At 38.1% G+C, this 72089-nt stretch overlaps 3 protein-coding genes, 1 long non-coding RNA gene, 1 other non-coding gene and 1 pseudogene across 6 annotated transcripts in view; 1 reads left to right on the forward strand and 5 right to left on the reverse strand.

The window, feature by feature from the left end:
* Positions 1–329: 329 nt before the first annotated feature.
* Positions 330–1767, reverse strand: LOC148296787 (uncharacterized). Its single transcript, XM_088248629.1, has 4 exons — positions 1525–1767; positions 1304–1413; positions 1141–1219; positions 330–806 (listed from the first exon to the last, which is right to left on the reverse strand). Exons 1-4 carry the CDS (start codon positions 1765–1767, stop codon positions 330–332), a joined length of 909 nt encoding a protein of 302 aa, XP_088104755.1.
* Positions 1768–5468: 3701 nt separating this feature from the next.
* LOC148296788 (small nucleolar RNA R71) lies at positions 5469–5575 on the reverse strand. The gene has a single exon (XR_015834154.1). It is a non-coding gene; the product is annotated as a small nucleolar RNA R71 (small nucleolar RNA).
* Positions 5576–25758: 20183 nt separating this feature from the next.
* On the reverse strand, positions 25759–28110 carry LOC110757352 (uncharacterized). Of its 2 annotated transcripts, none has more exons than XR_015833549.1 (2): positions 27285–28110; positions 25759–27184 (listed from the first exon to the last, which is right to left on the reverse strand). It is a non-coding gene; the product is annotated as an uncharacterized LOC110757352 (long non-coding RNA). The 2 variants fall into 2 exon arrangements; XR_015833548.1 differs by having other exon boundaries at positions 27263–28110.
* A 1884-nt stretch (positions 28111–29994) lies between these two features.
* Positions 29995–33319, forward strand: LOC110757350 (beta-glucosidase 12-like). The gene is made up of 13 exons (XM_021958940.2): positions 29995–30300; positions 30422–30491; positions 30589–30647; positions 30760–30835; positions 31120–31197; positions 31317–31404; positions 31496–31751; positions 31840–31955; positions 32062–32279; positions 32361–32392; positions 32465–32567; positions 32690–32798; positions 32925–33319. Exons 1-13 carry the CDS (start codon positions 30052–30054, stop codon positions 33094–33096), a joined length of 1626 nt encoding a protein of 541 aa, XP_021814632.2. The 5' UTR covers positions 29995–30051; the 3' UTR covers positions 33097–33319.
* A 33128-nt stretch (positions 33320–66447) lies between these two features.
* On the reverse strand, positions 66448–68075 carry LOC148296789 (protein FAR1-RELATED SEQUENCE 5-like; annotated as a pseudogene).
* Positions 68076–68263: 188 nt separating this feature from the next.
* ENA (DnaJ/Hsp40 cysteine-rich domain superfamily protein) overlaps positions 68264–72089 on the reverse strand; it is a 4532-nt gene continuing 706 nt past the window's right edge. The window contains exons 2-4 of the mRNA XM_021959005.2: positions 71846–71942; positions 68811–68865; positions 68264–68718 (exon numbers count right to left, since the gene is read on the reverse strand). Coding sequence (XP_021814697.1) covers positions 68538–68718; positions 68811–68865; positions 71846–71942 — 333 coding nt within the window. The 3' untranslated portion in view covers positions 68264–68537. The remainder of the gene's footprint in view (positions 68719–68810; positions 68866–71845; positions 71943–72089) is intronic.

Genomic DNA, 72089 nt, shown 5'->3' on the forward strand with positions numbered 1-72089 from the left:
TCGTGCAAAAGTAAAATATATTTTATTTAAATTGAATTTTACTTTTTATTTTATTTTGTAAAAACGTGGGTTGGCACGACGAAATTATCTTAGTCGCATTTCTTTTTTTGTGAGACGAAGTGTTTCGTCGAGCAAAAATAAAATATATTTTATTTAATTTTAATTTTACGTTTTTTTTAAATTTTGTAAAAAAATTAAAATTGGTTTTTTTGGTAATAAAATGAAATTGCAATAAAAAATGTAATGAAGAGAATTTTTTTTTAAAAAAAATAAGATAAATGTATATAGTACAAGAGAAATGTTTAAAATGTAACTAAGAAAGTAAAAAACTAATCAAAAAAAGTTCCAAAATCTACGTGGTCGTCTTGCAAATGCGGCTCGGAGGTTTGGATATTGTCGACAGGGGCAGAGGTGTGGTGGCCATACTCGGGTTGGAGGGGCTCGGAGGTCGATGAGGGACCAAAATCTGGGACTGGAATGCCGGACCAAACGAGGGACTCTAGAAGCTGTGACATCTGGGTACTATACGAGGGGAGTTGGGTCTTGAGCTCGGCCACCTCTGCTGTCAAAGCAGTCACCTGACTGTTTGATTGCGACGATGAAGGGGCTCTAGGTTCCCGCCGTCGGGCATTCCCCATCCCTCGACAATATGTCCCTGGCCTCCTCCCGAGAGTCTGTTCCAAGGTCTCCGTCAAGATCTGAAACCCCGCATCCTGTGGAGGATCCACAGAATCGAGCGGAGTATCGGGAGGAAGCTGGGAGGCAGACTTCTGAAGAACCAACTGGCTCTTCTCCATCATCGTGGTCTGTTTAACATAACATAAAATATTAAGGGGGTTTCACTAAAACACCCAAAATGGGGGCTGGAATTATAAAAAACCCAACACCCAAAACACTTTATAAACACACCCAAAACCCATCATTACACACACTCAAAACCCATTTATAAACACACCCCAAAAATATACAATTGTTGATTTTGGGTGTGTTTCTATGTTTAAATAGTGTGTGGGTTTTTGTATAAATACATGCCTAGGATTGGGTTTATTTATAATAATCTAAAATATTAATTAAAACATTCATATAATAACCATGAAACTTGAATGAATAAGATAATAATTAAAATTAAAGAATACTTACATGAAGGGACTTGGCCAACTCATTCCCAAGTCGAACATAAACATCGCCAAAGACGTCGATCTCCGGGAATTTGGACCCCCTGAATTGAACAAGAGAAGAAAAATGTTAGTACGAAAAAAACAAATTAATATTAAGGACATATTAAAAATTGAATATAAATGACTTTATTATTACCCGCCGCTGCGCCTCCATCCTATATGAGAAGGGCCTGGAACCTGAATGGTGAAGAAGAGTCTTCTTGTCCCTATTGCCCTTATTTGCTTTCGCCTTCTTCTGTTATACAAAAAATAAAACGTATTAGTTGAAATTGAAATGAAATATAAAAAATTAAATAAACATTAGTAAGAAACGTCTAATAATTTTCAACTTAATATTAAAAAATACCACATAATCTGGCTCCTGAAAATGACCGCAGAGCCCTACCCAACTATCCTCCCGCCCCTCAAGCTCCTTCGGGCAACCCTCCCGAAGAGCGACCTGCGGATTATCAAATGCCTGAAAATGGTGGTGCAGGTCGCTCTTCCACTGCTTGTACCTCTCAGCAAAGAGTCTGTTGACGTACGCCAACGACTCGTCGTCAAGGTCCTTTAAATTGTAGTACGTCTGCAATAAATTAATGACATACATTAAGTAATAGAAATATGTAAAGTTTGAAGGAAAAACAATTAAAAGGTAGGATACATACCGACAACTGTCTGTGCACCTCCGTCCTCATCTCGTCAGGCATGACCTTCAAAGACTTCCATTTCATCGGGCAATGGGTCCAAATGACGTGACCAATGTCGTGGGCCAATGAGTTATGCATGTCCGCCATTGGTGTAGCCCGATGCCGCTCATTGTATCGGATGTTGATACGACTGTTGGTCACCCGAGTGACGTTCGTCGTCTTCAACTGGTGTCCCTGGGTGTTCTTCTTGGCTGCAAACAAATATAAAATTAACGTTAAATAAAAAATCATACTAAAATTTTGGTCCACAACAGTTGGAGTTCAAAGAAATCTTTACCTGGTTGTGACCCCGACGCACCAGTAGCTAATGTCGATGTTGTTTTGATCGTGCTGGGGGGGCAGTGACGACGCCTAACACTAACAAGTTGCGCCACTGATGACGTTGATGACGCCGGCGCATGGGAGACCCCGGGACCAACCGGCAAGTGGTCCATTTGTGCTGGAGCAGTGGCAGCTGACGACTGAGTCGGGGGAGGCGAACTCTGTGCAGTCGTCATCGCCTTACGACTTCTAATAAGGTTTGACATCTGCACAACTATACAAGCGTCCAAAGTTACAAACATAGTTACTCTAATATGTGGTCCAAAACCATTTAAACATTTATTTAATTTTTCTTTTACTAGTGCGTGTGCTAGGTCATGGTCAAAGTAATCAAACAAATAGGAACCCATTCAAGAAAACAAAAAATCTTAACCAACCATCAGACTAATCTTAACTAATATATTATACATTGACAGAGAACTCATAATCTTAACTGATATATTATACATTGACAGAGAACTCATAAACTTAATTTAATCCCATGATGGGACAAGCTTAGATGTCGGATGGGAAGCAAGGTTCGTTATGGATTTCGAAGGGGAAGTGATCGGTTCATAATTGTATATCATTTTGTACCCTTCTAGCTTATGATTTGGTTATGTTTTTGAGTTAAACTTGTGCTTTTAATCCTTTTTGTGTTTATCTTTCAGCTTTAGGTAACAATGATGGCTTTGGATATGAAATGATGTAATCCATGTATGTTAAAGCCTGATTTGGATAAAGGGATGAAGAGCTTAAAAGACAAACTCATTTTGGCTACAGCCCCCTGCCAGTCCAGTTCCGTAGGTCATAATGCAAGCTTTGTTTCAGCAACCTACACAGCTCGGATGAGGCAGCATTCTTCATGAAAGTTGTTCCAATGGGTGTGTACTATTACATATCCAAAATTCAGCCCCATTGGATAAATATGGAGTCTGTTACCTAGCAAACACAGAGCCATGCTCAGGATGGATTTTATCAGCGCGCAAAATGAGATAGCAATTTGTTTTGGCCTTAACTTCCTCCTCCGACCTTGGATTGGCCCAAATGATATATGGCTGGAAAGAAGACATTCTGAAATTCAAGTTTGAGTGCTTAAAGTCTTAATTTGCTTAAGGGAAGCCCAATTCGTAAGCCCTTGAAGTTGCTGGTCATGCTGACCTCAGGATGAGCTATTGTTTCTGGTTGGAAGCTTGGTCATGGTGAGCTAGGCATGAGCTATTGAGCTGGTTGGAAGCTTGGTCACGGTGACATGAAGATGAGCTAGGGCTGCTGGTGGGATTTATTGGTGAAGTGCATCAACCAATTCAGATTTTATAATGCAAGTGTTGTATGCATTAGTGAAGTGCATCAACCAATTCATCTTTTATAATGCAAGTGTTGTATGCATTAGCCATATTGAATTCAGATTTATCACTCCCCTCTCCCTATAAATACCACATCCATTCCACATTCAAGACAACAAATCCTAGGATTCACAACCCCACAATTCACTCCAACCATCCTTAAACACTCTCAAAATCCCAAACACTCCAACAATCACCAAAACAACTCCAGCAAACCTCTCTTCCATTTCCCTACGAATTTCATCTTCCTTAGCCATCACCACTCACTCAAACTCATCCCAAATCACCTCCATATCCTTCGTACATCTTTCGAGAAGTGGGGAAGCTCTTGGAGAAGCATTAGAAGTGGAGAAGCACTTGGAGAAGCCTTGGACACCACAAGAACTTCAGAAAAAGGGTTTTTCTACTCTTATTGCATTCATTATGTTTTCTCATTTCTGTTCAAGTCTCTTTTCCATTATGAGTAGCTAAATCCATAACTAGGGCTTCGATGTAACCTAACATGAATATTCTGGGTTTATAAGTTTGGAGTTTCAAGTTTGATTCATGATTCATGTTCTTATTCATTATGCTTATAAGTTAACATGCTTGTTTGAATGATTGATCACCATTAGAACTTGTTTGTTAACTATCTTGGTTTGAATTAAGAGTATACACCATGCTTTAATTCGAATTGAACTATGAATAGGAAGAGTATGTATGGACATTCGACAACAGGGATTAGATACATACTTGGTTGTTTAAAATGTTCTTCTATGCTTAATGGGTTCCTAATGCTTAATTTTAGGTTAGACAACAAATGATCAAATTAGGGAATTAGGAACACAAGGTTAGGACCAAACACCATGGCCTAATCATACTTTAGCTAGAATCAATCTTTGAATCTGAATTAGACTTGTTACTTGAATCTTTATAACCCAGAATTAAATTGTTATGGTGATTCGAATGCCCTAGTCTCAAAATCTGTTTTCCAACTCTTAAAACCACTCTTTGTTACATTTGTTTACTTGTTTTTGTTTGAAATTTCATTTTGCTTCTTTTGTTCAACAATCACAACCACTCTTGTTTTAAATTCTGTTTTAGACATAACCTCCTACTTTCTTGAATTTGGGAATCTAAGTACATAACTAGTTTTAACTTCTCAGTCTTCGTGGGTACGACCTCGTACTTGTCTTGCTATACTACTAATTGCCCCGTACAATTGCGAGTTAACATAATATTAACAACAAATTTTGGCGCCGTTGCCGGGGACTGAACGAAAGTTCTTCCCTGGTTATGTGCCCAAGGTTACCCTATTCTCTTTAGTGTTTCTAATTAATCTAATTTTCTGTTTCAGGTAGTTTATGTCTAAAAAGCCATTACTTGAACAAGTGAGGTCTTCGTTCCAACGTTCTAGATCTTTGAACGCAGGACCATCATTGCAACCCAGACGAGTGACCTCTGAAATTCAGAATCGTCTAGAAAGGGAGTTGTCAACTGCAAAAGAGCAAGCTCTTGCTACATTTACAAGTCTTGCTCTCCACACTGAACTTCCTGGTTCTTCACTTTCAAATTCGGAAGCAAGTTCAGACCAAGAAGAAGAAGAAATGATGGCTGCCATTGAGTTCATGGGAGAACTTGATATCCCAACAATTCCAGCATCTCCTTCAAGCATTTTGCTGCCCACTGTAGCTCGAAATTATGAGCTTAAATCTTCTCATCTTAATATGCTGCCTTCCTTTTATGGTTTACCTAATGAAGATCCATTAACCCATATAAAGGATATTTTTAATGTTGTGAGTTCTTTTCCCTTGACAGGTGTGACAGAAGATCAACTTCGAATGAGAGTGTTTCCATACACTTTAAAGGATAAGGCGAAGTATTGGTTGAATTCTTTGAAGCCTGGTTCACTCACTACATGGTCTGCCATTCAAAAGAAGTTCCTGGAAAAATACTTCTCCACGCAAAAGACCGACATGCTTAGGGACAAGATCTTGTTATTTGCACAGCAAGATGATGAATCGTTTTGTGAAGCATGGGAGAGATTCAATGGGCTGCTCAACCAATGTCCTCATCATGGGATTCCATTGAAGCTTCAAATGCGTATGTTTTATAAAGGACTAACCCCTTCTAGTCATAATATAGTCACCAATTTTGCAGGTGGTTCTTTTAAAACCAAAACTCCAGAAGAAACGTACGAACTCTTTGAGGAGATAGCAATGGAGACCCAACATACGGATACAAGAGGTAAACGTGTTATTAGTGGTTCTAATGATGCTTCTAGTGTGCAGATTTCAAAACTGGAACAAAAGCTAGATGTTCTTCTTGCATTAAACTCAAGAAGCCCTCCAAAGGAAGTGTGTAGCATTTGTGAATCTCATGACCATGCTACCACAGCTTGTCCACTTGGGGCTGGATACCCAGAATTTGTGCAAGAGCAAGCTAAGTTGGTAAATTCCTACAACCAAGGTCCAAGAAATGATCCATACTCTCAAAGTTATAATCCAGGTTGGAGAAATCATCCAAACTTTTCATGGAGAAATACCCAGAATCAAGCAAATCCCCCTTCATTCCAAAGGCCACAACAATCATCATCATCATTGGAAGACATAGTGAAGCAGATGGCAATCAACCAATCCAATTTTCAGCAAACTACACAAGCTGCCATCTCCAAATTGGAAGTCCAATTAGGCCAAATAGCTGCTGAAATAACTCAAAGAGTGCCTGGGAAATGGCCAAGCCAAACTGAGATCAATCCAAAGAACCCAGAAGCCAAGGCCATTCATGTGCTCAGATCAGGTAAGATCATTGATAATAATGATAATTCTAATCTTTCAAATGATGTTGTGATTGTAGAAGATAAAGACGAGGAGACCATGGCCACGGAAGGAGAACAACTCAAAACTTCTCAATCTGCTCCTAAGGCCAAATCAGATTCTCAGAAATCCGATCAATTCCAATTGCATAAAAGGGATGACAAATTTGTGCCACCACATCTTCAAGAAGATAGATACGTGCCACCCGCTCCATATGTTCCACAGATTCCATTTCCAAGCCGTCTTAAGAAAGCAAAGCAAGATAAGGCTTTTAAAGAGATTTATGATATTTTGAGTAAAGTTAATATCAATTTGCCTTTGCTTGATCTTATTGAACAGATTCCTGCATATGGAAAATTCATCAAGGACTTGAAAACTCACAAGCTCAATTTCGCTCCAAATGAAGGAGTAAAGCTCGACCAGAATGTAAGTGCTGTATTGCAAAGGAAGCTTCCACCAAAACTAGATGATCCTGGCAGCTTTGACATTCCCATTAACATTGGAGGCAAGAAGGTTGGAAGAGCCATGTTGGACTTGGGAGCAAGCATCAATGTTTTGCCATATTCAGTTTATCAAGAGCTTGGCTTAGAAGGGATGAAGAAGACTTCAATGCGACTTGAACTAGCTGATCATTCTATAAAATATCCAAAAGGTATTGTAGAAGATATTCTAGTTCAAGTTAATACACTAATTCTCCCTGCTGATTTTGTAGTGATGGACATGGAAGACAATCCAAATGGAGATCGTGTTGATCCCATTCTCCTAGGCAGGCCATTCATGGCCACTGCAGACACAATCATCAAAGTGAAAGATAGCACCCTCTCCATGACTGTTTTGGGTGAAACTGTTGAATTTAAAATGCTTAATGCTCTATCTCAACCTTCTATCTCTCTTGATTCTTGCTTTTCAATTGATGTTGTGGATCATGAGGTTTCTTCCAAAATTTTGCAGAGAAAGTCTAATGATGCTCTAGAAGCTGTCTTAACACAAGAAGAGGAAGATCTTTGTGAACCGGAGTTCCAAGAAGTGGTAGCTGCCTTAGAAGTGTTTCCGCCATACCCACCATCCTTTAGGCCACCAATCGAGCCTCTTGGACCATCATCCACGAAATTGGAGCCATCCATTGTCATCCCACCAAAGCTAGAACTTAAACCTCTTCCCAATAATCTTAAATATACATATTTGGGTGCTAACGAAACTCTCCCTGTTATAATTGCTGCAGGTCTCTCCTCACATGAAGAAGAGAGCTTAATTAAAGTTCTAAAAGAGCATAAAACAGCCATTGGGTGGACCATAGCAGACATCAAAGGAATTAGTCCAAGCATGTGCATGCACCGGATTTTAATGGAAGAAGACAGCAAACCATCTCGTGATGCCCAAAGGAGGCTAAATCCCAACATGAAAGAGGTGGTTAGAGCTGAAGTTTTAAAGCTACTCGATGTAGGAATCATCTACCCAATTTCAGATTCTAAGTGGGTGAGCCCTGTGCAAGTTGTTCCAAAGAAGTCCGGAATCACCGTTGTGAAGAATGAGAAGAATGAGCTAGTTCCTACACGAACTGTCACTGGTTGGAGAGTTTGCATTGATTACAGGAAGTTGAACACATCCACTAGAAAAGATCATTTCCCCTTACCTTTTATCGATCAAATGCTTGAACGTTTATCTGGCCATGCTTACTATTGTTTTCTTGATGGTTTTTCAGGTTATAATCAAATTCCCATTGCTCCGGAAGACCAAGAGAAAACCACATTCACATGCCCATTTGGTACGTTTGCTTATAGAAGGATGCCATTCGGTTTGTGCAATGCCCCAGCAACTTTCCAAAGATGCATGATGTCAATCTTTTCAGATATGGTGGAACGATTCATTGAGGTATTTATGGATGATTTTTCAGTTTTTGGTTCCTCTTTTGATAATTGTCTTCACCACTTGTCTCTAGTTCTTAAAAGATGCCAGGAAACAAATCTGATTTTGAATTGGGAGAAGTGTCACTTCATGGTGAGACAAGGCATTGTACTAGGCCATGTGATTTCAAGCAAGGGAATCGAAGTGGATAAAGCCAAGATCGATCTCATCTCAAATCTTCCACCCCCTACCTCTGTTAAAGGAATTAGAAGCTTTCTAGGTCATGCTGGATTCTATAGAAGGTTCATCAAAAATTTCTCAAGCATTACAAGGCCATTGTGTAATCTCCTTGCTAAGGATGCTGTTTTTGAGTTTAATGAAGCTTGCATGGAAGCTTTTTCTACCTTGAAGAGGGAGCTAACTTCAGCCCCTATTATCATAGCTCCGGATTGGTCTTTACCATTTGAAATAATGTGTGATGCCTCTGACTTTGCTATTGGTGCAGTTTTAGGTCAAAAGAAGAACAAGCTGCCCCATGTGATTCATTATGCTAGCCGGACCTTGAATGATGCTCAAATCAACTACTCCACAACAGAGAAGGAGTTGCTTGCTGTGGTTTTTGCTTTAGAAAAATTTCGTTCTTACCTTGTTGGTTCTAAAGTAATTGTTTATTCTGACCATGCAGCTCTTAGATACTTGCTCACTAAGAAGGATGCCAAACCACGCTTGATTAGATGGATTCTCTTGCTGCAAGAATTCGATTTGGAGATTCGAGATAAGAAGGGATGTGAGAATGTGGTAGCTGATCATTTGAGCAGAATTGTGGTTGAAGAAAAAGGAGCAGCTATGCTACCCTTGAATGAGACTTTCCCTGATGAACAACTATATGCTGCCCAAGTCAAAGAGCCATGGTATGCTGATTTTGTTAATTATCTTGCTTGTGGTGTTCTTAGAAATGATCTAACTTCTCAGGACAAGAAGAAGTTCTTTTCCATGGTGAAACATTATGTCTGGGATGAACCTTTCTTATTCAAGCATTGCCCGGATCAACTCATCAGAAGATGTGTTCCAGAAGAAGAGCAAGAAAGCATACTTAGGCATAGCCACGAATTGGCTTGTGGAGGTCACTTTGGAGCTAAGAAAACAGCACTTAAAATTCTGCAATCTGGTTTCTTTTGGCCCACTCTATTCAAAGATGCGTTTAATTTTTGTGTTAAGTGTGATAGGTGCCAAAGGATGGGGAACATAAGTCGCAAGAATGAAATGCCATTGAATAACATACTTGTTGTGGAGCTCTTCGATGTGTGGGGTATTGATTTCATGGGACCATTCCCATCTTCCTTTGGTTATACTTACATACTTGTTGCTGTTGATTATGTGTCTAAATGGGTGGAAGCCATAGCCACCAAAACCAATGATTATAAGGTGGTGCTGAAGTTCTTGAAGGATAATATTTTCACAAGGTTTGGTACTCCAAGGGCTGTCATTAGTGATGGAGGCAGCCACTTCTGTAACAAGCCATTCGAAGCACTCATGAAAAAGTACAACATCACCCATCGAGTCTCTACACCATATCATCCGCAAACTTCTGGTCAAGTGGAAATAAGCAATAGAGAAATTAAGCACATCCTGGAGAAGGTGGTGAACAATACAAGGAAAGATTGGGCAGCCAAGCTCAATGATGCATTATGGGCTTATAGGACTGCATATAAGACTCCCATTGGAATGAGCCCTTATCGTCTTGTGTTTGGGAAAGCTTGTCACCTGCCAATGGAGCTTGAACACAATGCTTTTTGGGCCATCAAGAAGTTGAATTTTGATCTAGACAAGGCAGGCCATGCAAGAAAGTTTCAGCTCAATGAATTGGAAGAAATTAGACATGAGTCTTATGAGAATGCAAAGCTTTACAAAGAACGAACCAAGAGTTACCATGACAGAAACATTCAACGGAAAGAGTTCTCCAAAGGTATGTCAGTTCTTTTGTTTAACTCACGTTTGCGTCTCTTTCCAGGAAAATTGAAGTCTAGATGGCAAGGCCCATTCACCGTGGTCAATGTTTCTCCCTATGGAGCTGTGGAGATTCAAAACCCTAAAGATGGCTCGACTTTCAAAGTAAATGGACAACGTTTAAAGCCATTCTATGAGGGAGTTTCAGCTGGCATCCAAACTGGCCATGTGGTAGATCAACTTCCCTTCGTACCATCAACTTAGCTGATTGCACAATGTCTTGCCAAGACAGTAACTAAGGCGCTTCTTGGGAGGCAACCCATGTGTTCAAGAAGAAGGTGCTTGGTAGCAATCGACCTAATCGCATCAAGGGGAAGCATTTCAATCCTTTCTCTTTACTTGTTTTGTTTTTATTTTAGTCATTTTAAGTTTCTGTTCCTTTTTATAAATAAATAAATATAAAAAAAAAATTTAAAAAAAAAAAAAAAACATTTCTTATAAGCTAACTTTTGGTAACCCCAGTGAGCACCTCCGTCAATACAGTGTCTAGGAGTTCTTTAGGCGACACCTTCGGTGTCTAAGAAGTTTGGGTTTTAAGCGGGACCATTGTGACCCCTCCAACCTTCCCGGATCCCCTGGCTGTGTTTTCTGAGGCCCTTAACTGGTCATCCATGAGTTGCTTATATATTCATTTTTTTTTTTTTAATTTTTTTTTTCTCTAAACCTTTTTCTTAACTTTTCCCTTTATCATTTACTTGTTCTCAATCATCTTTACTTTGCTTTAACATTGAGGACAATGTTTAATTCAGGTCTGGGGGGAAGGTTTTCAAATTTCATTCATTTGTGTTTCAATTTTCGTTCATTTGTCACTAATTTTTTTTTCTAAATGTCATACAATCGATGCTATGGAGCTGCCATTGAGGTTTTCATATCAGAATTTTGCACTTCACAAAGCTTTGGCTCTTAGAATTCTGGTGGCTAAAGTACCATGCTCAAATTCTTGAAGGAAAATAGTGGAGACTACCCTAGTGAGCTATATCGAGCCTAATTGCTTTCTTGAGAGGGTTTAAAGTGTTCTATTTCTCATCCATACTTATTTTCTTCAATTCACTCTAATTGATCTCATCATTTCATTTTGATCGAATACTAAGGACGATTCTCTTTTGCAGATATCATATGCTTGCTCTCATTCATGAATGAACTCATTGAAGTGATGCTAGGCTATGTGTGTATAACCATTCTATATGCTTTCTTTTCACCCTACCCATATGTGTGTTCCATTAGCCCTCTTGAAGCCAAACACTCAAAGCCTTTTCTTTTATCACCCTCATCATTTTCCCTACCTTTGTATCTCAATCTGAGATACTTAACCTCTTGTAGCCATACCCTATAACTTAGAAATATATCAAGGTGTGCCAAGATAAAGTTTGATGCAAGGAAGTTGCTGCCGTGTACCTAAATGAAATTTGGTGTGAGTCTGTGCAATAAAGTTAAAGAAGTTGCAAATCAAATCAGCAAAGATGAAAGTGTTTCAATATGATCTAAGTGTGAAAAATAAAGTCTATGCCAGGTGATACCATGAAGTTTGCTGCCATGCCAATCTAAATCAATGATGCCTTGCAGATTAATGAAGCATGCAACCTTGGTATGTTCTTAAGTTATTTGTTTTTCCTTCCAATTCTTCCATTTTCCCTAAACCTTAGCCTTTCATTACAAAATTGTGAAAGACCTAGCTGATCTTTGAGGATGTATTCATGGGTGCTGGTAAGTATGTGTGTATCTCTATTCTTAGTATTTAATTCCTTTCATGAGATCTAACCAAAGTTGTGCTTCTATTTCATACACTCACTTATGCTTTCTTAAGAGAATTAAAACATAGGTTCTGAGTGATTGAGTGTTATCTGTGAGAATTAGAGTCGAAGCATGTTCTCTATTCAAGGTTTGAGTATGCTTGCTTTGAAACTGTGTGCCTTTGAGCTATAGCTTCCACTTGTACACACTGATTGATGACCTATCTTGGCAACTCTATGGTGTTGGAGGTATGACTAAAGTTTTCTTTCATTTTTCATTAGTTGATTTCAAGTTGTTTTTCTAACCATTTTGTTTTGTAGAGTTAGAAAAACGTTTGTGGGTATCGTATCTGTTAAACCCTCAGGAGACACAACTCCTCCTACTAGGGATGCCTAGAGGTTTAAAGGCTTGTTGCATACGCTCAATGCAATCGAGTTACCTACGAAAGTGGTCTAGTTAGTTTTGTTTTTAACTTTGTTTTGTGTTGTTTTGCTCGAGGACTAGCAAAATCTAGGTTTGGGGGTATTTGATCGGTTCATAATTGTATATCATTTTGTACCCTTCTAGCTTATGATTTGGTTATGTTTTTGAGTTAAACTTGTGCTTTTAATCCTTTTTGTGTTTATCTTTCAGCTTTAGGTAACAATGATGGCTTTGGATATGAAATGATGTAATCCATGTATGTTAAAGCCTGATTTGGATAAAGGGATGAAGAGCTTAAAAGACAAACTCATTTTGGCTACAGCCCCCTGCCAGTCCAGTTCCGTAGGTCATAATGCAAGCTTTGTTTCAGCAACCTACACAGCTCGGATGAGGCAGCATTCTTCATGAAAGTTGTTCCAATGGGTGTGTACTATTACATATCCAAAATTCAGCCCCATTGGATAAATATGGAGTCTGTTACCTAGCAAACACAGAGCCATGCTCAGGATGGATTTTATCAGCGCGCAAAATGAGATAGCAATTTGTTTTGGCCTTAACTTCCTCCTCCGACCTTGGATTGGCCCAAATGATATATGGCTGGAAAGAAGACATTCTGAAATTCAAGTTTGAGTGCTTAAAGTCTTAATTTGCTTAAGGGAAGCCCAATTCGTAAGCCCTTGAAGTTGCTGGTCATGCTGACCTCAGGATGAGCTATTGTTTCTGGTTGGAAGCTTGGTCATGGTGAGCTAGGCATGAGCTATTGAGCTGGTTGGAAGCTTGGTCATGGTGACATGAAGATGAGCTAGGGCTGCTGGTGGGATTTATTGGTGAAGTGCATCAACCAATTCAGATTTTATAATGCAAGTGTTGTATGCATTAGTGAAGTGCATCAACCAATTCATCTTTTATAATGCAAGTGTTGTATGCATTAGCCATATTGAATTCAGATTTATCACTCCCCTCTCCCTATAAATACCACATCCATTCCACATTCAAGACAACAAATCCTAGGATTCACAACCCCACAATTCACTCCAACCATCCTCAAACACTCTCAAAATCCCAAACACTCCAACAATCACCAAAACAACTCCAGCAAACCTCTCTTCCATTTCCCTACGAATTTCATCTTCCTTAGCCATCACCACTCACTCAAACTCATCCCAAATCACCTCCATATCCTTCGTACATCTTTCGAGAAGTGGGGAAGCTCTTGGAGAAGCATTAGAAGTGGAGAAGCACTTGGAGAAGCCTTGGACACCACAAGAACTTCAGAAAAAGGGTTTTTCTACTCTTATTGCATTCATTATGTTTTCTCATTTCTGTTCAAGTCTCTTTTCCATTATGAGTAGCTAAATCCATAACTAGGGCTTCGATGTAACCTAACATGAATATTCTGGGTTTATAAGTTTGGAGTTTCAAGTTTGATTCATGATTCATGTTCTTATTCATTATGCTTATAAGTTAACATGCTTGTTTGAATGATTGATCACCATTAGAACTTGTTTGTTAACTATCTTGGTTTGAATTAAGAGTATACACCATGCTTTAATTCGAATTGAACTATGAATAGGAAGAGTATGTATGGACATTCGACAACAGGGATTAGATACATACTTGGTTGTTTAAAATGTTCTTCTATGCTTAATGGGTTCCTAATGCTTAATTTTAGGTTAGACAACAAATGATCAAATTAGGGAATTAGGAACACAAGGTTAGGACCAAACACCATGGCCTAATCATACTTTAGCTAGAATCAATCTTTGAATCTGAATTAGACTTGTTACTTGAATCTTTATAACCCAGAATTAAATTGTTATGGTGATTCGAATGCCCTAGTCTCAAAATCTGTTTTCCAACTCTTAAAACCACTCTTTGTTACATTTGTTTACTTGTTTTTGTTTGAAATTTCATTTTGCTTCTTTTGTTCAACAATCACAACCACTCTTGTTTTAAATTCTGTTTTAGACATAACCTCCTACTTTCTTGAATTTGGGAATCTAAGTACATAACTAGTTTTAACTTCTCAGTCTTCGTGGGTACGACCTCGTACTTGTCTTGCTATACTACTAATTGCCCCGTACAATTGCGAGTTAACATAATATTAACAACAGGAAGCTAGGGCGGGTCTTGTAAAAAAAAAAAAAAAAAAACCAGAAGCCTAAAGTGACGATGCGAAAGCAAGCAGAATGCCACAATGTTTCAGAGTATTGATCTTAACGAAGACAAAAATATCTTAAGTGATTTGAGTCATGATGTTTGATTTTATATTGAATTACGCAGAAATCTAGGCATCTAAAAAATAAGAAAGAGAATTTCAAATGTTTCAGTACATAATGGTAAGATGTGAAATTGAGATGGAATATGAAAAGAGAAAAAGGACAACAATACGAGAAGAAGAATTGCAGACAATAGAGAATTTGTGCTTTAAACAAAAAGAAACAAAGAAGCCGAACACATGGATTACTACGAAGGCGCACAATCCATCTTCTGAAGGTGCTTTAGCATTTAAAATTAGGGAGTTTCACTAAAACACCCAAAATGGGGGCTGAAACTATAAAAAAAACCCAACACCCAAAACACTTTATAAACACACCAAAAACCCATCATTACACACACTCAAAACCCATTTATAAACACACCCAAAAAATATACAATTGTTGATTTTGGGTGTGTTTCTATGTTTAAATAGTGTTTGGTTTTTTTTATAAATACATGTCTAGGATTGGGTTTATTTATAAATTTGTATTAAAATTTTCACATTAACAAAAGGGAAAAAGTCATTTTTGGGCTTTTTAGTAGGGGTGGGCATCAGAACCGCAAAACCGCAAAACCGAACCAAACAAATCCAAAAAAAAGGGGAAAAAACCGTGTTGACCAAAAAAGTCAAAAACTAAGACAAATCCAAACCGAACCGGTTCAGACCGATTTCGGTTTCAATTTTTCACCCTAAGAGACCGGTCCAATCCAAACCGGTCCAATATAATTAATTTTTATATTATATATATTTATATTTAAAATATCCATTTTTTTTGGCCCAAACCCAACTATTTCAATATACCAACAAAAAGCCCAAATTTCCCAAGTCCATTGCCTAAGTCCAACAAGCCATATTTTAATAGGGCTATTCTCTGGTGGGAACTTCTTTTTGCAAACTTCTTCTTGAGAACACCGTTGGATTAAATCTAACGGCTGCTCAAAAGCAATTGTAACTGAACATGTCTGAAACTGTTCCACTAGAACGCACCCTCCTCCCTCCAAAACAGATGTATTGTGCTCTTGAAGACCACAATATCTCCCTCCAAAAAAAGTTTGTTCTCTTTGTCTGTTTGTGTCTCTCTCCGTCACTCTGTCAAAGAACATGGTTTTTTTCTTTTTTCTGGTCTGATATTCTATTTCTGAAAAAACAGCGAACACATCTACCCCTCCAAAACAGCTGTTCATTTTCTGGTTTGGTCATTCAAAGCATACAAAGCAAGCTATTATCCTGAAGAGCACATGTAGCACTGTAATTATTTTTTCTGTTTTCTTTTTTATGTTTTCATTTTTCTGGTTTAATGATTGTGTTCCTTGCATTCGTGAAGCCTTGAGGATCCATATGGTTACCAAAAAACTGGTGAGCGTGACACCTTGTTAGAATCGTTGAGCACGGTCGAAACTGGCGTTGAATTCGAATACTTGAGGATTCGAGACCCTCTGGTTCTGGAGTCGTCGGTTTAAAGTGTTGGAGCAAACTGGAAACTGGCGTTGAGTTGGAATCGTTGAGGAGAGGAAGGTTGAACTTTTTTTGGGGTAGATGTGCTGCTCTAAATTGACGACATTATCATATTTGTTGAAATTTCGAAGCTCAAAATCAGTTACGAGGTAAGCAATATCATGTATTTGTGAATTCCACTGGAGGAAACTTTATTGCTCAGTATATAGGCATGATTTGGATTGAATTCGAGTAGGTTGTTTAATGTTTCACTAGCGACTCCAAATGGTTCATAGCCTATTTCGTTTCAGACTCCATTATTTTCTAATGTTTGATATTCGGTTTGATATTTGTTGAAAATTTGAAGATCAAAATCACTTAGGAGGTAACTGATACCCTGTATTTGTTAATTTCAATATACTTGAGGAAATGTTTGACCAAGTATATGGGCATAATTTACATTAGTTTGGATGTAGGTTGTTTAAGGTTTCACTAGAAACTCCAAACGGCCTCGTAGGTGTAGCATTTATATTCACTAATGGGTTCATAGATTATTTCGTTTCAGACTCCATTATTTACTAATGCTGCATAGTCTATTTGATATTTGTGGAAAATTTGAGGATCAAAATCAAGGTAACTGATATCCTGTATTTGTTAATTTCAGTATACTGGAGGAAATGTTTTGACCAAATATATGGGCATAATTTATGCTATTTTGGATGTAGGTTGTTTAAGGTTTCACTAGAGACTCCAAAAGGCTTCGTAGGTGTAACACATGTATTCACTAATGCGTCATAGCTTATTTCATTTCATACTTCATTATTTACTAATGTTTGACAGTCTATTTGATATTTGTTAAAAATTTGAAAACCAAAATCACTTAGGAGGTAACTGATATCCAGTATTTGTTAATTTGAGTATACTGGAGGAAATGTTTGATAGTCTATTTGATATTTGTTGAAAATTTGATATTTTTGTGTTTATATTTTGCATATAGTATTGTGGTTAATATAAATTTGAATGCTCTTTGAACGCATGTGGCAATATTATTATGATGGTGATATGATTTTCAGGGTTAAATTGCAAGAATTGTGAAATGGAGTCTGAAGCAAAGGTGACATCGGAAGTTAGTGTTGAGTTCAAACCAAAACTAGGACTTGAATTTGATTCCCTTGAGGATGCGTTGAAGACATATAATCTGTATGCACTAAAAGCAGGATTTGTATCAGTTGTTCTACAACCAAAATGTCAAGTGTGACAGGGGAGATAGTAAGGAAATAATTTGTATGTTGTAAACAAAGGACAACCAATATTAGCGGTAAGAAAAGAAGGTGAGGATGGGTTCGAACTTGTTGCTTGGCTAAACTTGCTGTTTTGTTGCTATCTTTGAAGAATAAGTACATCGTTGTAGCCTTCAAGGAGGAACACAACCATGAAATGACAACATACGATAAAGTCCATTTACCCATTGGTGCTGTGAATAACTCTACTTGAGTTGGGCTACTTATTGTACGTCTACCTCTTTGCAAGTCCCTCCCCATCCCATTCCCTCTTTATTCGACGATTTGGCAGCCACCAACCCCAGCTCATCCCACCACCATCCTCCCTCTCTCGTCTCCCCCACCCACCCATTCTTATTCCAAATCTAAACCCAAAGACCAAATCCCAAAATCGAAACCCCAAGGACGGATGTCTTCTGAAAGAATATTATTGTCTTTGAGAATTTTTCGTCCGGGTTGAATGTTATGATGATTGATTCTCTTGATTTTGATTTGCCCTTTGTTCCTGTAGACTTTATTTTTTGTATGGAGTTGTTTTTTTTTTCATCTTACAGGGTTCACTCCTTTTTTGGGTCTTCCTTTGACTGTTGTAGGAATAAGAAAAAAGAAGATTTTCTGGATTATTTTGTTGTTGCAGAAAATCACTTATTTTTTCTTCTGTTGCTGAAAGAAGTTTTGTGTGCACAGAATATTTTCCTTGCCAAATATAGTGTAATTGAGAGAGTTGAGAATGTAGAACAAGAAGAACAAGATAGGTTTTGCAGAGAATTCAAATCTGCCAATTAATTACTTACTTGGTGAAGGGTTAGATATACAAGTATACAAGGTGATTATTAGTTACAAACAATGCACAAGACATGGAGGGAAACATGGAGAGTTTCCATCCCTAAAACAAGGAATATGAAAACAAGGAAAAGTAACAAGGTGGTAGACAAGCCATTTAGGGATGTCTATGTTTTGTCTTTGTCTTTACTAACACTCCCCCTCAAGTTGGTGCAAAGATATCACGCATGCCCAACTTGTCCAGTGAGTCATGGAAAACTTTACTTGATACGGCCTTCGTCAGGATGTCAGCAAGTTGGTTTTCCGAGTTTACAAATGGAAACTTGATTATACCCCTTTCTAGTTTCTCTTTGATGAAGTGTCGGTCGACTTCCACATGTTTGGTACGGTCGTGTTGTACTGGGTTATGTGCTATCTCGATAGCTGATTTATTGTCGCAGTACAAGTTTGTAGCTTTCAATGGTTTAATTCTCAGATCCTTCAGTAATCTCCGTAACCAGAGCAATTCACAAACTCCTTGAGCCATTCCCCTAAATTCTGCTTCAGCACTTGATCTAGCCACAACTTTTTGCTTCTTACTTCTCCAAGTGACTAAGTTGCCCCCCACAAATGTGAAGTATCCAGAAGTAGAACGTCTATCTGTGATGGATCCTGCCCAATCCGCATCTGTGTATCCTTCTGGGTTCATATGTGTATGTTTGGAGAATATCAACCCTTTGGCAGGGGCAGCCTTCAAGTACCTCATGATCCGAGTTACTGCATTCATGTGTGCCTCACTTGGTTGATGCATAAACTGACTCACCATACTCACAGCATAAGCTATGTCGGGGCGTGTGTGTGATAGATAAATCAGTCGCCCAACCAATCTTTGATACCATTCTTTGTCAGTGGGTACTTGGTCTGGATACATCCCTAACTTGTGGTTCTGCTCAATAGGTGTGTCAGCTGGCTTACAATCAAGCATTCCAGTTTCTGTTAACAAGTCTAACACATATTTTCGTTGGGATAGAAATATTCCATGTGTTGATCTAGCAACTTCTATGCCAAGAAAATATTGTAACTCACCTAATTCCTTCATCTCAAATTTACTAGCAAGGAGCTTCTGCAGATTCTTCATTTCTTCATTGTCATTACCGGTAACCACCATATCATCAACATAGATGATAAGGGCCGTAAGTTTGTCACCACGACGCTTTAAGAATAAAGTGTGATCCGAGTGGCTCTGAGTGTACCCAAAGCGCTTCATAGAATCTGTGAATTTTCCAAACCAGGCTCGTGGTGACTGCTTTAGCCCATATAATGATTTTCTCAGCTTGCACACGGTGTTGGGACCAAGTGCCATGGAGGTCCCTGGTGGTGGTTCCATATACACTTCTTCTTGCAATTCCCCGTGAAGAAATGCATTCTTTACATCATACTGCAATAGTGGCCAATCAAGGTTTGCAGCCAATGACATGAGAACACGTACGGTATTGATCTTGGCAACAGGTGCAAATGTCTCTTGGTAGTCAATTCCATATGTTTGTGTATACCCTTTGGCCACTAATCGAGCTTTGTATCGATCTATGGATCCATCAGCTTTGTATTTAATGGTGTATATCCACCGACATCCAACCGGTTTCTTCCCTTGTGGCAACTGGACCATTTCCCATGTAGAATTCTTTTCCAGAGCTTCCATTTCAATTGCCATTGCTTCAGCCCATCTGGAATCTGTTATAGCATCCTGCCACTTATTTGGAACACATACAGTAGATAATTGATTGACAAATGATGCATATGACTTTGACAATCTATGAGTTGAAACATGGTTATTAATGGGATATTTAGATTTGGCAGTAAGGTCAGGACAATATTGAGGTTTGGGTTTTCCTCTAGTGGTCCTAGGTGGGAGAGTGTATGGTATAGCATTAGGTGCTTCGGGAATTACCTCAAGTGTTTCCTCATCACGAGACGACTGGTCCGATGGTTGAGAAGAAGGGGTTGTATTTTGTTGTTGATCGCAGCAACCATTTGAATTGTCTCCTCCGGGATCTTCACCAAATAAGAACGACAATTTTCCAATACCTTCATCGCTGTCCAAATTTTGAAGTTCACTGGTGCTTGGCGACCGGTCGCTGGGTTCTGTGCGACCGGTCGTTTTGTCACAGAGTCGATTTTCCTCCCTGGAGTCTGGACGACCGGTCGCTTCTGGATTACGACCGGTCGTTTTGTCACAGAATCGATCTTCATCATCGCTGGAGCAAGGCGACCGGTCGCTGGGGTCAGTGCGACCGGTCGTTTCTGGATTACGACCGGTCGTTTTGTCACATAATCGATTTTCATCACCGCTGGAGCAAGGCGACCGGTCGCTGTGGTCAGTGCGACCGGTCGTTTCAGGAAAGCGACCGGTCGCTTCTGAGTTGCGACCGGTCGCTTCTGAGTTGCGACCGGTCGGATTTGCACAGACTTGGATTTTTTCTTCCTTCTCTTCATTCCTTCTCTCCCCCTGAAGAGAAGGGGGCATAGCAGCTTCAAAGTAGGATAAATCTTCATGAAATGTGGCATCCATAGTGACAAAGAGCTTACGAGTAGGAGGATGATAACACTTGTATCCTTTTTGAGTTGATCCATACCCAACGAACACACATCGAATGACACAAGGGTCCAGCTTACTTCTTTGATGAGATGGAACATGAGCATATACAACACAACCAAATATGCGAGGAGGCAGCTTGAGGACTGTAGGAAGAGAGACATGACGAGCCAAGGTGTTCAGTGGAGTTTCAAACTTCAAAACACTACTCGGCACTCGATTAATTACATATACTGCAGAAAGAAGGGCATGTCCCCATAAGTAGTGAGGGACCGATTTATCCAGCATGTAAGCACGAGTAACCTCAAGTAATTGTCGATTCTTTCGCTCTGCGACACCATTTTGTTGCGGAGTGAAAGATGTGGAGGTTTGATGAATGATGCCTTGGTCTCGAAAGAAATGTGCCAAGACATTGTTCACATATTCCCCACCATTATCAGACCGGAATACTTTGATGGAGGCTTGGAACTGTGTGGTAATCATAGCATGAAATTCACGGATTGCAGCGGAAACGTCACTTTTATGAGCTAGTAAATATACCCAAGTCATGCAAGTACAATCATCAATAAATGTAATAAACCATCTTTTGCCATTGGAAGAAACTTTAGCAGGACCCCAAACATCAGAGTGAACCAAATCAAAAGGGAATTCCGTTTTATTATCACTTAAGGGAAAAATAGTTCGATGGCTTTTGGCCAATACACAGGTTTCACACTGAAACTGAGAATGATCTAGGCCACGAAACAAAGACGGAAACAAACGTTGAAGATAGCCAAAGGATGGATGTCCTAGACGACGATGCCAAAGCCAAATCTGATGTTGATTGCGAGCTTGTGAGCTGGAACCTTGAGTATGAGCTGCCCTTGGTGGTGAAGAGACCGTCAAGGAATACAACCCCCCTCTTCGTTTACCATGCCCAATCGTCGCGTGAGTCGTGAGGTCCTGAAAAAGACAATGGGAAGGATAGAATGTGGCATAACAGTTATGTGAGTCAAGTAATTTTCCAACAGACAGCAAATTGCAATTGATGGAGGGAACAAGTAGTGTATGAGATAAAGATAAGGAAGGGGAAAGTGATATAGTTCCTTCACCAGCAACATTAGAGGGGACTCCATTGGCACTAGTGATGTAAGGATGACGAGACTTAGAAGATATTGTGGAAAACATAGTAGAGTCAAAAGTCATATGATCAGTGGCACCTGTGTCAATTATCCATGTAGTGGGTCGTGTACCTGATTCGGAGTCGGAGAGTAAGGTGGAAGATGGAGAGGCATCGGTAGTTATAACACATGCTGCCTTGGGTGTTTTGTTGCGGGATTTGAAAGCATCCCACCACTCAGGATAACCATGAAGCTTGAAGCACTTCTCAACAAGATGATCACCACCACAATGAGTGCACTTCTCAGTTCCCTTTGCATTGTCAGTTTTGGGACCCCGGGGGGGAAGTCCGGAGGACGTACGGTGTGGTGGCCGATATGGCTTGACCGCCATTGCACTCCCACCGCCAAGCATGGAAGATTGGCGATTATCTTCTTCTACCACTAGTGCATAAGCTTCAATGACTGCTGGAAGCGGATTCATGGCAAGAATCCGACTACGAACGGAATCAAAGTTGGGATCGAGTCCTCCCAAAAAATCGTACACACGTTCCACCTCAAGTGCTTGTTGGTGAAGAGCCACATCATCGGGATTGGTATGTTTGCAGGGACGGAGGCTGTCAATTTCCTGCCATATTATGTGTAATTTTTCGTAGAATACATTCACAGGTTCACCACTTTGAGAGGTGGTGACTGACTGATGACGGAGTTGGTACAACTTGGAGCTATTCTGTGTGACAGTATATGTCTTCCGAGCTGCGTCCCACACCGCATAAGCCGTTGAGCAGTGATCAAATAAGGCACGTACATTTTTGGTCATGGAGTTGAGGAGCCATGACTGCACCAAACAGTTGTCTTCATCCCAAGCTTCATAGCTAGGATCATCAATGGCAGGGGCAATCTTTTTACCATTAATGAAACCAGCCATACGACGAGCAGTGATGGCCAAGCGAACACTACGAGACCATGCAGGATAGTTGGACCCATCCAACTTATCAGGAGTAATTGGAGAGTAGTCATGAGAGGACCGAGGTGGTGGTGGTGCTGTGGAGTCGATCTTGGTGGAGTCGATTTTAGAGGAGTCGCCCGTGGAGTCGTTGATGGAGTCGTTGGTGTCACCCATGAGGTAAATATATAAAAGGATGTAGAGGAAGAAATAGCTTAAAACTTCAGCAAACAAGAGCACAAAAAGGGCTTGTGATCAAGACCAATTTTGAGGCAAGGCAAAGTATGAGGTAGGAATAATATAACAGCAAATTATGGGCAAGGATAGGTAGAGATTTAGGCAAGAACAAGGTTATGCAGAGGCAACCAAAATCGATTGCTCTGATACCATGCCAAATATAGTGTAATTGAGAGAGTTGAGAATGTAGAACAAGAAGAACAAGATAGGTTTTGCAGAGAATTCAAATCTGCCAATTAATTACTTACTTGGTGAAGGGTTAGATATACAAGTATACAAGGTGATTATTAGTTACAAACAATGCACAAGACATGGAGGGAAACATGGAGAGTTTCCATCCCTAAAACAAGGAATATGAAAACAAGGAAAAGTAACAAGGTGGTAGACAAGCCATTTAGGGATGTCTATGTTTTGTCTTTGTCTTTACTAACATTCCTTACCTATGAAGTCTCCTGAATTCCATTGAAATTCTGATTGATAAAAGTCTCATCTCCTCTGGTTGTTTCGTTCTGTGTGATGGAGGTCCATAGACAGTCAAACTATGGAATTGGAGAAGAGAAGATGATTGGAGGGAAAGAGAAAGACAACGTAGAAAAAAAGATGGAGAGAGTAATCGGGAAGAGAGATGAGTAAATATGAATAATTAATGTTGTGTTATTCTTGGGTAAAAGCGGAAACTAAAATATTTTGTACAAATTTGAAGTAAAAATTGGAGGAAGAGTAATGATCTTAAGCTTATATTAGGGCGTATGTTTATGTTTTTTTTATGAATTTGTTATGATTTTTGAAGTTAAAACATTAAAAAATAGTAATAAATGGAAGATAATATCACGTGGCAGCACCTGAATGGTGCATCGTTAGTGCTTCATACCAGCGTCATTATCGCATAGCCACGTGTCATCAGTGTATCATTTTGTCTATATTTATCTTTAAAAATTCACAAAAAGTTCACAAAATCAGAAAAATACACCGAAAATTTATACAAACTCCTTGCGATATTATATTTGACTATGAAGTCTGAAAGTCCAAATTTGAGTTTAGGAAATTTGAATTAATAATTGGAGGAAGAGTTGTAGTGTGGAAGAGTAATGATCTCAATCTTAGTATATAAGGAAACTTGACTTTGATAAATTATTAAGAATACATCATACAACTTAGAAATATAGTATGTACTTGATAAGAAATTTAGTATATATGTTGAGAAATTGTGAACATGGACAATCCAAAAATAAGGTCACAACATGGAAATAGAACATTACTTTATATATTGATATCAATTTCACATAATATAGTTTGTTTTTGTATATAGATATCAGTTTCACATAGCATAGTATAATTTTGTTTGGAATATCAAATTGACCAAATTACATAATTCAATTGTGTAGTAATCCCTTATCATTCAACAACAAATAGCAACCTCAAAAGTTGTTTAATTATTAAATAAAATGAAATAGTCTAAGATTGACATGTGTCAGCTTCTTAAAGCCACTTCATCAGCGTTTCAGAAATGTGGCCCTATCAGATAGCGACACATGTCATTTTCTTGTTATTTATTGTTTTTATCTTTAACAAAATACACTAAAATATGTTACAAACTCCTTATGATGTAGCATTTAATTATGGAGATCTAAAGTTTAAATTAATGAGAATCATTTGATCAAAGAAACAAGAGTGTATGTGATAGAATGTTTTGATTTATATCTATGAACAAAGTTGAGTTGTTATTATTAATTTGTATTTTTATAATTTAGAATTAGCATTTTGGAGCTTTAAGGAGAAGAGAATATCACAAGATGTTCATAGGAATTTTCTGTGTATTTTTTTTCCTTTTGCAAAGCACATGGATGAATGTATGGGATATGCACATGCTTTCGGCGCCTTGGGTTTCCTCCATAGTGGAGGAATAGTTTGTTTTAATGATGATGCTTTTGGTGGAAGATAAGGTGCAATTTGGACTTAAAAAATACTCATCATCCTACACCCTATACCCAATTCCTAACCCGGTTTTGTTAACCATAGACATGGACATCCCACATCCCCCTACTTAGAACAAGTTGACAGCATGGTTGTCGCATCCAAGTTGACAGCTGAGCCGTGGAGGTGGATAGAAGGATACAGTTTTCATGCACTGACACGTGTCTCATTTGTTATAGTTTAATAATATTTTTTTGTAAAATCGTTAGAAAATGGAAATAAAAGGGAAAAATTCCTACCTATTTGTTACCCGAATACTTCGTATGCCAAGTCCAAAAAGTTGCTTACAATTTTCCATGTGTACAAACAATTAAGGTCACTTGACCACTTTGCTCCTCTATGGATCCGTCCCTGTGTACAATTAAGGGCTCATCCCTAACTTACAATTTTGATGAGGCCATGCATTTATTCCGGTTAAAGCTTGCTATAGACTTCTTGATTCCGATTAAAGCTTGCTATAGACTTACTGCAGGGATGCTGCAGTATATAGCTGTGTGATTGTGGGTGAAGGAATTGTTTAACTACCTTAGTTTTAAATTTTATTGATAAGAATTGTTCAGGTATAAGGTTTTGAACTCGTGTGGTATTGCCAACCGTGTGAACACACATGCAAAACTATTTTGATCACGATGAACGTGAATATATTAGCCATTGTTTTGAAATTCACTGTGAACACAGAGGTGCGTGATGCTTCAAACTGATTTTTTTTTTTTTTTTTTGAAACTTGAGAAACTGAAGAAAATATTTTGGGTTTATAAACAGTTAAAATAAGCATGACTGGCTTCCCAATGTATCTGGAAGGTGGGTGAAGTAGTGGTTTGGGTTTCTTTACCCCTTTCCCATTGAGCACTTTACAAACAAAATGCTTATAAGCATTGAAAAAAGACAGAAACACATTCTTCACGGACGAACAAGGTTTACCAAACTTAGGGATTCCCCGTTCACCATTGTCACCAGACCCTTATTATGCTTCATGTCGTCCTTTCTCCTGTCAACCTGCATATCAGTCAAATCTATTGCAGCATATTTCTAAATAGGGACATACCAGTTATGCATCATAATAGATAGTAAATGAACCAACTGAGCATCCATAATTATTATCGTCCATTGAATCATAACAGATAGCCAATGGTAATAATACATCATAACAGATACCAAAAACAACATAACATACATTAAATGCATCATACCATATACCAAATGCATCATAACATATAGAACATGCATCAAAACAGATAGCAAATGCATCGTAACAGATACCAAAGGTATCATAACAGATAGCAAATGCATCAAAAGAGATACCAAATGCAATATAGCAGATATCAAATGCATCAAAACATATAGCAAACGCATCACAACAGACAAGTAAGCTATCACTCCATTCATGGAGAAAAGCTAACCGAAAATTCATATAAAAAAACTAATTGGGCCTCTCTGTTGTTTCGTTTTCTTAAGAAATCTATTTCAGCCAAGACAAACCAAATAGCTGGGAATGCCTTATAACATATAGCAAATGCATCATAAAAGATACCAAATGCATCATAATAGATACCAAATGTATCATAACACTTAGAAAATGCATCATAACATATAGCAAATGCATCATAGTAGATATAAAATGCATCATAACATATACCAAATAACCCAAATGATACATACCTGGAACATAGTATCTATTATCGTCATGTCAGAACCCAGAAACCCAAATGATACTACAACACAAGTTAATACACAACTACCTCAAAACTCAGAGACCCACGTAGTGGAAAACCAAAATATCCAATTTCAGAAAATCAAAGACATATGTCAAGAATAGAAGCAACACCCATGTCTCAAAAACTTCATATACACTTAATTCACACTAAAGATATTAAATTCCCAAGCTGTCCATCCCAAAACGATCAAATTAAGCAATGATATGAACTTCAATAAAAGCTTAAAACCCACTAATAATCGTTCAAATTAAGCAAGATATAACAATATTTCACAGAAAACAAAACCCAAAACCCAAAAACGATAATGAAAAAGGAATGGAAGAAGAAGAAAATCGTACTAGGGTCAACTAGACTATACCTGCTAATATAAGATGCAATGAGTATCACAGTCAAAGAACGAGCTTTAGAGCTCACTTTCTTCCCATGTCTTCTATTTTTCTCTCAGATTTTCAGTTTTCTCTAGAAAAAAAATATAACGTCAGCTCACAACTAGTACCGAGAAAGAGTAGTCTTACCTGCACAGAGAGGGAGCAGCCCATATGTGTAAACCCAGAAAATCAAAGCCTAAAATCCTAAACAAAAATTAAACATTAAAGAATGCAATAGAAAATGCAAAACATAATATCAAACTTTGAAAATATATTACTCACTCAAATAGATCTCAAACATTACCCTCTCAAATAGATCTTGATTTTTGAATTGTGATAGTGAAAGCGAACACACACACAGAGAGAGAGAGAGAGAGAGAGAGAGAGAGAGAGAGAGAGAGAGAGAGAGAGAGAGAGAAGGGGATGGAGGTTGACGCAGAGAAACTAAGAGAGCAAGACATGAGGGAATTGAGTGAGAATTGAGAGAAAGAGAAAGGGAGTTCCAGAGAAATGTATGGATTCTAACATAAGAAAATAGGAGATGGTGGTATTGATGAGGCGAATCTGTTTGAGAGGAATAAGAGGGATTCTGAAACCAAAAAAAAAGAAAAAAGGACGCGGTTGGAAGGAAGAAGGGCGGGACGAGATTGGAAAATGCGCACCATGACACGTGGGCTAAGGGGGAAGTGCAGTGTACCCGTTTCTATTGTAAGTTTGGTTTTTCTCTCCAGCCGTTGAGATCACTTAGATGGCTAAGATGGAGCCGCAAGTAAAGGTTTGCAAAAAGAAGTTCCCACCTGAGCCTACGCGTATTTTAATATCCTAATCCTATCAAATCTCACTTCACTCTCTCTCTCTCTCTCTCTCAATTTCCCATAACTGACACAAGGCATGCTTTCATCTTTTCAATGTTACTTTATTTTTCCTGTCAGATTCATCTTTTCATCTCCCCCACTTATCTTTCTTCTTTCTTCTTTCTTCCTATTTCTTTTTCTCCCTCACTCTCTTCTTTGTCTTCTTTCTTTCATTTTATTTTATTTTCTATCCATCTCATCTTCTTCCTTTTCTCTTTTTCTCCCTCTCTCTCCGTCTCTTCTTCCTCTTCTTTTTCTCTCCCTCTCTCTCCTTCTCTTCCTCCTTTTTTTTTTTTCTCTTTTTCCTCACTCTTTCTCTGGTGCAGTTTTCTTCTCTTGCTCTGGTTTTTCCCCTTCTCTCTCTGCGCTTTTCTTCTCTTTCCTCTGGTGTTTGGTTTATTTCTGTTTCTCTCTCTCTTTCTTCTTGTAGATCTAAAATTAGATATGTGGGCATTTGTTTGTTGAATATGTTTAGCAGTTTAGATCTGTTATTTTTGAATATGTTTTTAGCTTGGTTTATTTGTATTCCTTTGTTTTATGTTTGAGATTTTTCTTATGGGAGCTGATTTTCCGACTCCCTTTTTCTCCACTTACACTCCCTTTTCTTTTTTAATACTTTTTAATCAATTTTGCTCTTTTTTATTCTCTCTCTTTCCTACTCTACCCTTACCTAAATTAAGATTTTTTTATATAATTGAAATTAAGAAAAGTTAACATAACAATAAAAAACAAAAAACAAAATTTGTGACTTTAATTTCAGCTCTTGTAATATTAAGCAATTGATCTTTGATCTTTCTCTCCCAAGCTAACCACACAAAACCCAGCACTCACCACCACCCACCTCGTCTCCCTCTCTGTTATGTCTTTCCTTCTTCCCCCACCCGCATGCCCAGCCCCAACAACACAAGCTCGCCACAACCTCTCCAAAGCTCATGTTCCTCTTCGATGTCCACCACCACCCCCAGCCAAATCCCATAAGCCCTATTTCGCTCTCTAACCAAATACAAGTTAAGGCACAAAGGGAAAATTATTGTACTGGATTGAATTCATTCTCTCTTTTCAATTTTTTGTTTTTAAATTTGCATATAGAGTAGAGAATTAGTTTTTGAAATAGGTGCGAGTTCGACTTAATGAGGTGCTGGGAGAGAGAGGTGGCAAATTCAATTTTGTGAGTATCAACGCTGTGATACGATTTGGTTGTGTAGGTTGAGGCTTGGGTGGTCACTGCGATTCTTGTGGTTTGTTTGCGGTTGGGTTGGCGGTGATGATGAAGCTGGGGGCACTGGGATGGGGGAGGCCAGATCTGGCCTTTGTGGGTCTGCTTATGGGTGGGTATTAGGAAGGGGGGGTATTAGGAAGGGGGGCTGGGCGGTGGTGCAGCGAGGCAGAAGAAGATGAGGGGTGGAGACGTGGGGGTTTAGAGTATTTTTTTCAATAAGGGTTTAGGTGGTGAGAGTGGTGGTTGTAGGAGGGTCAGCTGAAAAAAAAGGGTACGGTGGCTTTGTGGTTGGTGGTAAAAGTAGTAAACTACCAAGGAACAAAATGACTTTCTGCCTTAACAAAATAAATTCATTCTACATGTAGATGCATGTCAAAATTAATAATAGCACTGATTCCATATAAAATTCTAGGAGATTACAAAAAATATTTAAAAATGATTTCGAAGGTAAGTTTCAATTTTAGAGGAAAGAAGAACGTGAAGAACTGATAATAATTTTCAGATGTACCGGAACAAGAGTTAAAAATGATTTCGAAGGTAAGTTTCAATTTTAGAGGAAAGAAGAACGTGAAGAACTGATAATAATTTTCAGATGTACCGGAACAAGTCTGTAGCTAGCGTAGGTGGAAAACTCAACCTCTACATATTTAGAGCCCAATAAGAAGTGACAATGTCATTACTTTGTCAATTACGTTATTTTTCTTTCAGCGGTTATAATGTCATTTCTTTGACCATAATGTCATTACAACGATCTCATCAATCACATATTATGCCCAATAATTTAAACAATCTACAAATTTAAATTGTGAAGAAAACAATTCTGTGTCAAATTTCTTTTCACAGTTTGACCCAAACGGCTATTAGGAGACTCCACTATGCGGCTACTCACACATATGCACCATTATATTGCGTGTTTGAATATAGCAGTGAGTTTTGGGGGGTTTCTTTACGGTTCTCAGGCGCAGCACGTAATTCCTCCTCTATATAAAGGCTATGCTATGCAGCATGCCAGCCAGAGCCAACTTATAATTCTCAAGATTATTACCAACAACAACAACAAAAAACCTCAAGTTATGGCAATGCAACTACGTTCTTTTCTCTTAGGCATACTGCTACTAATTGGCTTTGCTTTCACAAATAGCGAAGCTGATATTAGAGCTCCACCCACACATTTTGACACTGCTTCTCTCAATAGGAGCAGTTTTCCAGAAGGATTCATATTTGGTGTAGGTTCTGGATCTTACCAAGTAAGTCCTTTTCTGGGCTTTAATTTGAGTTTTGATTAGGGTTTTCTTTCAAATTCAGACCAAGCATCGATCCTTGCATGAATGCTGACATCTTCTTCATTGTGTCTCATGTGTATTTCAGTATGAAGGTGCTGCAAAAGAAGGTGGTAGAGGACCAAGCATTTGGGATACTTTCACCCACAAATATCCAGGTTTGTCCAATCAAATCATCAATTAGTAAAAATAACAAAATCGTTCTACTTTTACTCTTATGCTCTAAATAAATAAAAATTTTATGATTAATTGCAGAAAAGATTAACGATAGCAGCAATGGAGATATCGCTGTTGATCAATATCACCGCTATAAGGTTCATGACCCAATGTGCACATATTAAATTTTGAAGCATGAAGAAAACTCATCACATCGAAGATAAGCTCCCAATAATTTTTATCTGATTTTTTTTTTGTTATGCACTGTAGGAAGATGTGGGGATTATGAAGAATGTGGGGTGGGATGCTTATCGATTCTCTATCTCATGGTCAAGACTGTTACCAAGTAAGTTCATTTGTGACCAATCGTCAATATTTCTGCCTTCATGGTTTTCGCTTAAGTAATGTGTCCAAGTTGTCTACCGAAAAATATAACAAATTTTTATTTTGTGTCAATTAAAATACTTAATTGAAATAACTTAAGCAAAAATAAGTTTTTTTTTTCAAACATAAATTAAATAGAAGTCAAAGTTCAAGTTCGATAACATATAGTCCAACTTTTTTAAAGTTAAGTTTAATTGTTATCGGTGCACTTATTTCTTTATTTTCTGATTTTTTTTAAATTATTAGATGGAAAGTTAAGTGGAGGAGTGAACAAGGAAGGAATCAAATATTACAACAATCTCATCAATGAGCTCTTACGCAATGGTGAGTCATCCCACCTTACATGATCAATAATTTACACAATAAGAGTTACATGCACTCATAAAAAAAAAAGTCATTTTGTCAAACTTATAACTCGCTTTTATTGATGGTGCTATTTATAGGTTTAATGCCATTTGTGACACTCTTCCATTGGGATCTTCCCCAAACTTTAGAAGATGAATATGGTGGTTTCTTAAGTCCTCATATTGTGTAAGTGAAGAAATTAGTCCTTTGAATTGTATTGATAATTTAATTAATAAATACAATTATGACATTTACGTTCTGAAATGTGTATATACAGCAATCATTTTCAAGATTACGCAGAACTTTGTTATAAGGAATTTGGTGATCGAGTAAAGCATTGGAGCACATTGAATGAGCCATATACCTTCATTTACTCTGGTTATGTAGTCGGGACCGGTGCGCCAGGACGATGCTCCATTTGGCAGCAGCTAAACTGCACCGGCGGAGATTCATCTACTGAACCATATTTGGTAGCACACCACCAGCTCCTTGCTCATGCAGCTGCCGTAAAATTGTACAAAGATAGATACCAGGTACAATTAATTAGTTTGTTGCAACAAGAGAGCGACTACTTTACCTTTTTGTGACTCTAAAACAAACAAACTAAATGTTCTTGTGTAGGAGTCTCAAAATGGAGTGATAGGGATAACCCTGAATTCAGATTGGTTTGAGCCCCTATCGAAAGAAAAAGAAAATAAAAATGCTGTATTACGAGCTTTGGATTTTATGTTCGGATGGCAAGTGAATTTCGAATTTGCTTATGAATATAATATTTACTACTTACTAGCAAGCAATACATAATATAATGTCAAGTTAATCCTTGAAAATTTTACATTCTTATAGGTTTGTTGATCCATTGACAAGTGGTGACTATCCGCAAAGCATGCGATCTCTTGTTGGAAGCCGATTACCAAAATTCACGAAAGAACAATCCAAGTTGCTAATTGGTTCATTTGATTTTCTTGGGCTAAATTATTATACGGGTTACTATGCAAGTGATGCACCTCAAAATAACTCGGTATACGCAAGCTACACAACAGATGCTAGAGTTAATCTTTCATGTGAGTACAAATTCAGAATTTAATTCAAGCAATTAACTTTATAGACTAATTAGATTCTGATATTCGTATGTGTTGTGGCAGCTGAGCGAAATGGGGTCTCCATCGGTCCAAAGGTACACATTAAATCGTTTTGCACTTACAAATGTGACTCCTAAAAATCTAAAGATCTTCAAATTTTGTTGTAGGGTGCTTCGGAATGGTTAAATGTTTATCCACGAGGAATTCAATATCTTTTACTCTACATAAAGAAAAAGTATCACAATCCAATTATTTACATTACTGAAAATGGTAATATTTTCTAGCCTTAAGTAATTGCATGATCAATGTTTCACATATTTTTGGTGTAAAACACGCACAAGTGGTACAAAGTCTAAATTTGTAACTACATAATAATGTATTACGTATTGTAGGTGTGGATGAGTTGAATGATCCGAAATTATCACTTGCCGAAGCCCTTAATGATACTAATAGAATTGACTACTACAATCGCCACCTTTATTATGTTCAAAGTTCTATTGAGTAAGTGTATTAAAAAATTTATTTATAATATTTAAATATATATGTATATGGTATAGCTTTAGATTTTGAGTTATTGATTCATATTATTGACATTAATATATTTAATTTCCATTTATTGCTTTTTAGCAATGGTGTCAAAGTGAAGGGATTCTTTCCGTGGACGTTGCTAGACGACTTTGAATGGAGTTCAGGATTCACTATTCGATTCGGTATCACCTATGTAGATTACAACGATGGGCTTAAAAGGCACCCAAAACTCTCGGCACACTGGTTCAAAAGTTTCCTTAAGAAGTATTGAAAATTTCAAATCATATTCGTCAGTCAATATTTGTATTTAATTCAATAATGTGAATTTTATGTATGTAAAATAATACTAGGGATTCCAAATTTGTGTACATACAAAATTTGAATTCCAAATTTGTGTACATTCAATAATTTCAATTTTAGTCCTTGTATAAGATTAAAATTCCATTCAACCCCTTTGTAAAATTAAACATTGATTTTTAGTCCTTTGATGAGTGTCAACATACGCATAATTATGAAACTCATTTGTTTGTAGTCCTTTGACTGATTGTCTTGAATCTTGAGGTTTTTCGTGTTTACGCAAAACCCTCTAAGGTCTTGGAAATTACACAAACACCCCCTCAGGTTTCAAAATGGTTTCACATAACTCCAAAAATCCAAAAAAAAACCTAAAATTGGATGTAAAGGGACTCTTGCATAGACTAAAATACCCTTCATGATATCATAACTGTTTGGATACAGTTGCACCATAATCCCTAAACCCTAACAAAAATAAAATAACAATAAATAAATCATAAGACGCATCGTACTATTCCATGAGAAAAAATAAAGACCCTTCCTCTCTTCCATCTCTGCTCCATCATCAAAATCCTTTGTTGCTTTGAAAAGACAATTCTCAGATCCTGCTATCTCATTGCACCTTCTTGACCTTTCTGCTTTGTAGCGTTATGATTTAAGTTGGGAGGAGTTAATCAAACAAGCCAAGAAATAGGAAGTCAAGGCCCTGCTCCAAGTCAAGACGCGTTGTGAGCAAAACCCATATAGCAAACGAAGAAGCTGGTACTCAGCCGTTGCGAAGAAGTTGCTCTAGTTTGATTTTTTGGTTTGAGTTAGGATTGACCCTTTTTTTTTTTTTTTTTGTTATTGGAAACATATGGGAGAAGGCATGGAAGAGATGGAGAGGACGAAGGAAAGCGTACGTCTTTTTTTTCCTTGGGGAAAGGGTACAATGCGTGTCTAATGGGTTAGTTTTTTTCTTTTTACTATTTTATTTGTAGTATAATATTGTGTAGAGATTAGGGTACAATTATATCAAACAGTATTCTAATACCATGAAGGGTATTTTAGTATATGCAGAAGTATTGTTATATCAGGTTTTAGGTTCTTTTGGATTTTTGGGGTTATGTGAAACCAATTTGAAACATAAGGGGGGTGTTTGTGTAATTTTAGGACCTTAAGGAGTTTTGTGAAAACACGAAAAACCTCAGGGGGTGTTAGGATAAATAAATCCCCGAATTTTCACCCATTCGTTTAAATTCTATTATACTTTGACCATATACTACGGTGACAAATTTTTTGAAATTTAGTAGCCCACTATTCAGATGCTACAGTACGGCTCGTGACACGAGCGCATATGCGCATTCTGATCTCTAATCGAACTTGAGGCTCAACTTCAATGACCCAAATTGTCTATTTGTTAGAATCTCATCAAAACATCATCCTAACAAAAGAATAATCAATCAAATTGGAAATTATCTAATTATTTAGTTATGGTCAAATAAAGAAATCAACACAATTATGAAAAGTTGAAAAAAAAGAGGATGATAATCAAGAACTGAGTCTGTGACAGGAGAGAGTAGGATATTGTTGTAAGCTTTAGATAGAGAAGTTTCTATTCTCTTTGTTTTTTTCTTTAGGGTAACCATGCTTAGATGGGTTAGAGATCATCATAGAGGTTGCCCCTTTTTTTGGTTGTCAATCTGGTAATATCATCATTAAACCAGGGCGAGGAACAAATACCAGTTACAAAAGCAAAAGTCTAAAAGACAAAGGGGCAATAAAAAAAACCAGAAGCTTGTGACGATGCGAAAGCAAGCAGAAGGCCATAGTGTTTCAGAGTATTGATCTTATAATTGATGATGACAAAAATATCTTAAGTTATTCGAGTCATGCATGTTTGATTTTATAGTGAATTACGCAAAAATCTAGGCAACCAAAAAAATAAGAGAATTTCCAATGTGTCAGTACATAATGGTAAGATGTGAAATTGAGATGGAATATGAAAAGAGACAACAATACGAGAAGAAGAATTTGCAGACAATAGAGAATTTGTGCTTTAAACAAAGAAGCCGAACACCTGGATTACTACAAAGGCTCACAATCCATCTTCTACTGGTGCTTTAACATTTAAAATTTTAACATTAACAAAATGCAAAAAGTCATTTTTGGGCCTCATAGTGTACCACTTTTATCACTAAGGTCCTTGTAGTTTCAATTTGATCAATTTTGTCTTTGTAGTTTGAATTCCGAGCAATTCAAGGACAAGACCTAATTTTTTTTTGTCAAATTACTCTAATATAGAGGGGCATTTCAGTCCAATCTTGCATCCCCTTCACAACCATTCCCCAGCCAGACACAAAGACAGAGATTGGGGTTTTCCATGCATTGCTCGGAATTAAAAGTACATGGACTATCCGCAAAGTATGCGATCTCTTGTCGGAAGCCAATTACCAAAATTCACAAAAGAACAATCCAAGTTGCTAATTGGTTCATTTGATTTTCTTGGACTAAATTACTAAACGAGTTACTATGCAAGTGTTGCACCTCAAAATAACTCGATATACGCAAGCTGCACAACAGATGTTGGCGTTAATCTTTCATGTGAGTACAAATTCAAAATTTTATTCAAGCAATTAAAGTTTATAGACTAATTAGATTCTGATATTCATATGTGTTGTGGCAGCTGAGCATAATGGGGTCCTCATTGGTCCAAAGGTATACATCAAATTACTAGATTAATTAAGTCTTTATGATTTCAACCATTAATCGTTTTGCACTTACAAATGTGACTCCTAAAATTCTAAAGATCTTCAAATTTTGTTGCAGGGTGCTTCGGAATGGTTAAATGTTTATCCACGAGGAATTCAAGATCTTTTACTCTACATAAGGAAAAAGTATCACAATCCAATTATTTACATTACCGAAAATGGTAATTTTTTTCTAGCCTTAAGTAATTGCATGATCAATGTTTCACATATTTTTGGTGTAAAACATGCACAAGTGGTACAAAATCTAAATTTGTAACTACATAATAATGTATTATATATTGTAGGTGTGGATGAGTTGAATGATATGAAATTATCACTTGCCGAAGCCCTTAATGATGCCCATAGAATTGACTACTACAATCACCACCTTCATTATGTTCAAAGTTTTATTGAGTAAGTGTATTTACAAATTCATTTATAATATTTAAATATATATGTATATGGTATAGATTTAGATTTTGAGTTATTGATTCATATTATTGAAATTAATATATTTAATTTCCATTTATTTCTTTTTAGCAATGGTGTCAAAGTGAAGGGATTTCAAAAGGTACGTTTCATTTTGGGGGGACATAAGAACGTGAAGAAGTGATAATAATTTTCAGATGTGCTTAAACATGTACGTGGAAAACTCACCCTTGCATATTTAGAGTCCAATAAGATAAACATACAGTGATGACCATTTTTTTTAATAAAATAAAATAAAATTCAAGCCGTTTTTTCCTTTTGCTACTCTTTTGACGTTTTCAAAAGATGATGTACCTTGAATTAGGACATGAAGGGAAATCTCAAATCATCATCCTAACCAAAAAATAATCAATCAAATTGGAAATTATCTAATTATTTAGAACTGAGTCTGTGACGAGAGAGGAGGATATTGTTGTAAGCTTTAGATAGAGAAGTTTTTATTCTCTTTGTATTTTTCTTTAGGGGGGTAACCGTGCTTAGATGGGTTAGAGATCATCATAAAGGTTGGCCTTTTTTTTAGTTTTTAGTTTTGGTCAATCTAGTAATATCATCATTAAACCAGGGCGAGGAACGAATACCAGTTACAAAAGTAAAAGTCTAAAAGACAAAGGAGCAATAAAAAAACCAGAAGCCTAGAGTGACGATGCAAAAGCAAGCAACAAGCCACAATGTTTTAGAGTATTGATCTTAACGAAGACAAAAATATCTTAAGTGATTCGAGTCATGATGTTTGATTTTATATTGAATTATGTAGAATAGAAATCTAGGCGTCCAAAAAATAAGAAAGAGAATTTCAAATGTTTCAGTACATAATGGTAAGATGTGAAATTGATATGGAATATGAAAAGAGAAAAAGAGAACAATACGAGAAGAAGAATTGCATATAATAGAGAATTTGTGCTTTAAACCAAAAAAAAAAAAAAAAGAAGAAGCCGAACACATGGATTCACTACAACAAAAAGGCTTTTTGATGACATGGTTTTAGTGATGTGTCAAGAATACCCGTCATTAAATGTAATTATCTATGACGTGCTTTTAAAATGCGTCATTGAAGCTGGTTTGTGATATCCTTCAATGACATCCGAATATCCACGCCATTGAATATGCATTCAATGACGCGTTTTACATGACTGCAGAGGCGCACAATCCATCTTCTACTGGTGCTTTAGCATTTAAAATTTTCACATTAACAAAAGGGAAAAAGTCATTTTTGGGCCTTTTAGTTTACCACGTTTACCACTAAGGCCACTGTAGTTTCAATTTGATCAATTTTGTCCTTGTAGTTTGAATTCTGAGCAATTCAAGGACAAGGCCCAATTTTTTTGTCAAATAACTCTAATATGGAGGGGCATTTCGGTCTAATCTTGCATCCCATCCACAACCATTCCCCAGCCACAAAGAGAGAGAGAGAGAGAGAGAGAGAGAGAGAGAGATGCCCTTTCATATTAGATTAATTTGACAAAAAAAAATGAGGATTGTCCTTGCATTGTTTGGAATTAAAACTACAAGGACCTTAGTGGTAAAAATGGTAAACGACAAGGACCAAAATGACTTTTTGCCTTAACAAAATAAATCCATTCTACATGTAGATGCATGTCAAAATTAATAATAGCACTGATTCCATATAAAATTCTAGGAGATTACAAAAAAAATTTAAGAAATGATTTCAAAAGGTAAGTTTCAATTTTAGAGGAAAGAAGAACGTGAAGAAGTGATACTAATTTTCAGATGTGCTTGAACATGTGCATAGCTAGCGTACGTGGAAAACTCATCCTTGCATATTTAGAGTCCAACAAGATAAACATGAGTGATGACTTTTTTATTATAAAATAAAATAAAATTCAAGCCGTTTTTTACCTTTTGCTACTCTTTTGACGTTTTCAAAATATGATGTGCTTTGAATTAGGACATGAAGGGAAATCTCATATAATATTGCAAAGCACTTTTGCTCACCACCTTTAATTGATATTAAGTATAATTATCACGGTAATTATCGTTGAATCAGTGTAATTTACTTGCTACATGAACACGAATCTCAAGAGTTAAATGTGGTGAGCTATGCTATGTTCTCTAATACACCTCATGGTAATTACCAAAAAAATAAATCATGTGATATATAAGGAGCTGAATATCGTATGCTATACATGTCCACCAAATTTACCTTTTAATAAGGGTGGAACCAGGAATTTTTCGATGGGTGGGCTGGCTAAAACTTTTTCTTTTTTTCCATTGACTAATTTTCAATAAACTTTATAAGACAAATACATATTAAATGTAGCCAAAAAAACACACTATCAAAATTAATGTGTTCAACAATATAATTGAAAGTGTACCTATTCAAGTTTCTTGTTTCTTGGCATCAACCGAATAAGACAAATACAAAGTGAAAAAATATAAATAATTAAGTTTCACATATATATTAGTTATGAACACAAGAAGAATATAATTAGGGTACTGTTCCGTTTTTGAAAGCATCTTCCCACCTGTGAGTTTTAATTACCAACTGCTATATATAATTATGGGTTGAAAGACTTGTAAGGGTTTCTATTGAGTACAATATTAAGAAGCTTTCCTTTTTATTTTGGGGGAAAAAACGATTATTGACTTTGCCAACAAAAGGAAAAAAAGAAAGCAAAAGGCTGCATGCTTCAAGGGGAAAAAAACAAAACCAAGGCTGCTAAGCAATTGCATGATTCGGTCAATTTTATTGGAGGATTGGATCAAAGTAAAAGGTAGCAAATTTGGTGCGCCATATAGATACAGGTAATATTTTTTTCTTCAAAGCTTTCCTAGGAGCCCACCACAGCCGTGGCTGTAGTTCCGCTCTTGCCTTCTAACATTTGGGGAAGATCCCAGTGGAAGAGTGTCGCAAATGATGTTAAACCTATAAATAACATGATCAATAAAAGCATATTAAAGTTTTGTTTAAATGATTATTTATGATTGCAATGTAAATGTTATTGTATATAGATTATTAATCATGTAAGGCGGGATGAGTCACCATTGCGAATGAGCTCATTGATATTTAATTCCTTCATTGTTATAATTAGATCTAATTATGAATCCAACATCAGAAAATGAGAAAATAAGTGAATTGATAAATAGGCATACAACAGATGCCTTTCCCATAACACATTCTATTCTTGGATAATATATTTTAGCAGAAAATTTATTCCAATAATCAAGTTTAGGATACATAATTCAAGCTAAACACACTCTTCGTATGGATCAAGTTGAACTAAATTGAATTTCGGATATATATATTTTTTATATGAGAAAAGGGGGTTAAATAAACCCCAAAAGAAAAAACAAACAGACTACAGTACATTAATCAAACGGACCTTAGCTGCCCCCAGCAAATCATCAACTAGCAGGTTGCCAAGCCAAACAGGATGAGCAATGAGAAAAAAAAAAAAAACAGCAGTATCAAAATATCCAGACTTGAACATCCATGAAAGCATTATACAAACAGCATTATACAAAAAATTAAAGCGTTGAACAGCATTATACAAAAAATTATTTAAAAAAAATCTAAATATCTAAGCATACAAAAACAGAACAAATTTTTTTTAAACAAAAAAGCATTATACAAAAAATTAAACAACATTATAGAAGGAGAGGGGAATTTTACCAGAGGGGGTTTCGAGGGAGACCTGAAGAGAACGAGCCCGGTGACGCAGGGGGAGTGGCTGGTCGTCGTCTCCGGTTCGAAGAGAGGGATGAGAGGGATCGAAGGAGAGAGGATCTTAGAGGGGTCGAAGGAGAGAGGGAAAGTACTGAGTGAAAAAAAAGAGCCTTTTTTTCACAACTGGGCCGCCAAAAATTTTCGCGCACTTGCGCGACGACAAACTAACGCGTCGCGCAAGGTAATATTTTTACGCCAAAATTATCGAAACTTGTGCGACGTAAGAATACACTGACATTGCGCAAAAGTTTTGCGCGACGAACAAATTCAGGCGTCGGTTCAAGGTTCAGGGTTTAGGGTATGGTTCAAGCGTCGCGCAAAGTATTGTTTACTATTGTACCGCCAAAATTATCACAACTTGCGCGACATTTAATCACATTTGCGTCACGCAAACCCTTAACCTGAACCCTAACCCTCGACCCGGGAAAATTATTACACATTACGCGAGTTTTTACGACAACGGTGTCGATGCGTCTCGCAAGTTTTGTTTTTTGTTTTTTTTTTCAAACTTGCAAGTATTCTAAAATAATAGAAATAATTGTAACCAATTGCATTTTCAGATGCAAATGCATGAAATCTACATTCTTGCATCTTGACCACCTTCAAATGGCAATTAACATAATATATAATTTTTTTTAAGGATGTTTTAGTGGTAGGTTGTTTTACAAAATTTTAAAAAATTATACAAAATAACCATTTCTCCCAAATAAATAACAAGTACTTTCTTCCACTCAAAACAAAACCAAAAAAAAAAAAAAATTTCATGTCTTCTTGTTTCTCTTGAACTCTTATTTTTGTACCGAACATACTAATATTTAACTTTATAAAATGAAAACATTAATATATTTAAATTACAAAAATTTCATTTACTATGTTTTACATGGGAAGTCACAAATAAATTGCATTATTCATCATCTAAACTATAGTAACCTTCGTTATCGTCGCTATCATCACTTTCGATCTACCAATCCTCCTCCTCTATAACTACATCACCGTCGTTATTCAGGCCCACTGCAACATCGTATCGCAGAAGATCACCGACGTCAATTGTAATTGACTGAATCGGTATTTCGATTGAAGACACCCGTGTATCTGAAACAATTCTTGTATAGCATTTGTATCTCGAAGAATTTCCGTATCATTTTCCATTGAAGATTCTAAACGTTGGTCAATGACGTTGTCGACGTCGTTGTCAGTTGGGTCTAGTTCTGGTATAGCATACACGTTCCTCTGATCCATCTTTTGAACAACTTTCCAACCACTCCCGGCTTTAGGGTCATTTAGATACACAATTTGGGTTGCCATGTTTGCCAAAATGTAAGGGTCATCATCATACCAAGTTATGTTAATGTTCACAGATAGTAAGCCATGGTCGATTTTAACACTTCCCTGCCTATTTGGGTTTGTATCAAACCATCGACACTTAAACATGATCACTTGGTATCGGTCTTTGTAAAGCAATTGCACGACAGTTGTGAGTTTGCCATAGAAATCAATGTCCGTACTTTCGCCTCCACCTAGGACATGGACACCGCTGTTTTAGGTACACAAATTGTCATCTCGTGCAGTCCCGAAAAACTTGATGCCGTTAACATGGCAACCCGAGAACAATTCAGCACGAATTGGGCCGAATGCCAAGTTATATAACTCTTCACTGTAAGTGGGGGAATTCGATGATTTCAACTTATTCACCTAATATTATACAAAAACATTCACATGTTAGTTTGAGAAAATTAAATACTACAATATATATGTCAAATACAAAACACTTATTACTTACATATTCCAAAAACCATTGTAGAAACAATTCACGGTGTTTCTTGGCATACAATTGTGATGGATGTTCTCGCTTCATCATCTCTTCATGCTCATCTAAGTATGTCATTATCTCATCACAATTGTTCAGTACAAACCAATGCGCTACCTCCATGTCATTTCTGGAAAACGACTTTCCTCGTACAGGATCTCCAAAGGTCGTGTGCTTTGGGCAAAAACAGAAAGTTTCTCATTTCTCACACCTCCGTCATTATTGCGCTGAGGACGATTGAAAGCCATCTCCACATCTTTTAAATACATTCCACAGAAAGTAAGCGACTCATAATGAACCCAAGCCTCTATAATTGATCCTTCGGGCTTCGCTCTGTTGCGTACACTTTTTTTCAACTCTCCGAGAAGCCTGCCAAAATAAAATGATACGATACAAATTAGCAAGCGTGGGATAATGATGCATAAATGAATTATAAGGATTATATACCTTTCTATTGGATACATCCAGCGATAGTTGACAGGACCAGAAAGCAATGCCTCTTCTAGCAAGTGAACCATCACGTGGATCATACTTGTGAAGAAAGCGGGAGGGAATATCATCTCAAACTTGCATAGGACTTGGACAATGTCATGGCGCAACTGATTAATTTCTGTCTTTCGCAACGTTTTTGCCGTCAGTTGGGAAAAAAATCTGGACAACAACATGATTAGTTTCACTACATCTTCCGGCAATAAGTGTCGAATACAAACAAGAAGTAGGTGTTGCATAAACACATGACAGTCATCGCTCTTTAGTCCAGCAAATTTACCCCCGTCAACATTCACACAACGCGTGATATTAGAAGCATACCCATCAGGAAACTTTACAAACGATAGAAACTTTAGAAACTCTTTTTTGTCATTTGGTTTTAAGGAAAAAAAAATGCAAGATCCCTTCTAACTTTATCATTGTCCCTATTCATCCATAAACCCCTTCGTATGCCCATTCTTTCCAAATCAAGACGAGCTTTGATCGTGTCTTTTGTCTTGCCCTCGATATCTAGAATCGTGCCCATCAATGTGTCAAAGACATTTTTCTCAACATGCATAACGTCGAGATTGTGTCTCAATTTTAGTTTCGACCAATATGGGAGCTCAAAAAACATAGGCTTGTCCGTCCAGTTCATATGTGTAGAAGGTCTGGTCCGACTAACTGCTTTCCCGAACGGGGCAAAATCCAAATGGTTAAGCTGTTCCAAGATCTCATCACCAGACCATTCTCTAGGTCTGAGGCGATGCTCTATGTTCCCGTCAAACTCTTTATCCTTTTCCCGCCACTCGTGGTTCCATGACAACCATCTCCGATGACCAAGGTAACAAACTTTTCTAGCATGCCAACCAGAAGTTATATCTTCCTTGCATACAGGGAATGCTATATAACCCTTTATGCTTCACCCAGAAACCATTGCATATGCCGGAAAATCATTCACAGTCCACATAACTGCTGCCCACAAAATGAACATCTTCCCAGTAGATTTATCATATGTGCGCACACCGTTTGTCCATAAATCCTTGAGCTCATCAACCAATGGCCTTAAGTAAACATCAATTGACTTACCAGGATCCTCAGTTATGAAAACAGTCATCATCATGTAATCTTTTTTCATGCATTTCCAAGAGGCAAATTATATGGGAATACGAAAATCGGCCAAGTGTTATGGTGTTGGTTTAGAACCCCATACGGATTGAATCCGTCAGTGGCAAGTCTCAATCTAACATTTCGGGGATCAGCAGCAAACTCAGGGAATGTTCGATCGTACTTTTTCCATGTCTCCCGATCTGCAGGATGCCGCATCACATCGTCGTCTACCTGTTTTTCCTTATGTCATCTTATGTCTATAGCAGTATGCGTCGACATATACAATCATTGCAATCTAGGTTTCAGGGGCAGATAACACATGACTTTTTGTGGGATCTTAGTCATTCTATTCTAATATGTCATTTTGAACCTCGACTCATTGCGTATAGGGCATGTATCTAATGTTTCATACTGTTTGTAGAATAAAATACAATTGTTTTTGAAAGCGTGACTTTTTTCGTAACCCAATCCAAGATCATTCAACACCTTTTGCGCGTGTCTATGGTCTTTCGGCAAACAATTATCCGTCAGAAGCATTCTCTTGAAAACCCCCAAAAAGTTATCAAAACACATGTTCGACATACAATACTTTATTTTTCCGTGCATTAGCTCCACATTGGCCTTGAAAACGAAAAAGCTCTCGCACCCTGGGTATAACTCTTGGTTGGTATTTTTTAATAGTTTTTCATATTGTTCGAACTCTGCACTGTCCATTGGTATAGGCATGTCATCTTCCCCTTCCTGATTGATGTTGGTCGATGCAAATGGAAAAGTATCATTTATAATATCCATGACTTGTTCATTAGGATCCACAATAGGTTCAACATTGTCCACTCCTGTGGCCTTTGAAGACGATGCATTGTCTAACTGTTCCCCGTGATGGTTCCAAGTGTTATATGTCTCAATCATTCCATTCCTTACTAAATGAAATCAAACATTTTCAATTGTCTCCCACAACGTGTTATTATAGCTCCTACAAGGACACCGGATTCTAGTTGCACCTGGGTTGTGTGTACGTGCAAAGTCAATAAAATCCTCGATTCCATCCAAGTATTCATCTGTGCATTTATTCGGGTTCTGTATCCACCTCATGCTCATAATTCCTGGAACCACAATCACAACAACTTCATACAAAATCATAATGTCACCTTATGCCTCCGGTAAGGGCCATATCACATTCGGGAATGCATAGTTATGTCACGTAATTTACGACTACATAAGATTAGATTTCGATGTGGATGAATTTCGGCAGCATCTCTATACAGTTCTTGAGGTGTATCGTAGTTATAAAATACCTATGTACCACCCGAAGAACGTACAGAGATGACACCGAAATCTCCACAACCCAAACCTAATCATGTAGCCGTAAATTACGTGACATGACTATGCATTCCCAAACTGTCCAAAATAATGAGACAATTCAAGATTTAATTGAACCGCAGTCATGCTTTCACTTCCATGCATGAAATCCAACTAATCCTCGAACGGGAAACTAAGTTTTACTAAAAATTAAAAAAAATTACGAAGTTAATTTCAATTAACTTTGTACATCACAACACATTGTTCTACTTCATGCACAATTTAATAACATAATATAAATATAATTTCATAAAACAAAATAAACATAACAAACTAAGTTTAATATAACGTAATTAATTTTATATTTTTCAAAATATAAAACGAAGAAAATACATTCTTGCTCGTTCTCCGCCAATCGCCAATCACACATAATATCCTTATAAATAACGAAATTAATGGCGTTAGTATGAACTTACATTAATACTTTTAAACTAACGACAACAAATGATTACCTGGCGAATTCCCAGCAGAGGCAAAGGCAGAGGCAGAGGCAGAGGCAATTTGCAATGGCTGAATCCAGATTATATGACGAAGGATTTTGCGCTACGAAAAAGGTTTGTCACGCCAAAACTCAATTTCATTGCACAAACGGTAATCTTGGTCGCACAAAATACCATTTTATGTCGTGCAGGTACGTGTTGACAACCAACTTTACACGATGAGAAAGCGCTTTCGTCACTAAACAATTCGTCGCGCATAAACGTGCTGACATCGAACTTTACGCGACAACAGGTATCATTCATCATGCAAGTATTTGGCGCCAAATAAAATAACCCTACGTTTTTCTTACGCAACGATTACGTGTATTGTAGCACTAAGAGTTCTATGGCGACGACAGTTGTCATCGCACAAGTTTTTGGCTCCAATTAAAACAACCACGCATTTTTCTTGCTTACTTTACGCAACGACAACGTGTATTATCATGCTAAGTGTTCGTTAGCGACGATAGCTCTCGTCACGCAAGTTTTTGGCGCCAAATAAAATAACCCTGCATTTTTCTTGCTAACATTACACGACGATAGCGTTTATTGCCGTGCTAAGTTTTCTTTTGCGACGATACATATTCATTGCGCACGTTTAGAAATATAAAAATACTATCTGCGATAGTTTGTGCTACGAATGAGCTCTTGCGTCGCGTAAGTGGCTCTTGTGCGACTAATATCTTTTTGTCGCGCAAATTGTAAAACGTAGTAGTGTTGTCGAGTTGGATCCAAGTTGTCGAGTTGGATCCAAGTGATCGAGTTTTATTTAGAAAAACAAGATTTTATTCAAACAAAATTAAAAAGATAGGTTGTAGTTGAGAAAAAATGACTTTGAAGGGGTTAAGCTCAAGTTACTACATAAAATAAAATAACCATGCTGTTGTTGAGTTTGAGGTTTTTACTTTGGGCACTAAAACAGATAGCACATGGAGAAAAATCAATCCCCTGCCTTATAGGTTGGGCTTTCGTAGCCAAAGTTTGTGTGTGAATGGGGCTATACACTGGATTTACAACCCACTCAAGGCAAAGCAGTGAAACTAGCGGCATTTGATGTGAAGGACGAAAAGTTTTGCGTCATGAGACTTCCGAAAGGAGTTTGTGAGCACCATGATTTGGTTCACGTGGAAGACTGCTTGAGCATGCTCGATTGAGATGGTCTTAGGTCGAAGAGAAATATTAGGTTTTGGATTCTAGAGAACTACTATAAGACAATTAGCAAATGGCATAGGCCATTGCATGGTTTTGATGTTTTGCACCATGCCAAAAGTGCATGAGATGTGCACACTGGAAGCACGATAATATCAGAAGAAGTGAGTTTTGTGTTGAGAGTAGGCAACAACACTTAGCAGCAGCGCAACAAGACATGACAGTCAGCATAGCAAGACATGGCAGTGCAAAGGTGTGCAGTACATGAAGAGCAGTGAAGATGCGCACAGAACAGTAGCGAGCAACGTAGGGGTAGTTCCAAAGGTGGTTGGATGTGGCTAGGAGTGCAAAGCGAAAAGGAATGGCTGGAGGTAGTGATTCCTTGAAAGAGAGAGTAACAAGGACAGAAAATTTCCTTGGTACTGTGAGTGGGGATGAGTCCGAGTGTATGGTCACCCAAATGAAGGATCTTAACACCAAGACGGCAGAGATCGAAAGTCTTCGGAGAGTTGAAAGCTTCAATTGAGAAGAAGGCCATCAATATTTAAGGTGATATGGATGGCTTAGCAGAGGCCATTGGTGGAAAGCTCAAAAAGTTGGAGACAGAATTAGGCACAGTGAATCTGGCTTTGAGTGGCAGGGTTTCTAATCAAGAGGGCACAATGACGACAAAGAGCAAAGTGCCTGAACAAAGACATATGTTAGCAAGCGGAGCTCCAAAGAGTTGGAGAATTTCTTGTGGGTGATGAAGCAATATTTTCAAGCTGCCAAGATTCCAGATGCTAAGAGGGTGTCTCTCACGAGCATGCACTTGGCTGGAGATGCTAAGTTATGGTGGAGGACTCGTGTATAAGAGGTGACGAGTGGTGGCAGACCCGCAATTGATGAGTGGGTTGTGCTGAAGAAGGAATTGAGAGCCCAGTTCCTTCCATGCTATGTTGCATGGCTAGCAAGAGAAGCCTTGAAGAACTCGAAGCAAGTGGGTTCAGTGAAGGACTACGTGAAAGCTCTCTGCTCTTTGAAGCTCGACGTGTCTAATATGTCAGAGGAAGACAAGTTGTTCAACTTCCTCACAAATTTGCAACCCTAGGCACAGTCAAAATTGAGGAGACGGGATGAGAAGAGTCTTAATTCCACCATTGCTGCAGTCAAGAGACTAATGGACTACAGAGCAGTAGTCACTTTTAGTGGGAAGAAGGAGAGCAGTCACTTCTAGTGGGAAGAAGGAGCAAGGTGGGAAAAGATATTTAGACAACAATCCAGTCGACAAGGGAAGGAGACTAAGGTTGTTTTAGATGGCACCAAGGTTAAGGAGCACAAGGACAATAAGAAGTTCTCGAGTTGCTTTCTTTGCCAAGGACCCCACCGTGTGAAAGACTGTCCAAGGAGGCAGAACTTGAATGCAATTATGACAAAGAGAGATGGAGGTGCTGAAGAGGGCAACAATCTCCAGGTGAGTCCAATGGTTTTATTGAATTCACTAAGAGTTATCCCACCAAAAGATCCTTTGGGAGAGGATGCGGTTGAGCAACCGGTGTTGAAGGTGATTGAGGTGTTCGTGGATGTGTTTGCTATAAAACCTTCAAAAGTTTTCATTGATGCTTCTTTGCTGCATTGGGGTATGTTGATAGAGGCAATTGAAAACATGGAGCTGAATTGGGATCTGAATTGTGGGTTAGAAGAGATGCAGTTTGCGGTGTTGGTGCATTGTCTGGATACTTGAGGATCTACCTGCTGGATAGGAAGTTTGTGGTGAGGACTTGCGTGTTGCATAATCACATGTATTGTATAGGTACCATTCGAGATGACTTTAGCATTTACTTGGATGTACTAGATGAGTTCGATTTTGAATTGGCCTATATGACCACAAGGCACATAAACTTCGAGGAGTGGTCTGATGAGTTGATGGCAAATGCGAATCAATCTATTTCTTCTACTTCAGACCCTTCGAAAAGTGAGTCAGAGGATGAGCCATGGGTGAGCTCAGCAATTGATAGCATTATAAGGGATGCTATGTTTGAGAAAGGTGGTGAATATCAAGAGGTTAAGTAGGAGATGAAAACAGAAGATGAGTCTGTGGTGGAGACTATGGCCGGTATAATTGTGATATCAAGTGATGACGAAGAGGGGCCTATGAAAGAGTCTGAGATAGAGGTGATCCTAGTTGAGTCAAGTGATGACGAGTCCATAGAGGAGATCAATGGAGAAGTGGTTCAAGCAAAGCCAAGAGATGTTCAGATGAGCAAAGACTACCAAGGAGTTAAGTCCATAAGGGCGTCGGACTTTTGTGGTGGGGGTGGTTTGTAAGACCTTTAGCAAATGGCATATGTCATAGCATGGTTTTGATGTTTTGCACCATGCCAAGGCAAGCCAAAGGTGCATGGGAAGTGCACACTAGAAACAAGACAATGTCAGAAGAAGTGAGTTTTATGCTGAAAGTAGGTAGCCAGACTTGGCAACAAAACATGACAGTCAGCACAGCAAGACATGGCAGCGCACCGCAGCGCAAGGGTGTGCAGTGTAGGGCAGATGCACACAAGATAGTGTGCAGCTCATGCCGCGTAGTGCAGATGCGTGTAAGGCAGTAGCGAGCAGCATAGGACAGTAGAGTGCACAATGTGTTGATAGGATGTGGGCTGGACGTGGCAATTGACTGACAGACGTGCTGTAATGGGTGTCTTTGGACGTGGCTAGGAGTGTTGTATGCTTAGAATTTGGGATGTGGCTAATGGTTGGAGCAAGTGAGGGCAGTTATATGAGAGTGGCTGCATGTTCCAAGGAGTGGTTGAGAATTTTAAGGAGTAAAAATTTGCTCCATGGCTAAATGGGCTGCAAGGTGGCGTCAAAAGTGGGCAGACAGGTTTTTAGATAGAAACAAATGTCTAGGTGGCATATCTAAAGGCTGCCAACGTTTCCTAAGTAGATGGGGTGTCATCTACATAGTTTATGCCTACAAATACCTTGTGAAGGTTGAGTTGAGATACCAAGTGATGTGGTAGTCTAACAAAAAGTAAGAGGTTGTTATCCTTTGCTATTTGAAAAATAGAAGGTTGGAACTTTGCCTGTATATTGAGTGTGAGAGTTTTCCTGTGTAGGCAAGTCTTGCTTGAGTGTGTTGGTAATCACTTGTACCACCGCGTGAATTCTGAAGCCTTACGAGTTGGAGGTGCAAAAAGGCTAACTTAGAAGGAGTCTAAGTGCCGGACAAGGGCCGAAAAATTAAAGACGTTTTTCACCCCTGTTACAACTATACTATTATGACAAGGCTTGGAGCAAGCAGGAGTTTGATTCCCCATTTAGCCATCTATTGAATATATTTCTATGAGCGCGTTGCAAGTACCTACGGTGGGTTGACCAATCTATGTACCTACGGTTAGGAGTTGGTCCTCTGAGAATTTTCTTTTCATCAGCTGAATGCCAATTTACTCTGGCCTGGGACATTTGCATTTGTAGAATCGTTACTTTGGAGAAGAATTTGTACGCGGTTCATTTTTGTGAGTCTATAATCCATGGAGTTATTAGAACTATCCAAATAATAGAATTTATAATTTCTTTAATGAGTTAATTAGCATTAGATTAATTGGTAAAGAATATCAATCATTATCAATTAGACAATAAATATTGAAAAGCACTAAAACATGGTCCTTATTACAATCATATATATGCGAAATATTGGGAAGGGTCTGCGCGCATTGACTTAGCCCCTAAGCTTTAGTGGCCTGGCTGGTTACCGCCTTTTAGCTTGGCTTTGAACCTTCGTCTATTTTCTTTGCCAGGTTAATATTCTTCATCTTCGAAACTCCTTACCCATCTTCTCTTCTTCAATGATGATGCAAAAATTTATTAATAACTAAGCATTGATCAACATACACATACATATACACGGCCCTTTTAGAGAGTGATTTCTATTGTTTTTAGAAAATGTGAGGCCCTGTCTCACATTGTATAAGTTAGTTGAATTGAAAATCTTGAATACATTTAATCGTGATCAAAGAAATAGGCGAATACGGTTCTGTAGATATATATGTATCTTGGGAAGGAAACTCTAGCAAACGCTACTTGGGATGAGAACAGCAGCAATAGGATAAAGAGACTCATCGTGCAAACACCGTTGGCCTTGGAAACCATTTTTATGGTAATCAGGTATAACTTATACTTGATTACCATAAAAACGGTTTCCAAGGCCAATGGTGTTTTGCTCCTCCTTTCCCAATCCCACACATCCACCTTCTTCCTTATATACATAATGCCAGTACGCACCCCATAAGTTGTAGTTTAAGTCAAGCTTTTTCTGGTCAAGGTCTTTTGCTCGCGTTCACATAAAACCTAGCAAACTTTCCACTTTTATAATTAATTAACAACTACCCAAATAAATAATTGGCAATTGGCTTATGTCCTGTGCTTTAATATGAATCTCAATTCACAGCCTTTAATACTTTGAAGAACACGCCCAAATACTTTGAATCTCAATTGGCTTTAGTTAACTCCTTTTATCCATGCCCAAAAGTTACCCTGCTCTTCAATTGCAGGCTTCCTCCATTTGTTCAAGTGCTATGCTGCTTTTTTTCTTCTTTTTTTTTAGTACTCTGTATTGCTTGATTATTTTTTATATTTTGCTCAGCATTATTTAGTACAATATTATAATTTGGCTATAACAAATTTGAATAACACCATAAAACATAGTTTCAACAGCAAATTATGATAATTTTATATAAATCCGAAAGGTTTTCTTAAAATAAAATACTCCAACGAAAATCATAGAGAGGTAGTGATGTCATGCATTATGTCCTGGCATTGGACAAATGAAAAAGAACAATTCATGTCATTCCTACTATCTTTTTCTACATTGCAAAAACTTGGTCTAAGATGTTGATGGATGTGAAAAACTCAGTTGATAAGCTGGTCCTTCAAGTCTTTTTTTTTTGAGATAAACCGATTCATTGCAATGAAGATTAGCTGAGGCAACAGTCTTGGGTGAGGAGTTCCTGAACAAGCTCAGGGGCCTCACCAAACCAAAAACAATCTTGGTGCAAATGAAAAGCAAACAAGGCAAGCCTGTTAGCGACACGGTTACAAAGCCTAGGCACAAAGGCCACGGAAGATGACTGGAAGTGAGAGAGGAGCATGTTGCGTAGATTTAGCTCCACCAAAATGGATTAAGCTGCATCCTCAACTTGTGATACTCGCAAGTGCACGAACCGTTGGTAGTATAGCATATGTAAGTGCGAGGTCGATTCCACAGGGATTGGTGATTGAATGATCCAATTTAGTTTCCCTACACAAAATAGAAACAAAAACAAAGAACATAAAACAAGGAAGAAAGAAATAAGTAACTCAAGCAAATAAGTTCCCAAGTTCAATTTAGATTAATGGATTGATTCTAGCTAAAGTATGATTAAGCCATGGTGTGTGGTCATAACCTTGTGTTCCTAATTCCCTAATTTGATCATTTGTTGTCTAACCTAAAATTAAGCATTAGGAACCCATTAAGCATAGAAGAACATTTTAAACAACCAAGTATGTATCTAATCCCTGTTGTCGAATGTCCATACATACTCTTCCTATTCATAGTTCAATTCGAATTAAAGCATGGTGTATACTCTTAATTCAAACCAAGATAGCTAACATGCAAGCCTAAATGGTGATCAATCATTCAAACTAGCATATTAACTTATAAGCATAATGAATAAGAACAAAAACCATAATTGAAACTTGGAAACTAATTCAACTTGAAAACTTAAGAAAAGAATTTACATAACAAAGAAAAATAAATTACAACTAAGAAAACATTAAGGAAACTAAGAGAACTTTGAGGAAGAAAGGAAGTGTTTGAGAACTTTGAGGAGGGAGAAGAAAGTGTTTGGGAACTTTAGAGAATTTTGGAAGAACATGTGTTTGAGAGCTTTGAGGATTTTGGAAGGGAATGTGTTTAAGACATGGGGAATTTGGAAGAGAGTGTTTGAGAACTTGGAGGATTTGGAGAAGAAAGTAGAGAGGTGTTTTGAGAGCTTTGTGGATTTTGGAAGAGAGTGTTTAGGAACTTTGAGAATTTGGAAGAGAGTGGTTGAGAACTTGGAGGATGTTTGTGAACTTGGAGAATTTGAGAACTTAGGGAAGGAAGAGAAATGTGTTTGTGAAGTGTTTGAGACATGGAGACTTTTGGAAGAGAAGGGAAGTAGAGAGATGTTTGAGAACTTTGAGGATTTTGGAAGAACATGTGTTTGAAAGCTTTAGAGAATTAGAAGAAGAGAAAGGAAAAGTGTTTGATATTTAGTACAAAGAAAATTTAATAGAATGATCTTATTACAACAATTGAGAACTACAAAGGGAAACTAAGAGAATTTGAGGGAGAGAAGGGAAGGGAGCTCTAGAGAAGTGCTTGAGAGCTCCCCCCCTTGGGGTGTTATTACAAGCTTAGAGAACATCCCTATTTATAGGCCTAGGGGAAGTGAAAATCAGAATTCAATAAGACTAATGCATACAACACTTGAATTATAAAATCTGAAATGGTTGATGCACTTGTATTAGAAAATCTGAAATGGGTGATGCACTTGTATTAGAAAATCTTGAATTGGTTGATGCACTTTACCACTAAATCCCACCAGCAGCCCTAGCTCATCTTCATGTCACCATGACCAAGCTTCCAACCAGAAATGATAGCTCATACCTAGCTCACCATGACCAAGCATCCAACCAGCACATGCTGAGGTCAGCATGACCAGCAACTTCAAGGGCTTACAACTTGGGCTTCTCTTAATCAAATTAGGACTTTAAGCACTCTAAATTGAAGTTCAGAATGTCTTCTTTCCAGCCATATGTTATTTGGGCCAATCCAAGGTCGGAGGAAGAAGTTAAGGCCGAAACAAATTGCTAACTCATTTTCCGCGCTGATAAGATCCATCCTGAGCATGGTTCTGTGTTTGCTAGGTAACGGACTCCAGATTTATCCAATGGGGCTGAATTTTGGATATGTTATAGTACACACCAATTGGAGCAACTTTCATGAAGAATGTGGCCTCATCCGAGCTATGTAGGTTGCTGAAACAAAGCTTGCAATATGACCTACGGAACTGGACTGGCAGGGGGCTGTAGCCATAATGAATTTGTCTTTAAGCTCTTCATCAATTCATCCAAATTAGGCCTTAACATGCTTGAATTGCATGAATTATGTTCTCCAAAGCCATCATTGTTACCTAAAGCTCAATTAACTGAAAGATAAACACAAAAAGGATTAAAAGCACAAGTTTAACTCAAAAACATAACCAAATCATAAGCTAGAAGGGTAAGAAATAATATACAATTATGAACCGATCAAATACCCCCAAACCTAGATTTTGCTAGTCCTCGAGCAAAACAACACAAAACAAAGTTAAAAACAAAACTAGAAGTTAACTAAACCACTTTCGTAGGTAACTCGATTGCATTTAGCATATGCAACAAGCCTTTAAACCTCTAGGCATCCCTAGTAGGAGGAGTTGTGTCTCCTGAGGGTTTAACAGATACGATACCCACAAACGTTTTACTGACTCTGTAAAACAAAGTAATTAGAAAACTTAAAGATTGTTAGTCCTTAAGCAAAACCAAAAACAAAAACAAACACAAAAACACAAAGAACTTAAAACAATTTTTCCGAACATTTTCTGAAGAGAAATGACTCATGCACATGACTTAAACGTTTTAACAATAAAAGCTCAATTTTTAGACATTATTTACAAAGCGGCAAAGTTCTAAACACAATATGCTCAAAGTGTAGTAGTGTGATAGCCAAATGCAACAAATTCCCCAATCTTAGTTTTCACACAATTTCAAAAATCATACAAAGCATAAGTTCAACTTCAAATCTCACCAAAGTTGTCCTCTCACAAATGAATCACTCAGAAGAGGGCTATAATGCACACTCAGTTATAAACATGAGAATAGAGTTAAACCATAAGGGACTTAACTCGCAATAGAAATATGAAGAACTTGCATTAATATGATCTCAAGAAGGATGTCAAACACTTAAAAGTAGAAAAATGAATGCAATTCAACCACATGACATTTAAGATCAATTTAGGTCTTTAACATGGGTTGTAATGGGGCCAAGGGTGTAAGGTGAGTAAGAAATGAAGGATATGGATAATACAAAGTCCAAGGAACTCGCAATGCAAGAGCATAAAATAATTGTTTACAAGACTTCGAATCATCACGATTAGATTTTTTTCTTTTACCTGATCAAAACTCCTTATACCCTTCATTTACATTGATTCACTCCTTTCCTGAACAACCACCAATTTATTTTGAAGGCCCAAAAATGAAATTTCATTCAACCACCACTTAAATTTTCTCTTTTCTTTCACCAATTGTGTGATTTTTTTTTTCTTCGAAATGTAACACCCATTCCCAAACTTAGTATGAAAAACACATCCCAATTAAAGCTCATGAGTTCCTTAGAAAGGTAAATATTTGTTTTTCGGGCTAAGGCGAGGAAATAAAATTGGTAAATGAAAGAAAATGTTTACATGTAGGCTCAAAATGGTTAACAATGGAAAATCATGCTTAAGCATGCATAAGGTTAGCTTGAAAGGCACAAACGATCCAAAGAGGGCCTTAATATCACTTCTTAAATGTCATGAAATCAAATTCCATAAGAATGAATGACTTTTAAGTGTTCAACCAAATCAATGAATAATGAGATCAAACAACAACTTTGATGACAAGAAAATAAGAGTATGTATATAACACTCATGAATTGAAGTACAAGGCTCAAAAGCTCACTTTATATGGTTGGTTATATAAGTCTAATTTATGCTTCATACAATTCTTTAGATCATGCAAATCCTTTAATTGGAAAATTATGAAACAAATGGCAATTTTAAAGAAGGTTTCAAGCATATCATGTTAGAACAATGCCAAATTAAAATTTTTTTTTTAAATTTTTTTTTTTTTTTTTAATAAAGAAAAAAAACACTAAAATAAAATGAAATCCAATTTTCATTTAAGTCATGCAAACATTTATCACAATCCCATCAAATGTGTTCGGAAAGTGAATAAAATCAAAATAAAAATAAAAGCAAGACTCAAACAAAATAAAATAAAAATAAAAACAAGCAAAAAAATTAAATTAAATTAAGGAAAAAAATCAAATTTACATGCTAAACTCCAATACCCCCAAACCTAGAAATGAACATTGTCCTCAATGTTTAAAAATTAGGAACAAGCAATGTCATAGCAAGAAATGAAAGGTACTAAAGTAAATATAAATAACAAAACACACAAGAATTAAAATACACAAATAAAATAATTACAAAAATAAAAATTACAAAACAAACAAGCAAAAAAACAAAAAATGAAACAGTAAACCCTAATCACACAATTCTGAAACCCAAAAAAATTTGAAGCCCAAAGCCCACAATGAAATTAACCCACCTTGAAACCCAAACAAGGTGAAAAACCGACCCAAAATGAATTCTGAAGCCCACACATTTTATTATTATTTTTTTTTTTTTTTTTAAAAGAAGATAAAACGTGAATTATGAGCGCAAAGTGGGATTTCTGAAAAGAAAGCACGTGGTCCCTAATGTCGTCTCATGGATAGTCACGGGCAGAAAGCAGGAGCCACGTGTCGACGCATAGAGGCGCCGCAGACTCCACAAGCAGAAATTACGGGGCCATACAAAGTGGTGATGACTTTACTGAACGCGTCCGTTCAGAAAGGTCACGTCGAGATAAATGTGTTGGGTACGGTTGGAAAGCGAGAAGGTTGTGGGACTCGATGAATGCTGGAGATTCAGAAATGCTTAGACGCTGCAATGGCTAGGGTTTGTCAAAGACTATATCTATAAGAAGGAAAAAGAAGGGGATAAAAACAAAACCACAAACTCAGAAACACAAAAGAGAAAAGAAGAAAAAAGTGAGAAATCAAATGGCCTCTTCCTACCCATTTTCGTTGGATCTCAACCTAGCTCCACCGACTCAAACACGGGGCCAAGCAGCAGCACCAGTATGGATGCCCTACTTTGGCTCCTCACGGGGGCCTGTGTCTGTCAATGACTCAATACTCCTAGACAACGATGTTGCTATTGGAGTTGGCAGAAATTTAGTGACTCCCAAAGATATACATGTGTTCGGGACAAGGGATGACAACCGAGTCACGAGTGATGCCCTGGCACTGAGCGTGCAGAGTACAGCATGTGTTGCAAGTTTGGGTCATCGCCTACTTGCGAAGTCCCATGAGGTAGAGGTGCTGAAAGCTCAGTTGGCGGCGGAGCGAAGTATGGTTGAAGATTGTCAAAGTGCTATAAAGAGCTTAAAAAGGGAGAGGTCAAGGATAGTGGAGGTGAATCGACACCAGCTAGAAGTATTGCGGGACGAGAATAAAAACCTATCAAAGATGGTAGAGTTGTATTCTCGCGACATGCGAAAGCAGCTGGAGGACCTAGACCGACCGGGTAAACGCAAGCAAGCAGATCGCGAGAGTAGTTACGCTCAAGCTAAGATTGCGATCTTTGGGAGCTCAAGTGATGAGCCCCAAGAGGCTGTGCGTGAAGCCCCGGAAGAGGACAGCCAGAGGGCCAAACTCAAAGCTCCTATGGTCGAGACACCGAAGGCCAAGAAGAAATGATTTCAGTTTTTATTTAATTTTAAAGTGTATGTGTGTGTGTGTTTTTTTTTTTCTTTAATTGGGAAATAAAAACGTTAGCTATCTCAAAGAAACGATTGACCCTAAATTTAAAGAACGACAATCAAACAAAAACACGAAGACCCAAACAAGATTTTTTATTTTTATTTTTTTATTTTTAGTTAAGTAAATACACAAATAACTGCTTCTTCTTTTAAGAGAAAAACTTAAGGATGACCAGTTAAGGGCCTCAGAAAACACAGCCAGGGGTTCCGGGAAGGTTGGAGGGGTCACAATGGTCCCGCTTAAAACCCTAACTTCTTAGACACCGAAGGTGTCGCCTTAAAGAACTCCTAGACACTGTATAGACTGCGGTTGCTCACTGGAGTTACCAAAAATTTAGCTCCTTCAAAGAATATCCTATGAGTTTTAAATTATACTACCTAATTAAATAAAAAAAACAAAATAAATAAATAAATAAATAAACTGAAATAAACACGCAATTCAAACAAGAATTTAAAAGAAGAGTTGGGATTCTTGCACCAGGTGTCCAAGACGCATCTTTAATTTTGTCTCTTCTTCCAACTACATTATTAAGAAACGTGTCAAACAAGAAGAAAATAATTGAAAATAAAATAAAATAAAATAAAAACTGAAAAAGAAAAAACACAAACATCAGAAAACAGGGAGGCAAAAGTAAGTGAAAGTGTAGACATGCTCCCTTTTTAAAAAAAAACGTGCTCGCAATTTGCGCCAGAAATGAAGGGATCCGAGAGAAAAGAGCACAGGATAGCACCCTCGAGATCCGAAGTGCTTTCGGCTCCCTCATCTGCATAAGTCTATTTAAACTCATCTCGGTGAAGTAGAAGAGCACCCCGCATTTCTTCCTGCAAATTTAGAGAAAACATCAAAAAATCCAAAAACAAAACAATGGCATCCTCATGCACTCACCTTGATGATCTTAGCCTTGAACTGTCCCTTGCACCACCGAATGCGCAGATAAGGGCTCCTCAAAACCATGTCTTCCCAAACTCCACATATCATCATGGTACGGCCTCAAACTTTGCTGAGGTAATACCGAACTTTTCTGAGGCAGTGCCGAACAGAGCAGCGCTGCTTGGAGGCATGATTGGCAGCAAGCTCACACCGACAGATCATCTGCATGTGGCACAGAGGTCTGACAAAGCAGCGGTGGAGGAGTCCAATAATTTAACTGTTCTCCATGCGGTCTCGGCTACCAATTTGGGTATGCGATTGCTGGCGAGAACACGGGAGTGTGCCGCGATGAGCGAGGAAATAACTTCCTTGAAGGCTATGGTGGCGGACTTGCAGAAGCGGCTCTACTGTGCCAATCAGCACGTGGAAGCACTGCAGAGAAAAAATGAGGACCATGTGGAGCTGCTGCAGATTCTGCAAGTAAGAGACAATAGAGGCATGCCATGAAGATGAAGATGAAGATGAAGAAGTTGTTTTTATTTTTAATTTACTTGAATGTTTTTTTTTGTTTTTTTGTTTTGTTTTTGTTTTACTTTTTTTTTTCTTTGTTTGTAATGTTTGAAATGAAATAAAAATGTGTTTTTAACACTCAGAAATAAACTAACTAACCACACCACGTAAATAAATAAACTAACCTAACAAAACAAAAAAAAGAAAACAAAGAAGTTCCAAATTGAATTTTTTTAAAAAATTTATTATTATTTACAACTAACTGACCACACAAAGAAAAATAAAAAAATAAAAAAAAGAAGTTCCAAATTGCAATTTACAAGGATTAAAAAAATAAAAACTCAAATTTAAATTTTTTTAAATTTTTTTTTTTTTTTTTTTTTTTTTTTTAAAAAAAAAAAACACAAATATACAAGCAACTCATGGATGACCAGTTAAGGGCCTCAGAAAACACAGCCAGGGGATCCGGGAAGGTTGGAGGGGTCACAAAGGTCCCACTTAAAACCCAAACTTCTTAGACACCGAAGGTGTCGCCTAAAGAACTCCTAGACACTGTATTGACGGAGACGCTCACTGGAGTTACCACGAGTCAGCTAATATAAAAAATCTTTTTAATTTTTTTTTAATAAAAGAAATAGAAAATTAAAATTACTAAAATAATAACAAAACAACTAAAGAGAAAAGATTGGAATACTCCCCCTTGAAGCGATTAGGTCGAGCATGGATGCATTTGGAGGTCGCGACTTCTCCCACTGCTCCACACTTCCCATTCTTATGATTGAGGTTGCCATCTCTCTCCATTTTTATTAAGCTATCATAAATTGCTAAAACGAACACAAAAAACTTGAAACAGAATTAAAGGATTACGAAATATATAAAAAAAAAAACAAACTAAAAATGAAAAGGAAAAATCAACACAAGTCCAATTCCATGCTTCAAAGCAACAAGCACCAATGGGTTGTGTAAGCTGGGACTTAAACCCAGTTCTCTTGCTTGTTGGGCAATTGTCCTTTTCTGTTGGACTACAAACACAACTTGTCCATTAACGTCATTAACTTTAAAACTTGAAATTGTCCAGTTAAGAAAAAGAAAAAAAAAAAGTAGGAAAGCCAAATAGAATCAAACAATGTTACCGATCCCCGGCAACGGCGCCAAAAACTTGTTGCGTAGATTTAGCTCCACCAAAATGGATTAAGCTGCATCCTCAACTTGTGATACTCGCAAGTGCACGAACCGTTGGTAGTATAGCATATGTAAGTGCGAGGTCGATTCCACAGGGATTGGTGATTGAATGATCCAATTTAGTTTCCCTACACAAAATAGAAACAAAAACAAAGAACATAAAACAAGGAAGAAAGAAATAAGTAACTCAAGCAAATAAGTTCCCAAGTTCAATTTAGATTAATGGATTGATTCTAGCTAAAGTATGATTAAGCCATGGTGTGTGGTCATAACCTTGTGTTCCTAATTCCCTAATTTGATCATTTGTTGTCTAACCTAAAATTAAGCATTAGGAACCCATTAAGCATAGAAGAACATTTTAAACAACCAAGTATGTATCTAATCCCTGTTGTCGAATGTCCATACATACTCTTCCTATTCATAGTTCAATTCGAATTAAAGCATGGTGTATACTCTTAATTCAAACCAAGATAGCTAACATGCAAGCCTAAATGGTGATCAATCATTCAAACTAGCATATTAACTTATAAGCATAATGAATAAGAACAAAAACCATAATTGAAACTTGGAAACTAATTCAACTTGAAAACTTAAGAAAAGAATTTACATAACAAAGAAAAATAAATTACAACTAAGAAAACATTAAGGAAACTAAGAGAACTTTGAGGAAGAAAGGAAGTGTTTGAGAACTTTGAGGAGGGAGAAGAAAGTGTTTGGGAACTTTAGAGAATTTTGGAAGAACATGTGTTTGAGAGCTTTGAGGATTTTGGAAGGGAATGTGTTTAAGACATGGGGAATTTGGAAGAGAGTGTTTGAGAACTTGGAGGATTTGGAGAAGAAAGTAGAGAGGTGTTTTGAGAGCTTTGTGGATTTTGGAAGAGAGTGTTTAGGAACTTTGAGAATTTGGAAGAGAGTGGTTGAGAACTTGGAGGATGTTTGTGAACTTGGAGAATTTGAGAACTTAGGGAAGGAAGAGAAATGTGTTTGTGAAGTGTTTGAGACATGGAGACTTTTGGAAGAGAAGGGAAGTAGAGAGATGTTTGAGAACTTTGAGGATTTTGGAAGAACATGTGTTTGAAAGCTTTAGAGAATTAGAAGAAGAGAAAGGAAAAGTGTTTGATATTTAGTACAAAGAAAATTTAATAGAATGATCTTATTACAACAATTGAGAACTACAAAGGGAAACTAAGAGAATTTGAGGGAGAGAAGGGAAGGGAGCTCTAGAGAAGTGCTTGAGAGCTCCCCCCCTTGGGGTGTTATTACAAGCTTAGAGAACATCCCTATTTATAGGCCTAGGGGAAGTGAAAATCAGAATTCAATAAGACTAATGCATACAACACTTGAATTATAAAATCTGAAATGGTTGATGCACTTGTATTAGAAAATCTGAAATGGGTGATGCACTTGTATTAGAAAATCTTGAATTGGTTGATGCACTTTACCACTAAATCCCACCAGCAGCCCTAGCTCATCTTCATGTCACCATGACCAAGCTTCCAACCAGAAATGATAGCTCATACCTAGCTCACCATGACCAAGCATCCAACCAGCACATGCTGAGGTCAGCATGACCAGCAACTTCAAGGGCTTACAACTTGGGCTTCTCTTAATCAAATTAGGACTTTAAGCACTCTAAATTGAAGTTCAGAATCTCTTCTTTCCAGCCATATGTTATTTGGGCCAATCCAAGGTCGGAGGAAGAAGTTAAGGCCGAAACAAATTGCTAACTCATTTTCCGCGCTGATAAGATCCATCCTGAGCATGGTTCTGTGTTTGCTAGGTAACGGACTCCAGATTTATCCAATGGGGCTGAATTTTGGATATGTTATAGTACACACCAATTGGAGCAACTTTCATGAAGAATGTGGCCTCATCCGAGCTATGTAGGTTGCTGAAACAAAGCTTGCAATATGACCTACGGAACTGGACTGGCAGGGGGCTGTAGCCATAATGAATTTGTCTTTAAGCTCTTCATCAATTCATCCAAATTAGGCCTTAACATGCTTGAATTGCATGAATTATGTTCTCCAAAGCCATCATTGTTACCTAAAGCTCAATTAACTGAAAGATAAACACAAAAAGGATTAAAAGCACAAGTTTAACTCAAAAACATAACCAAATCATAAGCTAGAAGGGTAAGAAATAATATACAATTATGAACCGATCAGAGCACACAACAGTCATCAAACAAAACCCCCCCACTAGAGGCAACAGAGGTATCTTGCGAGACAGCTATAGCAAGCTTGGCGGAGCCGCACTCGAAACAAACCCGTTGGAGATTCAACTCCACAGCCAACCGGATACCCGCTAGCAAAGACACAGCGTGAAGATGATCAAGAGACCCAATATTCCTAAGTTTTTTAGAACAAGCCGCCAGAACACTCCCGGACTCGTTGCGGATCACCACCCCAAAACGATCGGCAGCAAGCCACACTCCACCGACGTTGACCTTGGCAAATCCGTCCCTAGGCGCAGTCCATCTGTGAATAGGCTGATGGGGGACGGAAGGAGATTGACCCAAGAGTAGACTATGAAACTCCTGCAACCACGAGGAGGCTTGAAACACTAAACCCGTGGGACTAGTACCCACACTCTCCCAGATACGAGAATTACGATCTTTCCAAAGAGCCCAAATAAGCATAAGAGCTAGAGCAAACGACTGCTTAGAGAGAAGGATAGAAGCAGCCTTTAACCAATCTGACATGCTCGAAGCACGAAGCCGAGACAACTTCGGGCCCAGAGGAGAAGCCGACCAGACAGCGGTAGCAAAAGGACACTGGACAAAAAGATGCAGAGAAGATTCCTCAGAAGAGATACACCTCACACAATCTGTACCAATATCCACTTTCCGATGATTCAAGTTTACACGGGTAGGAATAATGTCCCAAGCAACTTTCCAAGCACAAATTTTAATTTTCGGAGGGATCTTGGCACGCCAAATCGCAGACCAAAACTTCTTATCAGTCTCAACAACAGCAGCAGGAAAATGAGGTAGGGCCACCTCCCCACTAATCAGCCAATCCCGGGCAACACCATAGGCACTGCGAACAGTGAAACAACCACTTGGATCGTGGTGCCAAATCCGACGATCTTGAGGCTTTCGAAAGCTCAGGGGGATCGAACTAATAGCCTCCACCTCCCCCACCGGGAAAAGTTCATGGAGAAGTCGAAAATTCCAATTTCCGTCAGCCTCAAGGGGGGCATCCACTCTCAGATTTCGAAAAGAGTCATGGGGCGGGGGGGAGAGGACTTGGAAAGAAGGAAGCCTAGGGATCCACTTATCAAACCACACCCTAATGGAAGACCCATTGCCGACTTGCCAACGCATCCCTCTCTCCAGAACCTGTTTGGCAGCAAAGATGCTACGCCAACAAAAGGAAGGGTTATTCCCCTCTGGGGCCAATAAGAAGTCAGAACCAGGGTAGTACTTAGCCCTGAATAAACGAGCCACCAAAGAGTTTGGGTGTTGACAAAGCCGCCATCCTTGTTTGGCCAAAAGAGCTAAATTGAAAGCACGGAGTTCACGGAAGTTCAGACCACCTTCCAACTTAAAGTTGCACAACTTCTTCCAAGGCAGCCAATGAATCTTCCGTTTGTCTTTATCCCCACTCCACCAAAACTTGGCAACAGCACTATTTAATTCATCACAAAAGCCTTTAGGAAGCAAAAAGCAGTTCATGGTGTAAGTTGGCAGAGATTGAGCCACTGCCTTAATCAAAATCTCCCTACCAGCCCCACTCAAAAGCTTACCTTTCCACCCTTTAAGCTTATTCCACAACTTTTCTTTGAGGGAAGCAAAGACCATGCGTTTGGCCCCGACCCACAAAGGTAGGCAAACCAAGGTACTTTTCATGGACCGAGACACAAAGCACCCCCAAAATATTAGAAAGCACAGCACGAGTGTGTTCCTTCACATTTTTGCTGAAGACCACGCTGCTTTTTAGGAGATTGACAACCTGACCTGAGGCTAGTTCATAAGACCGCAGAATTTTCATCACTTGAGAGCATTCATCCCTAGAAGCTCTAGCAAAAATGAAGCTGTCATCTGCAAAGAGTAAATGATGTATACTTGGGGCGTTCCTACAAATTTTAACCCCATGGATTAAACCATCCCGCTCTCTACTAGAAATCAGAGCAGACAACCCTTCCACACACAAAAGGAACAAATACGGGGATAAGGGATCCCTTTGTCTCAACCCGCGAGAGGGGACCACAAAGCCTGTAGGGACTCCATTAATCAAAAAGGAATAAGAGACAGAAGTAACACATCTCATGATCATATCAACCCACTGGAGATTCAGACCCAGCCGCAACATCATAGCCCTTAAAAAAGACCATTCAACCCGGTCGTAAGCCTTGCTCATATCTAGTTTAACAGCCATGGAACCTAAATTCCCACCACGCTTGCCATGCAAATGGTGCGCAATCTCTGCCGCAACAAGAGAGTTATCAGAAATCAAACGCCCAGGGACAAAGGCACTCTGAAAGGGAGATATAATCGAGTCCATCATTGGTTTCAGTCGGTTCGTCAAAACCTTTGCAGCAATCTTATAAAGCACGTTACAAAGACTGATAGGGCGGATTTGCGACATATCCTGAGGAGACTGAGTTTTAGGAATCAGGGCCACATGAGTGAAGCAGATTTGTTTAAGAAAACCATTCCCCAACAAGAAAGAGCGAACTGCACAGACCACATCATCACCGACGATATTCCAGAATTTTTGAAAGAAGACTGGAGCCATACCATCAGGGCCAGGGGCAGTGGAGGGGGCCATGGAAAACAAAGCCAACCTAATCTCTTCGGCTGAAAATTCTAAACACAAAGCATCATTCATAGTACTAGTGAATTTGGGCTCAACCACCTCTAACACCTCCTGAACAGCGGAAGTATTCTCTCCCTGCGCCAAGAAAATCTTTCTGAAATAATCCAGAACGATGACCTTAATGCCGTTTTCATCGTCGTGCCAGACTCCTAGAGCATCTTTAAGCCCCTTTATGCAATTCCTACGTTTCCGATTTGAGGCTTGCTGGTGAAAGTACCGAGTATTCCGATCCCCATTCTTAAGCCACAGCGAGCGAGAGAGTTGTCGCCAGTAAATTTCCTCGCGAGAAAGGAGGGAGTCGAGTTGCCCCATCAAGGACTTCTGCTGAGCTTGCACCAGACTAGAAGGGGGCAAATTCCAAAGGACCTCAAGATTGTTCTGGATTCCTTCCAATTCAGCCTTAAAATGACCGAAGGTGTGTCTGTTCCAGTGAAGTAAAGCAAACCTGGTTGCTTTGAGTTTCTCACACACTTGAGCCATAGGCACTCCGGGAGCAGCAGTGCTCCAACTAGACCGAACTATCTGCTCACATTCCGAATGCTGGAGCCAAAACTCCTCAAAACGGAATCTACGCCTTGATTGAGAAGCAGTCCGAGAGACACCAGTACGCACCTCGATAAGAACGGGCAAGTGATCAGATTTACTAGGAGCCAAATGCACCACACGATGATGGGGGAACTTGTCCCGCCAAGGAAAGTTAGCAACAGCACGATCCAACCTGCAAGAAATCCCACCAGACCTGGAAGAAGACCAAGTGAAAGGACTCCCTAAGAAGCCGAGGTCAGAAAGCTCACTATCAGCGAGGGCATCTCTGAAATTATCCATCTGCCATTCAGATCTTAAGAGACCACCCCTCTTCTCTTGATTACTTAGGATTTCGTTAAAATCCCCAAAGCACAACCACGGTAAGGAGGATTGCTGGCCCAAACGAGATAGGATATAAGATAACAAACCTGTGGATGTATAAGTGAGTAATTGGACAACATTGGATGTATACCTTGGTATCCAAGTGGGTGATTTGGAATCCCTTGAACACTAGAAACAGTTGGAAATCCGTACTGAAAATCTGCGACTTTGCATACAAATGCCATATTGAAATGATTTTGAGTTGACATTCCAATTGATTCCTAAATATTAAATTCCAATCAGTACATAAAAAATATACTTTGAGAATGCCAATGTTAAAAAAAATTACAAAAATTATATACCTGAACATGTGTATATAAATTTGAGTGTCCTCTTATCTCATGTGCAGATAAATTAATTTCCTTAGACGCTGTAAAACAATTAAACGATAATTAGATTGACATAAAGTAAATAATGAACAAAAAAAAGTTGATCAACTAACTACTAACCTTTTCTTTTAGATGAACCTTTCTTTTTAGATGGCTTTGATTCCAAAGAACTTTTAATTCTACCTTTTCCTCTACCTTTCAACTTTTGAATCTTTGAATCTCGCAATTTAAGATTATCCTCATCTTCACTAACATGCTTATCAAGAATTTCATCGTGTTCGTCCCCAAAGTATGGATGTTTTTCTAATTTTGCCTCTAACTGTAACAATTCCGACTTCAAAAAAGTGCATGTTTGGTTGTTCCTTGCACCCTTTGCTATGATTCTTTGTACTGTATGAGATAACTCGCTATACTTAACCATGGAAGATGACTCTAGAGTACTCAAAGGTGCTTCCTGATTCGAATCAAAGTCAACATCACATGTAGCTTCCTTGCTCCATCTCTTTAAATAATACTTAGATGGTAGAGTTGAGAACTCTAATTCATCATATAATTTTAGTGCATGTGCACAAAGAATCCCCTCAAATTCAAACTTTTTATAGCTGCAACTGACCGTTTGATCAGAAAGGTCATATGTAAGTGATCTGCTCATTCCTCTCATTCCAGAATTCATAACCATATATCTACGTGTTAGCCCATCATCACTTTGTAATTTCAGCCTCAAACCTAAAAGTTTCTTACACTCATCTTGGAAACAATAGAACAACTTACTTGTATACTTCGATGATTGCAGCAGCAATTGATTGAGCTTGATATGTAAATATGGTTTTTGGTTCTTTTCCTTCATTAGCTTGTAAGAAGACCTTAAATAACCACTCACATGCGTCAGTACTCTCTCACATGCGTCAGTACTCTCTCCATCTAGCAAACCACATCCAAAAAGTATGGTCTGCCCATGATTATTAAGCCCAATGATCGGAGCACACACCATGTTGTACTTGTTTGTTTTGAATGTTGTATCAAAACACAGAACATCACCAAATATAGCATAATCACGTCTTGCTTTTCCATCACAAAAAAAAAAAAAAAAAAACAACCACATATTTCGTTCTCCATGTTTGTTCGAATAGAATAAAAGAATGACTTATCTTGAGCTTGCTTTTGCTTGAAATATTCAAGCAAACATTGTGAGTCGCCTCTTTTTTGAAATTCAGTGCACTTTCTCATAATCAAATTGTTGCAATCAGCTTGAATGAAATTTAAATGTTAAGGCCCTCCTGCTTTTGTTGTCATGTATGAGAAGATTTGAGATGGCTTTAGACCTGCATGATGCATTTGATTGATGAATCCTGCTTGAGAAGGCTCTATTGTTCTTTGTGACCTCAACAAATGTGAACTTGATAATGGAACAAGATTATGATTATGTTCAGCTACAAAGTTTTTCACAACATATTTTCCATCTCGATTAAGTTTGATCCCAAGTATTGCCTTACATCCAAATCTTCTTTGCTCTCTTTTCTTCTTTGGTTCATGGAATGAATTTGAGGTGAAATCATTTCCCATGTCATTTCTCGTTTCCCAAGGGATGGGAAATGGAAGATTTTTTTCCCACGTTTGGTAATGCCGGGAAAGTAACTGGGAGATAGCACTTTATTTCCTTTCCCATGTTTGTTTTGCATAGGAATGGAAAACAAAGTTTGTATAAATTTTCAAATATACTCATATTAAATTTTTTTTTTTTAAAAGAATGCATTTAATAATATATTGTAATTCTAAATTGTTAATGGGAACAAAATGGTCATGAAAAATGTGTATTTAATGTTGGTTCATTTCCCCAAACTTTCTCATGAGGAGGGAAAACAAAACCCAAGTTGGGAGGATGGCTTCACTTTCCCCCCTACTTTCCCATGGGCCAGACAACGATTTCCCATGCCTGGACTTACCAAACATGGGAAAGTAATTGATTTCTCATCCCCAAGTCTCATTTCCCATGTACCAAACAGGGCCTGGGTTAAGGTGGTGAGCAAAAATGCACCCTTTATTTTGCACTTAGTTATCCTTTAAAGTGATAATTAATAATTAATCGGTGGGATTCAAATGATTAAGTGGTCTTATCTCCATAGAGATGTGTCTGTAACTTTTCAAATGAAACGCTACTTATGTTTCAAAAAGAGGTGTAATGAGTTTTATATAAACCCAACACCCTCACCTACTTGCGATATAGAATAAAGAGAGTTCTTACCCGTGAAAAAGAGTATCCCCAGTATTCTATTGTTAAATTCTTTCTAATTTTGTCTTGTTAAGAAATCAATGGCAGTTTTGTAATTTAAAAGAAGTTAAATGCCTTTTTGTTACGTTGTAAATGGACTTTGGGTGTGTTTTTAGTCCATTTCATATAGGCTTTTTTTGTAATTGGGGCTCCTATATTGGGTATAATAGTGAATCTCCCTTTAGTTTGTTAATTGACACAGGCAACTTTGGACTTTAGCTGCATAATAAAATACTTTTATTCCTTGGAAAGATCCAAGTATGAGAGAACTAATAAAACTGTATGGAATGTTTCTTTTAGTTTTGACTCCGACAGTATAAAACAATAATTTGTATTGAATAATAATTGAACCTCTATATCCCTCATTTTTCTATCTGCATTAATAGCATTTCCACTTGGCATAACCAAATTTTGGCACAGAATAGACTCTGTCTACTGATATGTATAAATACAACATGGGTTGCTATCTCTCTTTCTCACCTCTGCTTTTCCCTCCCTATTTTATTACCGTTCTTAGCAAATCTGCTCTATACACAAGGGTTGTTTTCTACTCCGACTGAGCTTTCACATTTTAGGGCCTAAAGTTAACTATTCTTCATAGAAATCTGCAGCAGTACGGCGGTCTTGATTCCTTTGAACCTCATTCTTGTTGTCTCGGTTATGAGAAGAATCCATCTTCATGAATTGAAAGCCCATTATATATCGATACTCTCCAGTCCCAAGGCAGCGGGAGCAGTAACCTAAACCACTTCCACCACAAGTCCTGCACCTGCAAGAGTGGTTGAAGGCAGTTTATGTGAGCATATTCATAACAGGGTAGAATTCTCAGTATAAAATGTATGAAAAGTCTTGATACCTCACCATTTTGGCCATTCCCCTTTGGGGAGTATTCGCATGTCAACTGAGTTTGTCCTCCCTATCATATAGCCGATAAAAAAAATATAAGAATCTGAACAAAAACCAAAAAACAAAAAAAAAGCATTTGGAAACAGACATAAGAACCCACAGACCTAGCCAAACACTCAAAACAGAACAAAGAAACATCCAAGCAAGTCTGAAATCTATTGCGAAAGCTGATGCAGCAGGACTGCACTCAAATTTATTTTATTTTATTTTTGAATGGAAACATTTGTATTGATTGTCAAGAGGAAAAGCTATCCTCGATTATACAACAAAGAGAGAACCTGCTCATTATAAGCAGGAAGCAAGAAAGATTCATCTAAAACTACTCCAACCAAGGATAGGTTAGAAGCTAAAGCACAACTTAAGTAAACTTATCTTAAGACAGCACTCATGTCTCTCAAGATAATAGAATAATGGTAATCCTTAAAATGCCCAGAGACAGATGCCCAAAGAGAAGCCCAAAATTTTACTCTATCCCATAGTTCTTCGGATCTCACTCCATCATACCCCTGAAAGATTCTTCTGTTGCGTTCCAGCCATAAATTCCAGAAAATAGCATGAACAAGACAGTCCCATAAAGTTCGAGCTCTCTTCCCCTTCCTCAGAACTGTCAGTTTGGGACTAAGGAGCTCAATACAACCTCTAGGGATCACCCAAACGGCTCCAAGTTCGTTTAACAGTTTCCACCATAGATTTAGTGAGTACGAACAGTGAATGAATAGATGATCAATGTTTTCTGCCCACGACCTGCACAGAATGCACCAGTAAGGAGATAAACACATCTTCGGGCTCCTCCTTTGAATAAGATCGCAAGTGTTAACTTTCCCATTCGCAACCAGCCACTGAAGGAACTTAACTTTCGGGGGAGTCTTCACCTTCCAAACTAAGGCGAAAGGGGAGAAAACATCCCTCGTGCCATTAGACAGGATAAAAGACCTAAATTATTTGCACAAAAACGACCCATAGTCCTCAGTCTCCCAAATCTGTCCGATCTCGTATGAATTAGATGTACCTCTCTTTGAATATCCAGAAGTAATATCACTTCTGCAATCTCGGCCTCAGTCAAATTCCTTCTGAAACCAAAATCCCAATTGTGAGGTATCACTGCGTCGATAACAAAGTCTGAAATACATTGATCCTTTTCCTGGACAGGGAGAATAGTCTAGGAAATAATTCCCACAATAAACCTTCCTTCAACCAATAACCCTCCGAAAATCTAACCTTTTCTCCATTGCCAACAGAAAATCAGCAACACTGAAAAAAAGATTTATACCCTTTCGAAATATCAAGCCAAGGATTCCTACAAGAACCTGTTACTGTCTGTTTAGAATCCCAACCATTGGAGTCTAGTCCATATTTGCTCTTAATTACCTTATGCCACGTAGCATTGGTTTCAATTGGAAATCTCCACAACCATTTTGCCCTCAAGGCTTCGTTTCTTTCTCTCAAGGACCCAATGCCAAGCCCTCCTGCTTCCCTAATTCTGGACACCTACTCCCAATTCACAAGGTGAACATTCTTTCCTTCCTCTGCTCCCTCCCACAAGAAGTTGCACATCAGTTGTTCCACCTTGGCAGCAACACCTACATGCATTTTGAAAAGAGACAAAAAATATGGGGAGATATTACTTAACACCGCCTGAATTAGAGTTAGCCTTCCGCCTTTCGATAAACAAGCCCGTTTCCATTTTGTAATCGTTTCTCTACCTTTTCCACTACTGGGTTCCAGAATGTAAGAATTCTTGGATTTCCTCCAAGAGGAAGACCCAAATACACCATAGGCCAACTACCCACCTCGCAACCCCAGCTACCCGCAATGGCTTCCAGAGAATCGTTACTGAAATTAATTCCGAAGAGGGAACTTTTAGCCTTATTTATTTTCTTTCCTGAGACTTTACTAAACAAATCCAACACCTCCTGCAAATTTACCCAAGACTCCTCCTTGTCGTCCAGAAAAAAAATAGTGTCATCAGCGAACTGGAGATGAGAATCTTCTACGTAGTCTTGTCCAGAAACAAACCCATGTATTAGATTGAATTCTTGAGCCCTTTCAAGAAATCTGCTCAAAACGTCACTAACCAACGTAAACAGAAACGAGGACAGCGGATCTCCTTGTCTTTCAATAGACATCAGGATTTTAAACATCTACTTTCCGGACCAGAGTATTGAGTACATTTGAGCTAAATTCAAAGCTTAAAGGTTGAGTTGCAGTTGGGTGAGGGGTTTAGTCTGAAGTTAAAATTTCACCAATAGAGAAAGGAAAAAAGAAAAAAAGGACTGGGTGCAAATGACCAGTACATCTGTATAAAGCAGGATCATGTTCATATGTTTGCTGTATATTGACCTGCCTAACCTCAGTGTTGGTTAAGAAATTCTTTTAACAAGAATGTGTACATCACAGGTCAGCTGAAGTTAGGTTGTGATCCCCTGATAAATTGGATCTTATTAAGTAAAGGCAAGATGTGTGCATCTGAAAACTACTTCTATAGGCGAGTGAAATCCTTATGTAAGTAAAACACAATTGTATTCAAAAACTTTAAACAGGGGCCAGTTAAGTCTTCATAGTAATGAACAAATGTGATGGTGAAGTTCAGTTCCCCACAGTTAGTTGCATACACTGATGGTGAAACTTTTGAATCTCAACCTCTCTCAAAAACCGTCAGACTTCTGTGGGAACATGTAAAAATCTTAAAGCATTCTTTTGGTTAAGATGTCAAAGGCTCGAGGAACTTTTGGCTGTGATTCCTGTACAACTTTCATAACTTTGGAAAGCTGAACTAAATTTGTTGTATGATTCAGAACTATTGAAATATTCGGGTTTTAGGTTCATAAAGAAAAGGCAGACCTTCTAGGGTGGCACACAAGCTACACTAAAGGAGACAATTCAACATCTGCTCGTGTCAAATTAAAGTCAATTATCCAAATTCTGAAAGATGAGCAAATGAGAATACATAGAACACATTGCGTACATAAGAGGGAAAGAAAGAGATAGACCTGTTCCATAACAATCATGGCAATTGACCCTTCCACTCCCTGTGCAGACCTCACAAGGTGGATCCGGCTTCCTTCTTACTTCTCTGTGAACATTTGACTGCAACAAACAGAGGTGGTCGAAAAGTTAAACATAGAAAACACGAAATAATACGTCACATTTCCATCCCTTTGAATTTAGTAAGGTCCCAACTCAATGTCAGTGGAGATAATTTTGATAAACTCCTACAAAGTTACAAACAAACTA

This window comes from Prunus avium, chromosome 2 (assembly GCF_965620075.1).
Source record: "Prunus avium chromosome 2, drPruAviu1.hap1.1, whole genome shotgun sequence".
Lineage (NCBI taxonomy): Eukaryota > Viridiplantae > Streptophyta > Magnoliopsida > Rosales > Rosaceae > Prunus > Prunus avium.

Excerpts from the sequence above, each read along its gene's own strand:
- LOC148296787 (XM_088248629.1), bottom strand. The coding sequence starts at position 1,767 with ATGTATGTCATTAATTTATTGCAGACGTACTACAATTTAAAGGACCTT. Across the intron at positions 1,414-1,524 it reads TTCAGGAGCCAGATTATGTG|AAGAAGGCGAAAGCAAATAA; the intron begins GTATTTTTTAAT and ends TTTGTATAACAG. Across the intron at positions 1,220-1,303 it reads CAGCGGCGGGTAATAATAAA|GGGGTCCAAATTCCCGGAGA; the intron begins GTCATTTATATT and ends TGTTCAATTCAG.
- LOC110757350 (XM_021958940.2), top strand. The coding sequence starts at position 30,052 with ATGCAGCATGCCAGCCAGAGCCAACTTATAATTCTCAAGATTATTACC. Across the intron at positions 31,198-31,316 it reads CAATGAGCTCTTACGCAATG|GTTTAATGCCATTTGTGACA; the intron begins GTGAGTCATCCC and ends TGCTATTTATAG. Across the intron at positions 31,752-31,839 it reads TGTACAAAGATAGATACCAG|GAGTCTCAAAATGGAGTGAT; the intron begins GTACAATTAATT and ends GTTCTTGTGTAG.